Source organism: Vidua chalybeata, chromosome 18 (genome assembly GCF_026979565.1).
Source record: "Vidua chalybeata isolate OUT-0048 chromosome 18, bVidCha1 merged haplotype, whole genome shotgun sequence".
NCBI classification, from domain to species: domain Eukaryota; kingdom Metazoa; phylum Chordata; class Aves; order Passeriformes; family Viduidae; genus Vidua; species Vidua chalybeata.
In genome coordinates, this window is record NC_071547.1 from 10,709,387 (window position 1) to 10,778,175 (window position 68,789).

Sequence of the window (68,789 nt, forward strand, 5' to 3'; positions counted from 1 at the left end):
CTCTCTGAAGAGACAACTTTCTCTCCCTCCCTGCACACTGAGCCAGTTTTGCTGCCGTGCTGTTGCAGCAGTGATGTCTGTGAAGGCAAGGAAAGCTATTCCCTCTCCATCCTGCCTTTATGAAGGTGGATGACAGCTGAGGACAGAAGCTTTTCAGGCACAGAACTTCCATGCACGAATCCCCCACTGCTCTGCACCTACTGGGTGTTTCTGGCTGCTCCCTGTGAAGGCACATCACACTCAGGGTTTGTTCCAGCCTTTTCCTTTAGTCAGCCCAGCTGTGGAAAGTGGGGCTGAGCCCATCCGAGGCAGCCTCTCTGCATCCATGGGGGTAGAAGTGCAGTCCTCATGTTCACTGCTGGCCTGGAAAGCCCAGGAGAAGGTGAGACAGGGTTGGGTTGCAGCTCCAGCTTCCTCAATCCAGTCACTTCCACAAACCAGCAGCAATATCAGGAGGTCACTTCCTTCCACTGCCAGGATGATGTTCCAAGACACTTCAGGAGATGCTGCAGCCAAACCCAGCCCCAGGCAGAGACCAGGAATGGCTGCACCAAGTCCTGATTTACAAATCCACAGCTCTGCCCCAGTGAACAGGAGCAAGATCTCTCCTGCTCCTCCCTGTGCCCTTTCTCATGGCAGCAGCTCCTTTTTCTGTTTAACTGTTGCTTCCAGCTCCACATCCAAGGCACAGATCTTTCCTCATCTGACATCCAAGCCTTGGATAATATCAGTGGTGACAGATGTGTGCACTTCTTTTCACAAGTTCAGCTGTTCATCAATTTACACGTTTAAAGCAAGCTGAAAATGAAGGTTAAAGTCCCTAAATCTACAGAGAAAAATCACAGCAAAAATAAGAGACTAAATATGATGCAAGATCTTAAACCTCAGTGTCTCTTCCTCAGGGTCTCCTTCACGGAAGTGAGAATCGTCCACAACAAAGGCTGGGGCTGGATCAATGCAGTCCTTGTTGCATTTGACAAGTTGCTGCAGCTCAAATACATCACCAGACCCTGTAAATCCAGATTTTTACACTTGTCAGTTCTGCTTTTCTCATCCTATGTGGTTCCTGACCATGTCCAGCCCAGTTCCCTGCTATCCCAAACCAGCCCACAGTGGTGGAATACACAGGCCTTCAGTGGGAAGGGAATTGAACACCACTTTTAGGCTCAGGAATGCTGCCAGGAGCTTGTAAAACAATATTATAAACAGAAAGCAGGCTCTGGTGTCCACAGATCTGAGATTGGTTATTCTTGGTCAAGGTTCTTCCATACTATTATTATTATTATTAAATTACCTGATTTGCTTGTCTGGCCTGTGAGTATTTCATGTGAGCCCCATGTTTTTCCATCAGGCTCAACATTAGTCCCACGTTGATTTCCATGTTCGATCCAGTGGTTTCAGCACTAGCTCCAGCTGCCAGCACTTCACCTTTAGTGAGCATACATCACCATCAGTCTCCAGAGCTGGTAAAAACCCCAGGTTTCCATGGAAATCATTGCTGATTCTTGTCTGGTTTTCCTTTTTCTGTGCCCACAGTTAATGGGGTAGAAAAAACACCCATGTGAATCCCAGTTTTTTAAAATTTCTCTCTTCCCAGTGGAAAGACAATAATGTGTAAAAAATTGAGAAGGGGGCTGGAGTCTGATTTTCACATCCAGAGCCCACAGCAGCTGCTGTTCAGGAGCTGAAGCCCCACTGATGCTGTGGCCAGAGAGGTGCTGCTTTCCTCGTCTTGTGTAAGAGGGACAGGAAGTGCAGTTTTCTTTTATATTTCATCTGTATTCACCAACAAATTTCCCTTCCTTTTGCCCTTCTAGGAGAGCAGTGCAATCTCAGATCTCCTCAGACATTTGGGCAAAGTCAGAGGAAGAAAAACCACCAAATAATTGCCAACTTTTACCTCCCTTAGAGGTTTAAGAGCCTCATTCAACTTCCCATGTGTTTGTCTCTCCCACTCCAGCCTCTCACACAGAGGCAGCTGACCCAAGGGAGAGTTTGGGTTGAGTTCCTTGCAGGCAAATGACATTTCCCCACCTCTGGAAGCCTGGAAGGGCACTGGTAGCACTGTCCAAGACAATTTTTCCCTCATGTTCAAAGGATTCGTTTTCTAAATCACTTTCCAGCCCTTTCAGCGGACAGGAGGCTCTGAAAACACTCTGAAAGCTTCTCTTCATCTTGGTGCATCTGTTCTGTTTCTCCTCCATCTGGACAGAGCACAGGTACACAGCCCAGACCCTGGCCTTTGGCCGACACGCTCTTTCCAAGGAATTTTTGGACACTCAGTGAAAAATCCATCCAAAGCTCACTCTGCAAAGGGCTTTTATTTCCATTTGAGTCCACTTCAAGGGGCTGCAGTGGGCTTAGTGATGTTATTTTTGTTCCCCTTTCCAAAAGGATAGCAGAGTGATCCAAAGTTTGGATTTAGGGAATTATTGGGCTGTTGCTAGAAAGGAAAATAGGAGGAGCTGCCTCTCTTCCCTTGAGTCTCGGGAGCTGAGTCTTGACCACTAATTGTACACCAGATTAAGCCGTCGCTGTCATTGCCTAATTCCAGATCAGACTCCTGGCCTGACTTCACAGGGCTGGATGAGGCAGGAGTAAGAGCTGGCAGAGCCAAGTGATGCTGTTCTTCATCCAGCAGGAGGAACAGAGCTCTGGGAGTGACACTGGCACCTCCTGGAAGCAAGATGGGAATGCTGGCTGGGAGATGGCACCTTCAGGGAGCCAGGACAGAGGGCACAAGCTGGCACATCCCAGATAATTCCTGAAGTAGAGAGCCAGGTATTTCAGGAGAGACAGAAGGAATCCTATCTACCTGCAATTTAAAAACAAAATCACCATTCCAGTCCAGGAGGGACATCTCTGCCAACTTTCCTCCAGGATCTGAGTTCACAGAGCAGGTGTTTTGGCTTCCCACAAAGCACTTTGGAAACTCAGGGCAGGAGTGGATGAGCTGAAGTGTGGGAAACTGGAGAAGCCAAAGTTTCCAGCGGGGAAGCTCCACGATGAGGTTGGGAAGAGGAAAGCAGCCTCCAGCTTCACCCTCCTGTGCCAGGAGCTTTGCTGCCAATAGGGACACAGTGCCACTGTGCCCCAGGGCTGGGGACAGGGCCACCAGGAGGGCTGGGAACACCCTGGCAGGAAAGGCACAAAGGAGGAGGAGAAGGAGGTGAAGCACATCCATGTGCTGCAGATGAGAAACTTGAAGCTTGCTTTTCCAAAATAAACTCTTGGCCTTCCGAGGCTGACATCCTGCCTCCCAAACAGCCAAGACAGGATTCCTCCTGTGGAACCAGCCACCCTTTCCATGCACAAAAACACTCCTCTTTTTTCTCCCTCTCTGGGGCCAGAGGGGAGGAAGTCTTTAGTTCTAGATTCAAAACTGCCAATGGCTTTTCCAGGCCTGGGACATGAGAGACTCTCCCCAGGCAGAACACACAGCCTCTGCCACGACCTGGAATTGGACAAGAATTTCCTCTTTCAAGACCATTTCAACCACTTCCTTTTATTTTATTCGCCTGTCTTTGATCCTGGGCGGGGTGCAAGAGGAAGAACAAGGCTTGGATTGCAGCAGAGATTTAGGAAGCTCAGCTCCAGACTGAAGTGCTTCTGATCAAACAGCAGCTGCCTCTTTGCTGCCCCATCCCACAGTGAATTTTACCTGTAGAACCCTTCCATGTCCCAGTTTTATGTTTTGCAGAGTAGCTGATCGTGCCTGACTCTTGGTGACAGCCAGGTTGTGAACCAGCAGCTCATCCAAGCACAGCAGGATTGGAGCCAGGTCCTCGAAAGCTTTTTTGTGGTTTCTACAGCAGCCATTCCCTTTTCCCTCATGAATTGCCTTTCCTGTTCATCTTTGAACACCAGAAAAACCAAAACCATTTCAATTTTGACTCTGGAGCAATGTTTTTCTTTCTCTCTGCTCACTTGGGCCAGCGAGAAAGTTTCCACAGATTTTCCCAGGTCTCTTCTTCGAAAACAGAGCAGAACAATTCATGGAAAGCAGTGCTTGTGTTGCCTGCTGCTGTTTGCTTTGGAGGGCAGGAGCAGGGTGGAAAAAGGAATTAGATATCCTCATGTAGCTGCTGAGCTCCTGGACTCACCTCTGGAAAACAGCTGAGCAGGTGCAGAACTCAAATCACTGCTGGAAAGTGAAAAAGCACAGGGAGAATGAGCTATACCCAGTTCTGGGGAAGGCATCTCTCGGAACATCGAGCTAAATTTGATGCTCAGCACATGCCCAACAGCAGAGATGGCTTGAAATTTGTCACAAACACCATGATCTCATCCTATCTCATGGCCAAGGCCTGGATATTCCCTTGAGGTCGAAACAAATGTTTGATGTTCAGTACTATGGGGTTTTGCTGGTCTGTGGGCAAAGGTTTTGGCTTCAGAGCGGCTCCTTCCCTCTCCTGAGTACCTCACCGAGTGCAGGGAAAGCCAAGAGTCTGGAAAGCCACATCTGCTGGAAAAGCTCCCTGCTCCATCAAGCAGCTGGCTTGCCAGTCTGTCTAGGTGCTGCTTTGGACGGGGTTTGTCATCTGAAATGAACAGTGAGAAAAAGCAGCAGAGCCCAAGAGGGGCCACATGTGATGACCCAAAAGCCACCCAAAGTGCCTGTTGTCCAAACAGAAAGAGTTTGTCTCTGTCATTGCACCTGGATGATCATGGAACTTGCTGCTGAGGGATCCAGAGACTGGTTTGGGTTGGCAAGGACTTTAAAGCCCATCTCATCCCACCCCCTGCCATGGCAGGGACACCTTCCACTGTCCCAGGCTGCTCCAAGCCCCGTCCAGCCTGGCCTTGGGCACTGCCAGGGATCCAGGGCCTGCCCACCCTCCCAGGGAACGATTCCTTCTGTACATTCTGTACAATATCCATTCTTTTTCTGACTCTGGTGACCCCAGAGCTCCCTTACACCTCAAAGGAAAGGCAGGTCTGGCCCAAAGGGCTCCAAAGCCTGGCTGTGCCAGTGGTCCCCGTGCTGTTCACCCCCTGAGGCCCAGTCCCAGCGAGTTTGGTGGCAGCAGAGCTGTTCCAGCTTTGAGGAGCACATTCATTGACCCTCTGTCCATCAAACACAACTGAGAATTTGCTCTCAGCTTGCTCCAGGGAGCTCCTGGCTGCTGGAGCCCCCAGCCAGGCCTGGGGGAAGCCTGGGGCTGCTCGGGTTCCTCTTGTAGAGCTCTATCTCCCTTTCTATTTCGAGTGCACTTTCAAGTGCAGGAGGTTGTGTCTCCTTATCGCTTCCCAGCAGGGCTGCAGCACCAGGAGCAGGCAGCCCAGAGCCCCTCCAGAGCAGGATTTAGGAAACAGGCCGAGTGGACACGGTTTTTATTGTTGCTGTGATTATTATTGTCTTGTTGTTGACTTGCTCTCTGCTTTGAAGGAATGCAACCACCCCCAGGAGCAAATATCAGAGGAGAAGCTGCATTTGTGTCGCTCCAGCCACTGTTTCCCATTTCTGTTTATCTTTCTGTCTCGGCCTACGAGAGGCTCCGAGCAGAAATCTGAGTCTGTGCCAGCTCCCTGTCCTCACCCAGAGCCAGAGCATTGTTTTGCACTGCTGGGGCATCCCTACAAGCACCACATGCTCCCTCTGTATTTTCTGCTGACCTGTGGAGCCTCCAGGAGCTGAAGGACACATGTTTATTTCAAAAAAGCCTGGATGAGCAGCTTAAACTTGAGGCAGAAATTTTAAATTGCTAAAATTAGATGCCAAGGACTCCCACAGCCCTGAGTGCAAGAACCCCAGATCTCTGTCAGAGGCAGAGCTCTCTCCCTGGGCTGTTTTGGGCTCAGATAAAGTTAATTTTCAAGGAAAGCATCTGTGGGGATGGGATCACACTGCAGCCATCCCCTTCTGCCCTGGGAGAGCACTGCAAATCCTGGGACACACAAGGTAAAGGCTCCCAGGTATATTTTGAGGGTTTAGAATCTTTTCCTTCAGGTTGATGATGATGGTGCTTGTAGGAAAATGCAGGAACAGGAAGCAGCTCCCAGGGACATTCCCCCAGAAAAGCTTTATGGCCTCTGCTCTTCCCAGGTACTAGTGCAAGGCAGCTTCACATGAGCCAAGCCAGAGTGGGAATCTGCTGGAAAAACCCCTTTCAGGTTGGAGTGAAGGAGATCAGGACACAGATCACAGGTGAGAGTTCCCAAACAGAGCTGTGAGCCCCAAAACACATCCCTGTTCCCTGTTCCCACTCCGTCTGGGCCTGCTCTTCCCAGGAACTGGTCCAAGCATCTTCACATGAACCAAACCAGAGTGAGAATCTGCTGGAAAAACCCTTTTCAGGTAGGAATGAAGAAGATCAGGACACAGATCACAGGTGAGAGTTCTCAAACAGAGCTGTGAGCCCCAAAGCACGTCCCTGTTGCCACTTGGTGCATGGCATTCCCCTCCTTTCCCTGTGAGATTCCCACATGCAGTTCTTTTCCTATAAAAATGTCTAACTGCATCCTAAAAGCACATGAGACCTTTGTGACCCTCTTGGCAACTGCCTCCACCATCTGACTGTGCTGCCAGGGAGGAGTTTTGTCTGGAATTCCCTTTTTTTTTCTAATGGTTCCACTGACTCTGGACCTTCCCAATATGGGTATGGGCCATTGGCCTTGTGGGGTCTCTTCCTAAAAGGAAAAGCTTCAGCTCAGGGGTTTAGGTACCCCCATCAAAGAGAACACTTTGGAAGTGGACTTACCCCAGGTCATAGGGCAGTGAGATCCTCCCTCACCACCACAAACCAAGGCAGGCTCAGGCTTTTTTTTGGCATGCCAAGGTGATGCCATAACTGTATCTGGCCTAAGCTCCCAGCTGATTCCTTGCTCCAGGGAAACACTGTCCCATATTCTTCTGCTAGCTGTGGTTTTTATCCCATTGTAGCTTTAGGACTGAAGGCATCAGAAGATTTCTGGGATTTATGAGGCAGCTTTAGGCCTTCCTCCTTTCTCTTTTGTCCTAACAACCTGGCTTTTCAATATGGCCTAAAAACCGTTCTGATGTCTCACTGGATGGCTTCAGAAGTGCCCATTTTGTGCCAAAATGAGTGATTATTGATCAGGAATTAAAGAGCTCCCATTGTTTAGGCTCTGGGGAGCAGAGCAGAAGGAAGCAGCAGGTACCTGGTGTGGAGGAAGAGCAGAAGTCCCTGAAGCTGCTGGCCTCTGCCTCACTCCCTTCTGGACACAGCTCTCAAACCTCCACCTCCAAAAGTGAAATTCCAAAAGATACAACCTTATCAAAGGACAGGGAACACAGCCCAGCCCTTCTGATCCCCCAGAGAATTCCAAATGGCAAGGAAACAAATAAAGGCAGAGATTACATTTCAGAAATCTCCACTGATCCATTTGAAAGGCAGTGCATGTAGGGCTGCACATTCCAGACTCTCAGGCATTGCAAGCTCCAGGGATGCTCAAAATCCTTCATTTTGCCAGCATTTATAAGGCATATCTTGAGGCCATTGATCACTCCCAAAAGCCAAAGTTATCAACTTCCCTTATCTGCTCCCTGTCTTTATCCAGCTGGAAAACACTGTGTGCTCATTTAACCATCCTTCAGGCCCGGGCTGGTTATTCATCACATCTTAAAAAGGGGAATTCAGTGCCTTGGCCACAGTGTAAGCACTTAAAAGAGCAGGGATGGATCTCTGCATCTCCCACTTCTGAAGCCATCCAGTGAGACATCAGAATGGTTTTTAGGCCATACTGAAAAGCCAGGCTGTTAGGACAAAAGAGAAAGGAGGGAGGCCTAAAGCTGCCTCATAAATCCCAGAAATCTTCTGATGCCTTCAGTCCTAAAGCTACAATGGGATAAAAACCACAGCTAGCACCCCCTGATCCCAGCTCCACCATCCAACACACAGAGGAGCAAAAAAAACCAAGCCAAAACTCAAGTCCAAAGGGGCCTCCTGGGAGTGAATCCCTAAAAGAATCTTCTCCCAGCTGAAGCAGGCAGGATTCAAGCCCAGGGAATTGCTCCCTGCTGCCAGGAAGGAGGAGCAGGAGTGACTGCTTTAGGTAAATAATTAGATGGACAGACAGATGGAGACAGATACGTATTTATATTTTTACACACATGTTCCTATTGAGTTGGATGCTCTGGGAGAATTCTCCAAGCAGGTTTCTGCCCCACAGCTTCTTTGACCCCTTACTCTGTTTCTCCCTCTCAGAGTGAATAATCTCCCTCATGGAACCTTATCAAGTGATGTTTGACAGTCTGGGAACTCGATTGCATCCAGGAGCTTTCTGTCCTGCACCATAGCAGCAATATCTCCCAAAAACTCCTACTAAAGCCAGGCCCACTCCTCATAAATCACAGGCACACATTGGCTGTCTCTTAATCAATCTTCCCCAGGTGTTCCCTCACTCAGCCTCACCACCAGCATCTTGAGGCTTTTCCTGGAAATTCTATTTTTTTTTTTTTTCCTAAAGCATGCTCAGGGCTTTTGGATTTTCTCTGTTTTCCCTGGTCATGTCCTGCTATCAATTTTCTTTTTGCAGAAGTCTCAAGGGTCCATAGATATCTTCTACAAATGTCTGATGAGTTAGAAACTCCCCTCAAAAATATCATGTTGGCATCTCTAGCTCTGTTTGGTTGCCCACCAATCAAGCAGATTAAAAAAATATTTTATAGAGACCTTCAAATACTTTATATAAATATATAAAGTCAGCTCACTTCACTTCTTTTCCCTGTCTTCACAACATCTCCAGGAGCACTTGCCTGGTACCCAGAGAAAACTTTTCTTCTTGAAATAGTTTTTATTCTCCAGGAAGAAAAAAGTAATTTTTCAACAGAATGATAATTTTTTACCTTAAATTACCTGGTCTATTTGAAGACAGTTGATAAATCACTAAAGAAGTAAAACACTTCTCTGCATTGAATCATCTTGTAATGAAAAAGATTCATTTTGTCATAGCTTCATTTCTGGGAAGTTTGTGCTTTTAAGTGTCTCATGAAAAACACACTGTTTGTAACACGCCTGCTCCATTTCAGCTTGTAAAAAAATCATTAAAAAAAAAAACCAATGAAAGCATTTTTAATTTCTATTTTAGGGAAGAGCTCAGGCTTAGCAGCAGCCTGACAAAGCCAGGCAGGGCTGGCTGAGGTCCAGCCAGCAGAGGGGACGGGCAGTGAAGGTCGTGGATGCTTGGAAAACCTCCCAGAGACATCCCCCAAAATTCCCTGAGCTTCTCTGCCTAAATCCACAAGGTGACCCCAAAAAACCTCCATTTCTGAGAGAGCTTTGATAGTCTTCCACACAAACAAGTCAAGGTATGATGCAGGGATCCTCCCTGGCTGTTCCCTGTCTCCAGAGGCTCCTGGAGAACCCTCGCAGCCCTGGGACATCCCTGTGCCAGCACCTGAGCTGACCCAGCAGGGTCACAGAGCCCTCTGGGCACAGAGGCCACTTCCCAGTGACATTTGAAGTGCTTGAGCACAGGCAGGGACCTTCTCCAGGGCTGCACGTGGTCCCCAGGCAGAGCCAGGAGCTTCCCAAATTCCTGTGCTGAGCTGGGACCAGCCAGGCCCTCCCCAGCTGTGAAAAACACAAGAAGTGGCACCAGTCAGGGGGGAAAAGCCCTTTTGTGTGTTTTATCTATTGAGCACCAAATGTTTGGGTCAAAAGCTGGAAAATTGGCGTTTCTCAGCTTGACTATTTTGTTTTCTGGCTGATAATAAACCCTGCTGTGCACGAAGTCACATCCCACTCCCCTTCCCTCACATGAGACCCCTGCTCTGAATCACCCTGGAGCTGCCTGAAACCCCAACAAGCTGAGCCTGTTTAGGATGTTTGAACAGAGAGGATTTCCTAGAGGAAAAAAAAAAAAAAAAAAACCTATAAATCCTATTTTTAATAGAGAGCCCAACTCCTGTGCAACTGAGCCTGTTGTGTCTGAAGTATCAGGCACTTGAGATAGCCCAGGGAAGTCGTGGTCCCTGCCCTTTTTATATCCATTGCCTAGTTCTGGAAAGCATCCTGTGAGGAGCCACTTGGACTTTAATAGGATGAATCATTGTTAAAACCAGCGTGTGCTTCGAAATGTTTACATGAGGGGGCCTGAAGTGGAGATACCACGAGCAGAAAAAAAATAAATCCAGCTGAAAGCTGCAGGCAGAGCTGAAAGACACTCGTGTGGAAGGTTTCGGATCTGCTGGTTCCTTGTTTGAAATCAAAGTGTTGCCTCAAGAAGAGAATTGCTAAACCCAGCGTTTGGGGCAGCTCCAGAAGCTCTTTCCCCTGCTGATAAATGACCCCAGGACCAGCAGTGCCTGATGCAGAGGGAGGTAATTCAAAGGAATCGACATCTCCTGGCTCTGAGAGCCACGGGGTTATTCACCTGGTGGGAATGGCTCCTGGAAGGAGAGAAACCTGCTGTGTGAAGCTCCCAGAACTCACTGAAAAGCAGCAAAGAGCAGAAAAAGAGCAGCGTGGCAGTGCCTCCCTCCTGAAGAGCATCCAAAGCACAGCTATAACACAAATCCCTCTCTAACAAGTGATATTTTCCTCTGCCACCCGCCTTTAGGAGAAATTCCCATCAGCCCCTGTCATTAATCCATGTTTTTCTTGCTTTATCTTCCACTCAAGGCATCACACTGGGTATCTGAGATCAATTCTAGCTTCGGGCCAAAGTTTAGGGAACATTTTGAGGCTGTTTCTTGCAGCCACAGGTGTTATTTTTGAAGCTCCACTTGCAGCCAGGGTACTGCCAGATAGGCTGGGTGTGTTTGAGGGCACGGTAAAACAGAGCTCCTGAGGGTTGGGGGTGAGATTCCCACCAACTCCAGCAGCTTTGAGATCAAACCCTCCAGGAGATAAACCTTAGGCCCCTCACAGACTGCTCTGGGATCTGGGAGCTTTGCCCTTGGCTTTGAGACTTTGAACCAGGGCCAAGCGATTGCAGCTCCTGGTTTAGGGGAAAAGGAAACAGAAAGGAACTACAGGCTTAAAGGATTAGAAGGAAGAGCTAAAAATAAAGTACCAGCAATGCCAGACCCCCAAATTTACTGCTTTCCTGCAAAGGGGATGGGTTTTCCTGTTGTTTTAGTGAGGGGAATCAGCTTTCTGCGTGACTTGGAAGAGCAGGACACCGATGGACAGCTGAGTGCTGTTACTCTCCAGGAGCACAGTTGTTCCTGCTGTTCTTCCTTCTTCCTGGAACTCATCCTCTGGCTGAACATGAAGAGCAAATGGGTCTTGGGGAGCATTTCTCAGCTACTTCAGCTGATTTCAGTGAAGGGTTGAAGCCCATCGGTGCCGAAAGACGGCACAGATAAAGAAATTGGGTGTTTCTGCTGGTGGAATAGCCCTGCCTTGACTTTTCCTCCATGCTGTCCATCTCCTCCTGCCTTTTCCTTCAGCCCTACATTGTCCTTCCAATCTGCTTGATCCTGTCTTGGGACCTGGATGACCTTTTTGGGGTCCTCCAGATCCTATCTCCCACCCAGCCCTTTTCCAGGGACCACAGCTCAAGGAGAACAGGAGCAGGTGCCACCAGGACAGGCAATTGAGGCTCAACGAGGGAATTTTCTGGGAATGAAAGGAAAAGGTTGAGTGTGGCTCTCTGCTGCTCTGAGCAGACAATTGGCTCTTGAGAGGAAGCCCAACACTCAGCTCTAAAAACTCTACACACACAGATATGTTACATATTTATCCGAGGCAGAAATTGGCCAGGAAATGGCTATAAAACACACATTTTGAATAAAAGGAGGGAGATTTATGGCTCTTTTGTGAATCTGAGTCATATCTTTCTGCATCCCCCAGGCAGGAATACTCTAATCACTAACATACCCCAAACATGGACGCACAGTGGGCCGGGAATTGCTTCCTTCTGGCCACAGCTCCAGCTAAAGACGTGATAGGGATTGAGCTACTTTATCTGACAGTTGGTAAATGAATTGCCAATTCATTCTGAGCTCGGAGGGGGAGTTTTTCCCCTTGAAAAAAAAAGGGTCCTTTTATATATGTCTTTGATCAGGCAGGGCCTTGACAAATTATTTTCCAAGGAATTTCTTGAGCCCTAATGCCATGAGAAGGAGAAAGGGGGGGGTTGGAAAAAAAAAAAAAATTGCTCTCAAAGAGAAGCTTTTATGTCTCCAAAAATCACAGCAATGTAAGGGATTTTCTGCCATTTCCCCTCATCCCCTTGGCTTCAAGGGAGGGAGGCAGGTAGCTTGAGGATTTTTCCATGCCATGGGAAGCCAGGAGGAGGTGGATGGGGAGGAAGCAGTGCCAGCTCTCCCAGGCTGATCCCTCCCCGCTGAGGGGGAGCTCGGTGAGCTCCAGCACAGGCTGAACATAAAGGTCAGGGCCATCAGTGACACTGAGAAAGAGCCCCTTCAGCACCAGCACGAGCCATGGGAGCAGGGGACAGCTCAGGGTCGTGGCACCACAGAGCTGCTCCTTGCCACGAGTGCTTTGGAAAGGTTGGGAATCAAGGGAGCATCTCCTGCCAGGGTCACTCCCAAGTGTGAGGAGAGAGCAGCGTTTGCTTGTCTTTTACTGCAGTCTGGGGGGGTTTTCCTGGCTCTGCCATTTTATTCCTTTTATCCTACCATTTAATCCCTCTCCTCCAGGCAAGGATCGTGTCCTTGATGGAATCCCAAGTGAGTTGCACAAGCCAGGTCTGGACAATGGCTGTGCTTTCAATTATCCCTAATGTACAAATCACTTATTCCCCTGTTATCCCGCTCTTCTGTCCTGAAGGAGAGCAGATCCCCACAGCACAGCATTCAATTAATACATTTCTGCTGCACTGAACTTCATCAGGATGGATTAAGCAAAAAAATAAATTAAGATTAAGCAAAAAAAAACCCCACATGACTTTTTTCTCCGACCTAACTCTGCATGGGCCCATCTATCTAAAAGAATATTCCTGTTGGAATTCCCAGTAGCACCCTTGCTATGGCCAAAACTGATGGATAAAAGCTTCTGGTTAAGGAATAGTTGGTGCAGAGATTTAGGAGTGGCTTAATTTCCTAAAGAAATGGATCTCTGCAGTTGTCCTTTGGGACCTTCACAAGCAAAATTCAACCACCTTCAAGAAAAAACCCCAAAGAATTTCAGGTTGAATGTTGAGGGTCCTCAGTGAAATGCCATTGAGCTTGGAGAGTTCCTCCAGCCAATTCATTCTTTAAATAGTGCCTGTTCAACTTTTCCTGGCTCCCAAACTCCCCAGATGAAGCCCTAATTTAGGTTATATTTAGCTACTGTCCCATCCCAGCCTGCTGCAGCTCTCAGGCAGAGTTGCTTGTCCTGAAATTCTCCTGGGATTCTGTCCTCCTGGAAAGAGCAGGATTCACCTAGTGAGCCAAGAGGGTTCTGCCCCATCCATCAGTAACTGATCCAGCTGTTAAAAAACCCTAAAAGCTGCCACGACCAGGTGAGAAAGGACATCTCACTTTCCTGTACTTTATTCACAGCTGTGCCAATTGAACAAAAATCCAAGCAAACCAACCTTAAAAATGACCCCACATCAGGCTCAGGAATGCCCTGGGAGGCTGATAATCCTGCTCAGACCCAGAGCTCTCTTCCTTATGGGTCAAAACCTTCAAGGAAAGGCACAGACTGAACCCCAGTGGGGTTCCAAGTGGAGAAATACTTGAGATTTTAAATTATACTTAAATTATAGATTATATTAAACTATTATATTAAATAATTTATTAATAATTATTACATTCTATATTAAATATATTCTCTATATTTTATTATTATTAAATAGTAATAAAATATATAATAGCTGTATTATAACAGCTAAGAATGAGTTGACCCTTTTTGGTTCCTGACTTCCCCATGTTTTATTCCTTCTCTGAATACTCTTTACAGCTGAGCAACAAGTTGGGATGCTGAGGTGGCCAACAGCAATAATTTATGCCAAAAACTAAGCAGCTCTGATGCTTCCTCTTCTAGGAGATGCTTTACATAAAAACCAGTTTATTGTTTCAGGTGATTGGGTTAAAAATGGAGGAGAAAAGAACAACTGCTCCTTTTTAAGTGAAGCAATGATGTGATGCAAGCCTAAAAGCAGTGTTTTAGTGCTGGTTAAACACACCCAAAAAGCACAGGTACCCACACGGGTCCAACAGTGGTATTTCCTCTCCTTTGCCAAGTGTTTTTGGTGCTTTGAAAGTCACCCAGCAGTGCAAGGTTGCCTCAACCTGGAGCTACGAGGTGGTGCTGCCTCCCTGCTTTACTACCCAGCCCCAGTGCAGGACACTTGGAAATGTCCCAGAGCAGAGTTTTATTCTTTGCTCCCCACGTCGGCAAGGGCTGCAGCCACTGCCAGCCTGGCTTTGTCATCGTCACCTCGACTGGCAGCACCCCAGTATCAATACTGGGGCTCTCGCTCACCCTGTAAAGTGTCTGTGCAGAGCCACTCTGTCCTGACTCCCTGAGCAGCTCCACACTGTCCCAGCAGCACAGATCCCACATCCCGTGTCCGCAGGATCCTCTGCCTTCAGTTAAAAGCTCTCCAAGCCTGGATTTACCTCTCCTTCCCTGTCCAGGCAGGGGAGGCAGCACTACTGGAACAGCCCCAAATTCATCCTTCTACCCAGCTCCAGCTGGGCCTGCTTTCTCCACACAAAAGCCATCCTGGGTGTTTGTGGGCCACTTCTTTTCTATTTGAAAGCTCTGATGAAGAAGTTGCAGGCAGACATCTCAGGTGTGCAGTGCTCCAGAGATGGGAAGTGCTGGGGCACTCCCCAGTGTGAGTTTCTGATGAACACCAGGACCTGAAACTGCCTTTAACAGAGATCTCCAAGTGCAAACTGATGAGGCAGGGACTGGGTGAGTAGACCACAGAGAGGGTGGAACGTTTCCTGGGCCAACAGATGCCAAGGGGGATCTGTAGCAGCCAAAATCCCAGGTGGTGGTTGGCCACAAGCAGCATCCCTCAACCATCAATATTGGCACCAATGATTTGGAATAAGTTCATTTATCGACGACTGGGATGATGGGACAGGACACCCAGTTCAGGGAGCAAAACACTGGAAGGCAGAGCTGCTGCTCAGATGGATCCCAAAAAAACTGGGGAACTCCCCCAAGCTGCAAGGCACAGCCCTACCTCTGGCACCAGCTGGGAAGAAGCTGTGCAGGACGAGTGGAGCAGGAGCCAAGCACGGACAAAGATCAGCTGCACCCTTGGCTGCAGGAGCACCAAGGCAGCCAGCAGTGGGATTTTAGAGGAGGAATTGGAATTCCACACACCAGGAGCAGGAAAAGAGGAACTGGGATTCCATCTCATGGCTTTTGCAGGAGAATGGGAAGACCCAGGGGCAGCAAACAAATTCCTGATCCGTGGCAGTGCAGCTCTGAGGGAAAGCTGAAGGGAAATAGTGATGGATTTTGGGTCAGTGACAGGGACATCGGCACAGCACCACGGGGACACATTGCTAGAAGGCATTCTCCACATGGCACCTCCCACCAAATGATCTGCAGCAGCAGATCATTGCAACAACAGCAACAATAATTAATAATAATAAAAATTATTAACTAAAATATTATAATAATTTAAATAAATATTAAATTAGTAAAAGGCATTATTAAAATATAATAAAATATAACTAAATAATTAAAATATTTACGTATTTTAATAATTTAGTATTGGAATATAATAATAGTAATAGTAATAGTAGTAGTGGTAGTAGTAGTAGTAATAATAATAATAATAATAATAATAATGATAATATGGTTTGACCTTGGACAACAAAACCACATTTATGGATACAGGTACCCCCCAAGCCCTCAGTCCCCTGCTGTTGAAGGACTCACCATGTTTGCCTCTTCCTCCCTCCCACCTTAGAGCTGTACTTTCTGTTCATAATTCGAGCAAGACTTTTTGCCCTGAGGCTCATTTCTTCAGCTCTAGTAGAAGCAAACACCCCTGGGGGAGAGCAGTGCCCAGGTGACATCCACAGTGACCAATTCCCACATTCTCACCACATCCTTTTTTTTTTTTTTTCTTTTTTTTTCCTTTTACTCACTGGTGCTCCCAACAGAATCTCTACAAGGAGCTGATGCAAAACCTCCTCAAAACCCCACCCTCCTCTTCCCCCTGCCTTTGATCCCTGTGCCCAGAGGGCTCATCCAGGGGCGAATGGGGCTGGTAGGAAACCTTGGGATTGTCCCCAAGGCAGCCAGGGGCTTTTCCCAGGTGTTCTCAGGAGAAGTTTGAGCCAGGATGTTCAAACCAGCCCTTCTCATCGACTGTGGAAGATGTTGTACCTTTATTTCTTGCTTTTATTTGTCTCAGGAACACTTTTAAATCCACCCTTCTGTAGCTGAGTCCTTACAGGTGCAGGGCAAAGTCTCCAAACCTCACAGCCAGAACCAGGCACTGAGTGTGAAGGATTTGTTTCAACCAAAAAAAGGAAGTAGGAGATATTGGAGCCCCTGGGTGTGATGGATTCAAGTGAAACGTGTCCCTCTGAAATGACTTCAGGTTGGAAAATTTCCTTGGGAATTCTGAAGGAGTAAAATCTAAATGTGAATGAAATATCGCCCCTCTTTGGGGGTGGGAATTTATTCAAACCACTCTCTGAACATTTGCCACTCACTTCCCCTTTGTCATTTTTATTAGTCAAAAGTAATGCAGCAAAAGCATTGATTTTAACAGAGAAAAATATTTTTTAAAAGCAAACAATCAAATTTAAAAAACCCCCAAACTAAGTATTTTTGGAGCCGTGATGAGTTCTAGCCCCACCTCCCCAAGTCATGGTTTCTCTGCCTCACTTTTCTCTCCAGTAACATTTCCAACTTTACAGTATGTTCTAAAATCAAACAAAAAAATCAAAAACAGGGCAGTGGGGGAAAGACTCGGAATCCTTTGAGAACCTGATATATTCACTGGTCTCCAGGAGCTGGAAATTTTAAGAGAAAAAACTAAACCACACTTTTGCAAATCACATGAGACCCATCATAAAATTGTCAGAGTTGGCAGCACTGTAAAATCTATGATATTGTGGGCTGGATTTATGGACAAGAATCCTGAGGCTTTGGGATATTTTTTTTCCCTCAGCCCTCGAGGCACAACAGCAATTTTTGGGAGGTTGGCTCTGCCGTGGGAGCAGCCTGAGCAGCAGAGGGGTGACTTTGCCCCTTCCAGCATCCCTGCCTGTAGGAAAAGCTTCACCAGCGCAGGTTTGGGGGCTGCTGGTGGGGAAAAGTCATCTCAAAACCCACCCAGCACTGTGGCTGGTGAAACCTGAAATGTGGAGGGATTGATAGGGGCAGACAAAGAGCTCTCTGTGCCTCTCAGGGCATCAAAATCCTCCCCAGGTACCCGGCAGGGAGTGTTTGAGCCCTGGAGGCAGCTGGAAAAACAGCATTGTGACCACAGCCTGGAATTGCTGCTCACTCTTTCAAAGGTGTTCTCAGCACGGGTTGGGCTTTGTGCTCCGAGGAATTGCTCAGCCTGCTCTTGTTTATTCTGCTTCATCCCTAAAGGCCTGTTTGCCTTCTGCCTGGTGATGTCCCACGGCTCCTTTCCTCACCAGATTCCCTGCTCGTGGGGAGGATGGGCCTCCACTGCCTTCTCCCCCACCCCAGCTCTCCTCCTCCTCCTCTGGAGCTCCCTTTGGAGCGCAGTTCCCTCCTCACCCCGGGGTGCAGCTCTCCTGGGCTCTGGTTCCATCATCGCTGTCCCAGGCCTGGGGCAGGAGCAGCCCAGCCCACCCCCAACACCCTCACTGGGGTTTATGGAAAACCACCAGAGCACTGGTTGGGGATGGTCCTCCTCAAGTTTCAAGGCTTCTTATTAAAGAATCATGGAATGGTTTGTGTTGGAAGGGACCTTAAAGCCCATCCAGCCATGGCAGGGACACCTCCCACTGTCCCAGGCTGCTCCAAGCCCCTCCAGCCTGGCCTTGGGCACTGCCAGGGATCCAGGGGCAGCCACAGCTGCTCTGGGCACCCTGTGTCAGGGCTCACCACCCTCCCAGGGAAGAATTGCCAGTTTAGCTCTGATTAGGGTGAATTTTGCAAGCTCTTTTGTTCAATTCTTCCACTGACAAATGTAATTTTCCCCCTAATTTTGCTGTTTATTGTTATCAGCATTATTATTGTTTAGCATTATTGTTATTGTCAGCATTATTATTCTTGGCTAAGAAAGAAATCCATAAGAAAAGAAATGAAAGAAATCACATCAGGCTCTTTGGAACATAAAATCACAATCAAAGAGAGAGGAAAACCTTCTTCTTGACAGCTCCTGGTGTTGTTTTGGACCACGTGGGGAAAAGTAGAAGCTCGAGGTAGAACAGGCACATCCACATCCAGGCTGGGATCACCTTTTCCTTTCCCATCCTGACTCCTCCCAGACCTACCCATGGAAATGGAATTGCCACATGGGAATGCCACGCTGACAAACTCCTTCAAAAGAGGAGGAAAAGGCTGTATTGGATCCTCCCACCACCTTTTCTTTGCCTCGATCCCAGTTTTACTGCTGTGCCAAGTGATGATTCTGCTGCTGATGGCCTCCCTGCTCCACAAGGCTGTATCCTCAGGGATCTGCTGGGTTTTCCAACCCCAAAACCCATCACAGACTCTCAGCATAACCCCAAAGAGCCAAAAACCAAACCTGAGGAGCTCTGAGGAAATGAGTGGAGCTGGAAGCTTGAGGCTTTCCTCCCAACACTTAAGAAGTAATTTTCCGTGGGAGTTTAGTTTTCCTTAATCCCCTTTGAGATGCCTGGCAGGCATTTCTGGGGAGACCTCTTTACTGACAGGGTAACCACTGTCCCTCTAATTCCATGGGAATCACTTGGTGGGGATTAGATGATTCCATGCTCAGCAGTGGGACAACGAAGCTGGGAAAACACGATGCAGATGACAGCTAAATACAGCGTAATTGTTGTGTTCCTTGACTCAAAATGCAATTTACTCATCAATCTTGGAGCACTGCGTGTTCTGTGTGATTTAATGCAACGTTTGGGTGATTCCCTGGGGGTGGCTCCATGCAGACAAAAAGCTTTGCAAGAATTGAGGTCCCAGCCCTGCCCCACACGTGGTGCCTGCCTCTCCTTGTGCCCACAAATGTTGCTGATACCCAGAGCGAGCTCCAGCATCACATTTTGGCTGTGTCTAACCCGACAGTCACAAAGTGTTTTGCAAGCATGAGACAGTAAAAGCAGAAAGAAGCAAGTTTTATTGGAGGCAGTGCTGGGAGAGGCCCAGAAGACCCCCGTGCCCCACATCCCTGGGACAGCAAGGTGGGAATTCCTCTGTGGATTTGCCCTACTGATCCTGTGGGGGAAATGCAAGCACAGAGAGCTCCCAAGGCCTCCAACACACAAGCTCCGAGGTAGAGATGGATGCACTGTTTCACCTGAGACCTTGGAGAAGGCTTGAAGCTTTAGAATAGACTAGTGAAACACAACACAGGAATAAAGATTTGTCGTTTCAGCAGAAATATGTTTTAAGCAAGTAGAAATAGGCCTCATATAAGTGAACAAATAAGCCAAGAGAGTAGAATACAATGAAAGTTTAGCAATAGAACTTGTTATAGAGTTGATAAAAAGTAGAAGATACAGCAGTAAGTTTCTGTAGTTAAGTGATTGGATAGATGAAGATGCATTGCTGTAAATTGTGTAAAACTCAGCAATTAGCAATTGGTTATGAAGATGCTAATGAGCTTTGTGGAAGGTGCTGATTGGATAAGAACTTTATAAAGGACATTGTAATTAGAATTATAACGGCTTCTGATGCAAGGCATCAGAAACATCTAATGAGATGGTTTTGGGTGTAACAACCTTTCAGTCTCACCCTTCCACGAGACTGATTTTGCAATAAACCATCTTTTAAACACCTCTTCAGCCAACCCCGTCTTTCTGTATCCCAAACAATCCTGCTGCCTTTCTGTGCCTTTGCAGGGTGTCCCTCAGTGTCTCTGCCATGTGGGACAGGCTGGGGACATCCTCAGCTCCTTCCCAGCACCTGGCCATGCTCTTCCTGCGGTGATCCTGCCCCAAGCTGGGGACATCTCCTGGGCTCCTTCCATGCTCTTCCTGCAGTGATCCTGGCCAGGCTGGAGACATCTCCTGGGCTCCTTCCATGTTCTTCCTGAGCTGATCCTGGCCAGGCTGGAGACATCTCCTGGGTTCCTTCCATGCTCTTCCTGCAGTGATGCTGGCCAGGCTGGAGACATCTCCTGGGCTCCTTTCCTTCCATGCTCTTCCTGCAGCGATCCTGCCCCAAGCTGGGGACATCTCCTGGGTTCCTTCCATGCTCTTCCTGAGGTGATCCTGGCCAGGCTGGAGACACCTCCTGGGTTCCTTCCACGCTCTTCCTGAGGTGATCCTGGCCAGGCTGGAGACACCTCCTGGGTTCCTTCCACGCTCTTCCTGAGGTGATCCTGGCCCAGCAGCCGCACAGAGCCAACCTTTCTGTTGGGCTTCCCAACTGCAATCTCATCATTGCTCTGGAGCTGATTTTCCCACCTGGTTTCCAGTTCCCAAAGCATCTCCCTTCCTTCACCGAGGCTGGGACACAACCCCACACCTCCCCTGGGCCAAACACCTCCCACCAACCTCATTTCCCTGGGAACAGGGCGGAAGTTCCACCTCACTGGGGGTTCCCAGTGCCACCCCAGCAGCCACCAAGGTCACTTTGAAATCTGCCTTGATGGGAAGGTGACACCAGGAGAGCAGGGCCCTGGGGGACCCAGGCAGTTTTGGAGCAGACAAGGCCACAGCCCCAAACTCAGCTCAAGCTCAGCCCATCCCTACCTTCCCCCCTCCTCTGCTACAACAGAAATCAATAAAAATTAAATTACAGGAATCAAATAGAAAAAAAAAAAATCAGGTAAAACCACCCCAAACCTGAAAATAAATTAAAAATAGGTGGGCACTCCCTTGCCATTGGGAGTGTGTGGTATTTATTAGCCATAAATTGGCACACAAAAATGGGAGAGCACAGCTAGGTTGGGATTATTTTTTTCTTCTTAGCTCCATTGGATACTCGTCTATATTCCCTCCCACATGAGAATTCCCACACATTCCCAGAGGCTGACACGCAGGTATACCTCTTTAGTTAATTAGAATTACTTTTAATTAAAAATATATGTAAATTATATAGAGTGTGCACAGCTTGGAGAGGAAAAAATAAAGAAGAAAAGAAAGCAAACTTCCATTTCAATAAAAATTTGAACCTCTTGGAATCAGCTGTTTTTGTGACATCCTTGGAGTTATTGGAACTCCCACGTATAAATAAATAGGACCAGGAAATTTTACACCTGAAATATTCTGCAGTAGACATTTTTCCTTGCACAAATTTGCTTTTCCTTCTCTTTTTGCCTCCACCACTCCCAGCCTCTCATGATCACTTTCTGCCCCTTTTAAACATATTTATTTAATATCTCACTTCACACACCCAGACTGGTATCCCTTTTTTTTTTTTTTTTTTTTTTTTTTCCTTTTTCTTTTGGAGAGGAAGCAAAGGAACACAGGAGAAAATGAAAGCCTGGGATTGCAAACAAGCGTCATCATCATTTTGGTGAGCAAATTTTTTCCTCTCAGTGTTTGCATCCTCTCCCCCCTCTCCCCCTGTGGCAGCTGGCTCAGAGCCTGCCTTTCCACATGCTGCTAAAAATCCAGCAGGACTCAAGCTGGGGATGTTTGCAAGCTTGGAAATAACCCCATGCTTCTGTCAGAGATGGCTGAGGGACCAGGAAAGACCAGGAGATGGGAAGGGAAGAGGAGTGAGAGAATTACAAATGGGAAAGGAGATGAGGGGATGGTTTATGGAATGGTTCCTGGAGAGAATTTTGGGGAATTTGTAAGGAAACACAGCTCCCTGTGGGAGTAATTTCACTCTTGGTACAATGCCTGGGTGAGGTAGGTACTGGGTTTATTTATTTGGGGGTTCTCAGTACCTCTTTCTGTTGAAAAGTAAAGATAACACTAACTAAAAAAAAAAAAAAAAGAAACACCACTCCAAAATCCACCCTTGGTAAAAAGGGCTGGTGTCTTTTTCTTTTTTTTTTTTTTCTGAGAAAATGGAAAGAAAAAAATATATATTATTATTTATTATATAACATTGTCAACATCAACACCACAAAAAAAAAAAAAAAAGTAACATCCTAATTGTTCTGGTTCAAGCATTCTGACCGTGGTGAGAAAGGCAGCAGGAGTTTGGTGTCCCTTGGAGAACAGAAAGAGCAGAAGGGCAGGGAGGGGACGAAGGTGGTGGCAGCAACACAAACTGGGTGGGACCGTGGAGGGACAGAAGTGTGCTGGGCTGTTGGCTTTTCTTTTGAAACAAAAGAAAACAAAAGGGGGGTCAGGGCAAGTCACAGCGAGGCCGATGACTTCCAGCCGTGGTTTCAGTCACTGTCCGTCCCTCTTGAGTGCTAGCGGTGAACATTCACTTCAAGGAGTCTTGCAAAACGCTTTGTTATCAACAGGGGGATTCTTTTCCTTCTCCTTCTGCCGTTTGCTGGGATTTTCCCGTGGCTCTGGCATTCCCTGCCCCCCCTGGTTAGCTGTTCTCGCTCCACTCTGGCACCATCCCCACGCCGTGCACCGAGTGGTACTGGTGGGGCGACAGGGTTCGAGGCACGCCGTGGGAATACAGGAATTCCGCCGGCTGCAGGCTGCTGGGAGGGGACTGGATGCCCGTTTGAGGTCCACACTGCCTCACGATGGGCTGGTGAGAGCTTTGGTGCTGGAACATGCTGTGGGTGTCTGCGATTTGGGGCGACGTGTGGTTGGCCACGCTGCCCAGGCGGGGCATGAGCGGCCCCGAGGTGAAGTGGGCAGAGAAATGCTGGTAGGGTAACCTGTCCATGGGCTGCATGGCAGACACTGTGCAACTGCTGTACGAGGGCACGCTGGGCCACGTGTTACAGCTGATGTCCTCCAGGCTGGGCACGGGCTCCGTGGGCGGCGCCGAGCTGGCGTACATGCAGGCCTGGCGCTGCGCCGACTCAGTCCTGTACGACGTGTTCAGTCCCTGCTGCTGCGGGTAACTGGACCTGTAGAAAGGGTCCTCGTCTGCTGGAGAGGTCTCCATGTAGGGCTTCTTGTAGGGATGCTCGGTGGTGGAACATTCCTCATCTGTTGGGAGAGAAAAGTCCTGGTAGCCACCAACGACAATGTGCCCGCAGCTGAGCATCCCTCTCTGTGGCCCTGCTTTTACCGAGGACAATCTGACACTTCCCTCGGCGTAAATCCCCATCATTTCCCTGGAACTGATCTCGGTCTACCCTGTGGAAACCCAGCCTTGCACTTGGCCCTCTCTGCTGGAGTGGGGAAGGGGTTGGCCAGGAGCTCTGGGAGGAAAACCAAGATGCTGGAGGGATCCCTCCACATGCTCCCCATCTTCTTCCTGCTGCCACTTTTACCTGAGGAATAACATCTGTCCGTGACCTCTGCACCTACCAGATCGCCCCTCTCCCCCAGGAGGCTCACAGCTGATGCTGTCAGCTCAAATCCTTTACAACAAAATATTTCCATGATAAAATATAAATGATAAAAAGAGACAAAAAAGGAGATCACAATAAAATCCTCCCAAGAGAGCACCAGCGTTGGGACAATCAGATTTGGAGTTTGACAGCCCCAGCCCTCAGCTGTGCCAAGGTAGCTCGGCACATAAATCCACACAGGGCTGTGGGCACATAAATCCACACGGGGACGTGTGCTGGAGCCAAGGGGAACAAAGGAGAAAAGTAAATTTCACAGCTAGAAACAACAAGGCACATCTTGCAGAGCCCTTTGTTTCCTGCAGCATCCCAGGCCAGCAGAGGGAAGGAGATAAACAATTTAGGTGAAATCTCCAGGGTGAGGCCAAATGAATAAATGAATGTGCACTTATTTATTCATTCACAGGGTCATCAAATGAAATCCAGCTCTGCTGGAATGGATGGCAAAATTCCCAGGGCTGAGCACTTCACCAAGAGATTTTAAGGACAGTGTGGCAAGGGAAGGGGAGCTGTTCTGACATGGATTAACTTTGCTGCTGCTTCAAAAACAAGCTTTCTGGTGCAGGCAGGAAAACATCCCGCTTGGTTAGAGCTGTGCTGGCTGCACCCTTTGAACAGGGGTCGTCAGATTTGAAAGAAATTTGGAACAAGTTACCCTTTACAATTTTTCTCCACCGACGTGTTTTGAGCTGTAATTTTTTTTCACCCCCAAAATACAGTGGGGAAACAAACCCCAAACAGTTGCACAGAAAGGAGGACTGAGAGCATCTGCCCCACAAGAGGCACAGAGGTGCTGCTGCCAGGCTGCTCCGAGGGGAATGCTCATGTCACACCTTCAGGAGGGGCAGGTGGGCAGTGCAGGCATCTTTTGTTTCTTCTAAACACATGCACGTAACCCTTGTTGCTCTAAGCAGCCACGAGGGCTCTCCTGGGAGCTGCACCCTCTCTGCATGTAAAATAACCCCTTGTTCCCACCCAGGGGTATTCCAAGTCCAGCTGGAACTACTGCTGCTGTTCATCTTGATCCAACCATCCCACAAGGAGCAGGTACTGAGGGCCACCATGGGGACACCCCCACAGTGGCCTTTGGCTCTGTAATAGCATCAATTCAGCTGGAAAGCCACAGTCCCGTTTCTTTCTTCCTGACAACCTCAAAGCCTGGCTCCTTCACCTCAGCAATGCAGAGCCCTGATAATCAAGTTTCTCCTGTGCCTTCCCTGTACATTGGGGTGGGAAGCAGGACGAGATAAATGAGCAATTCCATCCCATTTTTAAAACCAGCTGAAAGAATGAGCAGGGAGATGCAGGAATGTGTCATCCTCCTTAATCCAGCTCAGGTCCAGTTTTTGTAGGAGCAGGGGAAAGGATGAAGTCCCCTGAAAGCCAAAAGCTGGAGGCACAGGTCTAACCCCTCTCCTGATCTCAGCTCCATGACAGGAGATACATCTGGAAGAACAGCCTGAGCTGGAGCTTTTATGGACAGTGTAAAAAGTTTGGATTCCTGACCCACCGCTGAGTAATAAGAACACTGGGGTGGAAAAACAATGTCTTGTAAAATGCAGCATTGTTCTGCTAATAAAGTTTTCAGCATTAAACCGCATCACTCTGCTGGCACCAGAAATCATTGGCTTGGGGTTTGACTGTTTATTTTATTTTGATTTTTTTAAATATACAACACAAACCAGTCAAACTCTGTTTTTCCATGGTGTAAAACTGCCTGACTTACAACCTGAGCTTGCTGATTTTTCCATTTAGCCCAGACATTTCACTGCCTGCCGCAGCCCAGCTGGGCAGAGCTGCAGTGTGACAGAACCACTTCCAGAAACCATCACAGGTGAAGAGGAAAAAACATGGGATTTCAGTGGAAACCCCATAAGTACCCTCTGTCCTTCTGCAAGCTCTCAGGATCACTCTGCTGGTCCCTCTAGAGCCAGGTTCCCTGATGTTTTATCTGGAAAGGGGTTTTAAGGTGTTTAAGGACCTTGTTCCCGTCTCCAAACAGGACCTAGGCATTAACAAAGGATCCCAACCTGCCCTAACAGCTTCTGCCCGTCCTCCTGCCCCTCTTCCCAGGGATTTTCCCATTTTTGGAGCCTCAAAGTGCTAGAGAGGGAAGGGAATGGTCCATGTGCATCCTGAGGTGGGATGGTGCAGAGCAGAGAGCCTCAGCCGGTGCTGCCTGAGGGATTTACGGCGGCCCAAGCTCTCTGGTCTTGTCCCACCACTCCCCACAGAGGAGATCAGAGCCAGCACAGAGCAGCTGGAGGGCATCCCCCGGGTGTGTGGAGCAGCTTTAGGGTGGAAAGGGGACATCTTCAATGACAAGAGGAGCACAAGGCAAACAGGTCTCTCAGGCAGTGCCAAAGGCTGCAGTTTCAATTCATCCTCACGGGCTCTGGAGCCTGGACAGCGCAGCTCAGGGGACAGTCCTGTCCCTGAAGCTCCTCTTACCTCCTCCTATCAACGTCAGCAGGACCCTGGGGATATGTAACTGCCTGTTCAGGGCTCGATTGCTGGTGTTGGTTCCCTGGCAGCAGCTCCTTGTCCTTTTCCAGGTGCCACTGAGCCCTCAGAGGAGTTGTTGGCTATCCTGGGAGATATCCTGATCATCCCCCCCCTTGTTGCTGCTATTCTTGGAAGCCAAGGGTGGTGATCAGCTCTAGGGAGCAGCCCCTCGGTGCTGCACAAACCTCAAAAAGCAGGAGGTGCTGCCAAGCAGGGGGAGCTGCCAGCGCCAGGGAGAAGCTGCTCTGAAGTGAATCCAAGGAAAACGGAGCCTGAAGAATGGGGTGGAAACTGGCTCCCTCACAAGGAATTTGATGATCTATCTAATGAAGGAGCTTGAGCGAGAGCACGAGCGCTTCCAAGATTTCCGGTATTTACTACTTCCAGCTGGGTTGTAAATACCACGCAAATGGCCTTTTAAATGGAATTTTCCCAATTCCAAGATTCGGGCCACGTAGAATGAAATGCAAACATGGAAAACCTCTGGACTTCAGGGTGCACTGGGCCTCCCTCTCCCCCCTGGTGTAAATCAGGAGAGCTCCTTCCCCATACATGACACTCAGCTCCCCAGGGCGGAAGACAATGAAGAATGGGACACGACTCGTTTGGTTTTCAGAGCTCACCCACACTTCCAGGGCGTTACAGGAGGTTCATCCTGACTTTGTGAGGGACACACAATGGGTGATTATCACTGACTCTGTTGTTTTATCCAGTCTGGATTCCAGCATGGATCTGGCACAAGCCCGAAGAGCCAACACCAGGGTGCAAGAGCGACAAAGGTTGTCCAAGAAGAAAAGAACAAGGCAGATTCAATCAAAATGAGCATCTCTAAAGGGCAAATAAGTCCTAAATGCTAGGACACGGAACCTAAGACATGCCAGCCATTCCAGCTGTATCTCACTGTCTGTGATATGGCTGTGTTGTATTGAACACGACAGGGCTGTGGGACAGGGACAATCCAACCCCCAAAAGCTGGAATCTTTTCCACAGGCAGCAAGCTGCCAGCACTCCCTGCGGAGGCACAGGGGGCACCTCTGACAGGAGAGGGGGTTCAGAGACTGGATCAGGTTGGAAGGGACCACAGTGGGTTATCTGGTCCAACCTCCCTGCTCCAGCAGGGTCATCCCAGAGCACATGGCACAGGATTGTGTCCAGAAAATTCTGGAATATCTCCAATTCCAATTCTGGAATATCTCCAATATCTTTCTGGGCAGTCTGACTGGAAAGAAGTCCTTCCTCGTGTTCAGGTGGAACCTCCCAGGCATCAGTTCCTGCCTGTTGTCCTGCTGCTGGACACCACGGAGCAGAGCCTGGTCCATCCCCTGGCACCTCCCTGCAGACACTGATGGGGTCCCCTCTTAGTCAAGACTGGCCCAGCCCCCTCAGCCTTTCCTCGTTAGGGATATGAAACTACAGTGCCACAAGAGTGAGGCTGCTCAGCAAGAGCTGAGTGCACCCCAGCTCCCTGAACATCCCCCCGTGCAGGGAGTTCCTTCCTCACCCTCAGTGTCCCACAGCCACCCCGCTCTGGGCTCCGCTGCATCTCTCCAGCTGCAGCACAGCCTGAGCCTTGGCCAGCTCATCACATCTCCAGACAAGAGCAGGGTGAGCAGCCTGTGCTCCAAGGAGACATCCCGTGCCCGAATTTTGTCCTACAGATTCTTCGAGTGAAAAAGCAAAGCTGGGTGGGATGTGGGAGAAGTTGGTTCAGTCAACAAAGAGATCTGTGCACATTGACAGTGCCTGTTCTTGAGGAGAAGGTGGAAAGGCATTGCTGTACCAGCACCAACCTCATCAGAGCAGGAAGGAGATGAAAGATAAATCCTTCTCCAGGGTGATGTCCAAGTTAGGGGGTGAAGGACATGGTCCTTGCTGGTTGGAGCCAGTGGATTCTGCCACATCCCTCCTCTCCCTCAGAGTGCCAACTTGACAACTTTTATAACCTCCCCAGGGAGAGGCTGTTCCAGTTGCCTCCTGTTCAGCATCGCAAGCATCCCAGAAATCTGCCAAGTGGTTGGGATTGTGTAAGGCTGGGAGGGAGCAGAGGTTTGAGGGATGCCTATTTAGTCCACAGGATGTCTGAGAGAGAGGATAATACAAGGGAAAACAAGGCCCAGGGTCCTAACTGGGATGTGGGGCTAAATGAAAGACACAAGGCAAGCTGCCTGCTGGTGAGGCCTTTTGGGCTTCTCCAAGCACAATAATGGGAGAGGGAAAGGTGGAGAACAACCAGAAAAAAGACAAAGCTCCAACTGCTCTTTATGTCAGTCTAAAAATCCACATCAAGAGCTGAGGCCACTCCTTGATGAGACCCAGGGTTGGAGCTTGTCCATCCTCTCAAGACCAGTGACTTTGTCACGTGCCGTCAGCAATCCCAGTGTGGGCTGGGATACAAGGCAGGATGATCCTTGCCATTCCCCATTCCTGGAACAGCGACCCCACTGCAGTGCACCGGGGTCATTCCCAATGCTGTGACCCTGCCCTCCCCACCTGCACGCCAGGAATCACCAGATTAGGAGCTCTGGGATGTGTCCTTCCTTCCTTCCTCAGCCAGGAGAGCATCACCTCCCTGAAGCAGGGGAGCCTTCAGAGATAACATCCCCTGGCAGCCCTGCTGCTCTCCCCTAATGTAATTCCATATCAGATCTCCACAGTGAATCCATCTTGCCTTGACAGCCAAGAACAACACTGCCAGCCACGGAGAATTATCCTTGTCTTAGGTCACCAGGAAAGCAGAAGTTGAACAAGGCTCCTTTGAGTTGGCTGAACACAGACCTGTCCCTAACTGAGCCTAACCCAAGGCTTGCCTCTGATTGAAGAGGAGGCAGAGAAACTTCAGGAGATGTCAAAGGTGGAAGGAGACTGGCTTGGAATTCACCCCAGAAGATGCAGACAGCAGCTGGTCTCAAAGCCAGCTGAACTGCCCTCTGCCCCCGAGAGCACTTATCCGTAACCACAGCCTTGGGAAAGGAAATAATCCGGTTGAGATAAATCCTAAACTGCCTGAGGAGGAGTCAATGCCTGGGGAGTGGATAGTCCAAGACAATCAATAAGATTTCCAGTCCAGAAAATGGACAGAGGGACAGTAGGAGCAAACAAACTCTTGCTTTTGCGTTTTCTGAGGTGGTGAGGCTTGATAACCGTTAAGCACAAATGTAGGAAGGCAGGAGTACTATGAAGTAAAACTCAGAAATGAGAGGCTGGAACAGCAAAAAAAAGAGGAATATCATACATAGGATTATTTTCCCATGTCCAACAAAGATCCTTGCTGGTGCTGGAAGGAAGTTCCACACTCAGTGACATGAAACCTTGGATCACGCTCTGATTTATCCAACCCTATTCGCTCATCTCTAGTGAATTTTTTTTTTTTCCTTTTAATTAATTTCACTTTGCAAAGAGCTGCTTGGCAGCTCAGGCTGGCTCTCTGGTTCCCATTAACTTTATGTTTCTTTCCTCTCAGCCCTGGTGGCTGTTTTCGATTTACCAAAGGCACAGGGAGGGGAGAGAAGAAGGCGCAGGGAGGGACGCAGAGGCTCAGGCTGCCGGGACACCCAACCTCGCGGAAGAAGCCGCTGGTATCGGGCAGGACGCTGCTCCTCTTTGATTAAAGCGTTTGGCGGCTTTGATAAAAGGCCCTTAACTGCTTGTGCCACTCAAGCCATGGCAGAGATAAGCAGGGGCCATGGGCCCTGCAGACCAGGCCTCCCTTGGCCGGTCCCCCGCGCGGCGGCCAGGGCCACGCAGGCCAAGAGGGGCCGGGAGCTTTATTCCAGGGCAGATAGCCGTGTCTTTTGTGACAATAAGAGGAAGTGAGATAATTGGGGGATTGAGGGAAACCACCCATGGAGACACCACTTAGCGGGAATCCCAAAACTGGAAGGAAACCTCTGTTGATTCCTTATCGCGTTACAATGCGGAGGCGAATGATGAATTGCCCCGCGGGGCAGGGACACGCAGCAGTCAGGGATTGTCCCGAGGGCTGGCTGTCATTTGGGCCAGCTTGTTTTGGTTAGTTTTGGAAAAGGGGGAAGAGGAGAGGTGAGAGCTCAGCTCCCAGGACAGAGGAGCTGAGAAAAGACTCCCAGGAGCTGCAGCTCCCAGCGCTGAGGAGGGATCACAGGGGTCACCTTCCAGCACCAGCACTGGGACTTTGCAGCACCCCAGCACCTCACACCCACAGCAGAGCTGGGGTAAAACAGGCCACACACCCCACACCTCTGACCTGGGGGACACTTCGGGTGGCCACTGCATCTCCTTATTCCCTGCCTTACAGCCCATTTCCAATCCCTGCTCTGACACGTTCTGGGTGAGCACAGTCACCTGGTCAGCTGGAGGGGACAGAAAATGCCACCTGTTTTCCATTGTTTCCCTCAATCTCAGGAAAATATTCGGATTTCTCAGGGTTTTTTACTTTGCATACCTGTACACAACCCACGTGCTCCTACAATATCTGGGGGATTCACCAAGGACTTGGGAGAGATTTCCACCACCCTCCTGCCTCCTCTGCCAGCACTTCCCAGCCTTCCCTACCTTAGACTGTGTGTCTGCACATCCCAGTGCTCCAGGGGTTATGTTGCTAAAAATAATGGCATGTGTCTGACTGATAGGGTCGTGCAGGGAAGAGGGAAGGGCTCTGCTGTGGGGAGAAATTCCTGCTGCACTCAATGCCATGGTGCTTGCTGCCTTCTGGTAGCTTTTCCATAGAAGAAATCCCAAGAAGGGCAACAGGGTTGGCAGAAACCGGCCCCTGCCCATCCCTTGTTGCATCCAGCCCTGGAAATCCCCTATTTTTTTCCAAGTAAAATGCATCTAAAACTTTTGCTGTCTCAATCCTACAAGTGGTGCTGCACTGAAGCATTCCCACTGCTTTGGGAGAGGAGGGCAGTGACCACAAACCCCTCGCTCCTGCCTGGAACAATTATGCCATCACTGTCAGGGGGCTCTTCACGCCAGGACGAGCTGAGCAGTCAGTGGAAAGCCCTCACAGTTTGATCCCTAAAGCTCTGTCAAAGCAGCTCAGTGGCAGCAGGAGGGAAGGACCATGGATATCATGGGTTTCAATCCCAGGCACCCTTCGTTAGCCCGAGCATTTCTGCAGACAGAAAACTGTCTCCCAGCTGTGAGACAGCCCTGAGTTGAAAACTGGGCAAAATACAAACTGTCAAGGTATCTCCACTTGGAGATTAACCCTGTCTGAGGGGCTGCAGATAAGTCATCTTTATCTCCAGCACCAGCTATCTTTCCAAATGTGGATTCATGGTGGGTGAAAGGCACTGCCAGCCCTCCAAACAGCTCGTTCCCAAGCCGGCAGAAATGGGATTTTAGAGTTTCCCAGCCCAGCCTGGGGGAGCTGCCCACAGCCCTCATGCCTCGCTCATCCTCCAGCATCATTTGTTGCGTGCTATTTTTGCCAAAAAATCAACAATTGGAGGAGCGAGACAAAGGAAAGTATTTTCTCACTGAATATCTAAAATACTCTCTTTCTTTCACTTTGATGTTTTTCTATCCACAAAGTCACTTATCCTTGGAGCTGTCCAAGGGGAAACATCAGGAAACAATGCCAACAGTCATGTTAGGAGGGGGAAACCACGAAGCAGGGAGCGGGCAAGCTCTGACCTTTTCTCTTGGTGCAGTGGTAGATCTGGCCGTGCTCCTGGGAGATGGGGTAGGGGTTGGCAGGAGGCAGCAGGTCCTGGGAGGTGCTGGACACCCCGTTCTCACACTGGTACTGGGAGCCCAGGTTGGAGGAGGCAGAAAGGACCCTGGTCTCGCCGCTGAAGGGGCTGTGATTCGAGGACACTTTTTGTCTCACTGTGCTCCTGGGAACAACTGGGTACTCTTTACTACAAGCAAAGAAACAAAAGAGAAACGAGTCAGCAAAGCAATCAATTAATAAATAGATCAGAGGGTTAATAAATGAAGGCAGCACATTAGTGTCATGGAGTTTGTTTTGGCTTTCAGGGAAATGGAGATATCCCTCCCAGGAGGCTGCAGCCCCGTCACACTTTATCCATGCAGAACTCGTTATTCCCTTTCCTTTTAGTCCCCTTAAATTCATGCCTTTTCCACCACCACTATTTTATACACACACATAAAATACATAAATGCAGTTTCAGCAAAATAAACACGATTTCTATTTACATACTGTAGCATTTATAAGCTGTATACTGTTTGTAATGTATTTGCAATATGCACATGCATGTAAATAAAAACATCATTTCTGCCAAGCTGACTTGGAAATTTATTAAATATTTAGGTCTACTTTTTTTTCCCTTATAGTAGTTGTTCCCACTCCTTTTGCCTGGAGTCTGTCAGCCTGGTTGTCCTGGGTGGGGGATCCCTGCACCACAGACCAAGCTCAGAAAAGAGAAATAAATAAATCACTGAGATGTGATGCACACCAGAGCCTCAGCAGAGCCAGGATGGGAGGGAAAGCCTGGATTGTTCTCTTGCCCCCAGATGTGGTTTTTTGGAGCTGTTTCTCCAAACACATCAGCAGTGTGGCAACCCCAAAGATGATTGCTGCTCTGCAGAGAGAGCTGAAGCTGAACAGGGGGTCTCAGACACTTCAGGTGAGGTAAAAGGCTCCTCCTGAACCCACAGGCTTGCTAAACTGCAAAGTACAGCACCCCAAAGTGTCACCAGGCTCAGAGCAGCCACAAAAGCGCTGATTCAAACACAAGTTTTCTCCTCTGAGTCTCTAACCATTGGACCAAGCTGGCTTTGAGGTACTCCCCTCACCTGTCCAAAATCATTGTGCTCAAGCTCCTTAAATGCCATCCACAGGCTCACCTGGCCATTGGCATGCAGAGGAAGAGTCCTGAACCTGCAGTGACACCCCTGAGGGAGGATCTATCACCGGAGAGCTCAGAACTTATTTACAGAATTTAACAATAGCAATCATATAAACCTATGCCAGCAGGGAGCTTTCATCCAAACCACTGCTGTGGTGGCTGCCAGAAACATCAGCAACCGAGCTGGAATGGAAGGGAAATTCACCCAGGAGTTCAAACCCAAAGAAATGTGGCTCTGGTTGGGCCATGAAAGCTTTCCCAAGCCCGGGAACCGGGGACTTGCCAAGGAAAGCCTGTTCCAAAGGTGGGGTTTCATCCCCTGGAAGCAGCACTTGCTCAGAACTGAAATCCAGGCTGTGCACGAGGAACAACAGACAGATGGACTGGGAGGAAGCAGAGGTTTAGCCCTTGATATTCAGGGCAGCAGTGGCTGCCAGGATGCGTGGTGGGATTCAGAGGACCTGCCTGTGGACACCCAGCACTTAATTCCACCAGGAGATTCAGCTGGAGGCCAGCTTTGGTGGCTCATGGAGAAGGTCAAGAGCTGTGGCCATCAAACTTCAGCGACAACCCTCAGATCTCCTGGGTTCTAAGGGATCTCCCAGCCCTCCCAGGTCATAGTTTTGAGCTGCTTGTTCCACCTTCACACCGTGATCCTCAATGAAAACTGTACCCACACAACCCCCCTAAGCTGCATCCTCACCTTGTCTCCCTTCCAAGGAGATCACCTGCCAGGAGATGACTCCTGGATGTGCCCTTAGTTCTCCATCCTGAGGAGAGGCTGCATGGATTGGTTGGGTTCATCTCTCTTAGCCTCACACAACCAACATCCAATTCCCAAAAAATGACAGAGCCTCGTTTTGTTTCCCGGGGGAACCTGAGAGCTCCGGTGGAGGAGAAAGAGGGACATACCATGGCATGATGCCAGGCCATGTGACACTTGGGGACATCTTTCACTGGTAGATTTGGCCATAGTGGGTAAATCTTGGATGAAATTCTAGAGGTGATTCTGTGACCCTTTTCAAAGGACTCCTCTTTGGAACATGATCTCCATGGGGATTTCTTACCATAAATTCTCAGTGGGACCCCATAAAGGTCAGACCCTCGCAGTGCCAAGCCCCACACAAACACTGGGGAGCCATCCCCACCCCGATACTTCTCACCCAACCAACACTTTTCTCTCTTTCAACAGAGAGCCGAGAGCAGGAAAAAGTGAACAACCTGATTAGGGATTTTATTTCTTGATGAAAAACTATTTTCTTAGAATCATGAAGGTCAGAAGAGACCTCCAAGATCGAGTCCAACCTTTGATCAACACATTGTCAACTGAACCAGGGCACTGGGTGCCACATCCTGTCATTCCTCGGACACCTCCAGGGATGGAGACTCCATGGGCAGCCCATTCCAATGCCTGACCACCCTTCCAGGGAAGGAATTCCTCCTGGAGGCCAAAGTGAAGCTCAGCTCCTTTCAGGCCAAGAAGGAGCTGTTTGGCTGCAACAGCAAGACTTTTACCCCAGGTGCCAGAGCACAGGGGTGGTGGGTTCCAGATTCCTTCCAGACTGCATTTCCCAGGGAATATGAGAATCTCCATGGCCACAAGAGAGGACTGTGGTGCTCTGGGGGACACAGGAGGAGAGGGAACAGGTTGGAGTCACCACGTTGCCAAAGAGCAATTCCCAGAACGTGCTGCAGTAACTTCTCCCCAGACAGAAATATTTCCATTTCAGTCAAAACACACTGGGTGCTATTTTTGCCAAAAAATCAGCTGTTGGAGGAGGGAGACGAAGGAAAGTGTTTTCTCACTAAATATCCAAAATATTCTCTTTCACTTTGATGTTTTTCAATTCACAAAGGCTGTTATCTCTCTAATCCTACGTATTCCTCCTTATAGGAGCTGAGCTGAAATGTATTTTTGGTATCTTCTAAAGCAACGATCATCTTAAAATATTTCTATTTTGTCCTGAGCCCACTCACCTTGTAGAGTGTACATCTATCATTTTTAAAGACTAAAACTAAACTAAACTAAAATGGATCAACTTCTTTTTTTCTAAAAGTCACTATTCCCAAAGTAGTGGTTGTCAACCTGAGCTATAGTTGAATAGAACGAAAAGTTTCTGTCACATCCAGAAATTTTGCTGTTCAAAAAAAACCCCCAAAAAACCCCACAAAAACAAACAAACAAACAAACAAACAAACAACCTGTAGCAAAGAAGGGGGGGAAATGTATTAAAGCTTGACTTAAGCAATGTAGGAAATTGTCCACATAGCAAGGATGAGGTTGTTGATGCTTCTGGGCCAGAGTGTTAGTTTTACGTGGGGTGTTAATAGACTACTTTCATTTCTGCATTAAAAATTGCAAAACTAAAAGAAATTTTTTTAAAAGTTGACTGGGAAAAGAATTTACAAGAAAAAAAAACATGTCCCTGGTCTATTTAAAATCTGTTGGAGGCTAATAATGAATATTTAATTACTATATTAAAATAGCAGAAGGGGACAGGGAGAAGCAGCGCAAGGTGCTGTGTAATATTTTGATTTTTGTTAAAACTTGGGAAAAGAAATCATTAATGATGTCCAAGACTATCAGTGCTGAAGTCTGGAGTCTGTTTGTGCTTCCCACCTGACCAGAGGTTTCCCAAATCCCCAGGGTTGGACAGGAGCTCTGCAGAACTTCCCCAGTAGCACCCACGTTCCACTTCAGATTCCTCATAGAACTCCCACCCTACAGATGAGACCTGACAAGTGAATCCCTCCTGCAATCCCAAATCTTAAATCCCACCTCTGCCAGGTGGAATTAGAAACTCCCTCTCATTTTCTCTCATGACAGCTTCCCCTCGCCCTGGCCAAGTGATGCTCTCACCACAACAGACTCAAGAGTTTTGTTAGATCACTTCTGCTACAAACTCGTGGCCAGCAAGGAATTCAAAGGAGCGAATTCAAGATGATTTTGCAATCTCAGAACCAGAAACCTTGTTGGCCACTGCAAATTACTAATAACTGGAAAAATGATAAATACAGACCTGCACAGAGCAACATCCAGTTCACTTTCTTGCTTATTCCTACACTCTAAGAGCATAAAAGTTTTCCATGTATTTTCATGTGCAGACGTGAAGTTTCCTGATGTACCAGCCAAGACATAGTAAATGAAGTTGCCAGACAAAAATCTGGTTAAAAATCTGTTCAAAAATCCACAGTTTAGAATCAGGAAGCTCCAGCACTGAAGAATCCAATCACTACTGGCCCTAAACAAGTTATTTTAGAACATGTTCCTGATATTTCTGCAACAAAATGTTGGATACCTCAAGGCTTTCCAGAGCTGCTGTAACTCATGGCAACAAAAAACTTATTTAATATCAGATCCCAAGGATCTGATGGAGGTAAAGGTGAAGCCTGACATGGGAAAGGATTTCCTTTCCATGTTTTTACAGCAGCCTTTGAAATCCCTGAACTAAATCTTGTTCACAATATCAAATCTTAGCCTAAAACCTGACCCAAGGATGAACACAGGGATTCCTCTCCACTCTTTCCAAATTTCCAGGAGATTTTAACTCCTCCTTGGGAAGTCCCAACAAAAGGACAAGTATTTGTCACCCCATCAGTGCTGTCCCCTCTACCCAGCACAGAATCAACCCCCAGTTCCAGATGTGCAAACACAACTCAGTGGCTTTGGGCTTTATAGATCCCAGGCCACCAATTGTTGTCCTTCCTGCTGAGGCTCCAGAGGAGGGAAGAAGTGGAAGTCAGCCATAACAGACACAGCAAAAGGAAGAACAGGGGGAAAAAGTGCCTGGAACAAACAGATCATCTCCCAGGAAAAAAAAAATCAAACCAAAGCCACTTGTCAGTGCGCATTCAGCTGATTTCCAGCATATTGAAATAAAATTGAACCTCTCTCAAGAGGCTGTCAGGAAGGGGATAAACTAGAGCAGGAAAGGACGTGGTAGGAGAGGAATTACTGAGGACTTGCTGCAGTCTCAGCCTCTGATTGAACACGACCCCTCTGTGCGTGGGGACTGCAGCCCCACAGAGAATAACAGCCAGGACTGGATGTGCAGCAGCACAAATCAAAATGCCCACTGAGGAATAGGAGTCTGTTCAGTGCCCCGTTCTCCTCGAACACAGCAGATGTCCTGACCTTCCTGCCAGGACCTGAGGGGCTCCAAGATCCTTGGGCTGGGACGGGAATCTCAGGCAGCTGAACAAGGCCAAGTGCTGGGGCAGGGCAATCCTGGGATCAGTCCAGGCCGGGGATGAAATGATGGAGCTGCTCTGGGGAGAAGGGACTGGGGGTGCTGGTGGGGGAGAGCTGGACATGCCCCAGCACCCAAAAACCCTCCCATGCCCTGGGCTGCCTCCCCAGCATCATGGGCAGCAGGACAAGGGAGGGTTCTGCCCCTCAGCCCCGCTCAGGTGAGACCCCACCTGCAGAGCTGCCCCCGCCCTCGGCCCAGCCCTGGAGCTGCTGGAGCACATCCAGAGGAGGCACCAGGGTCATCAGAGGGATGGAGCAGCTCTGCTGGGAGGAAAGGCTGGGAGAGCTGGGATTGGAATTTGTCTCTGGAAAAAAGAAGGTTTCAGGGTGACCTACAAGAGAGTTGGAGAGAGAAGGTTTACAAGGACCTGGAGTGACAGGGAAAGGGGAAATGGTTTCACACTGACAGGATAGGTTTAGATTGGATATTAGATAAAAATCTGTCCCTGTGAAGGTGGTAAGCCCTGGCACAGGTTGCCCAGAGGAGCTGTGGCTGCCCCTGGATCCCTGGCAGTGCCCAAGGCCAGGTTGAATAGGGCTTGGAGCCACCTGGGATAGTGGAAGGTGTCCCTGCCATGGCAAGGGGTGGGATGAGATGATCTTTAAGGTCCCTTGGACCCAAACCATCCCATAATGATCCTGTGGTCTGTTAGCAACTCCTCTGAGCAGCGCAGCCCAAAGCCATCACTGCAACCAACCCAAGAACCAGGCAGAGACCAAGAGCTCTCATTAGCAGGCAAATAAGAAGAGACATTTCTCCAGAAAAAGGTGCTGGAGTAAGAGAAACACAGGAGGAGCTGGAGAATGGATGTGGGCCAGAGGCAGCACCTCATCCCTTTGAGCTGGGCTGAGCTTCTGCTGATCAAATCCTGCTGCTGAGCTCCCCCAGAGGAAGGTCAGTGACAGAAACTGCAGCTACCCTGTGTTTCTTGAGTGGCTTTCTCACTTCAAACAAGCTGTGAATAAGCGAGCTCTGCCCAGCTTCCTTTTGGATTTCATCTGAATTCTGTCAAACTCTACAGAACACATTTCAACCAGGACCAGGAATATTTCCTGGGGGATGTGTGCTGGAGGAAAGCATCCCCTCCCCAGCAGATGTTATAATGCCAAATCTCACACTGAAAGCGTTTCAGACAGAGGGTGACCCCTGGGAGATTTCAGTGACAGAACCTGGGAAATGGAAGTGGATTAAAGATGTGAGGCAGTGAGAAGACACAAGAAGAACAAGGTGACCAAGACTGGCAGGCTTGAGTCAGCCTGGTGCCCATCAGTCCAACAGGATGCTGGAATGCCAGGGAACACCAGAGCCCATCCATTTCTTCTGCTGGCACCCCAAAATGCACTGTCATCTCTGTCACGCTGGCTCTGACTCATGGAGCTGCTTTTGTGTCCTCTGTGTCTGGCCCTGTTTCTGCTCTCGATGACACATGGGAATCTTTGGAATAATTCCTTTGGAGCCAAGAAGATTGCTGTGGATTAATGCCAAAGGCAGCAAACTGGCTCGTGATCCTTGACAGAGAAAACGCAGCCACAACGTCAGACTGTGCTGTCACTCTTCCCTGTCACGTGGAGCATTCTGGGCTTCTTGTCACTTTTCAAGGGCTCAGAGTACCCATCGAGAGAGCCAAGAGCCACCATTTCATGGCATCATCATCCCCCTCAAAAGCCTTCCCAATAGAAGTGTCAAGGGCTGAACTTCATTAATTTACAAAATTAATTAAATTACAAAATAACCAGGGCCTTCCAGATGACCAGAAGCTCCCCAGCCCCCATAAGAACCACCAGAGACAATGGGAGCTGCAGACAAGCAGCAAGAATTGGTTACAGGGCTGACCAGAATTGCTCCCTCCCAGTGTTCCAGACCCACACACGAAGTAAAACTCACATCCCTCTATGCTTTTTCCTTGCTTTTTCATGCTTTTGAGAAGGTTTTCCCTAATCAATAAAATAAAAAGCTCAACCTCATGCTCAGAAACTTGAAAGCTTTGAACAACCTCTTCTTCCCAGAGGGTCCATCCTACCAAAGAAGCTGCTGAATGCACCTCTTGTGCTTCAGGAAAGAAAGGCAGTGGGAAGAAAAGGAACATTCACTGGAATTTGGATCTCTCTGGAGCTCATGGCTCCTCTTTTTCAGTGAAATCCTCTGCTGCTGAAAGTCTTCACACCACTCCTGAATGAAGTTCTACCTGGACAGGCTTATTACCAATTTTTCTGGGAAATAAGAGGAAAAAAAATCCAATATGGGAGGCCCTGGAAAGGAGAAAGCCATGGCGAGGGATGGACCCGAAGCCATGGTGGGTGAATGTCAGGTCAAAAGTTTCTGGTACAAAAGGCTCAGCATTGTTATAAAAATGTGGCTACTTTTTTCATAATGAAGGAATAGCACTAAAAAAGAGCATCCCCACCATATTCTCCAAGGGCATAAATGGACATCATTCCCCTAAAGCCAGGATAGACTGACTGGTCCATCACTGGGAAACAACATCATAAACATACATTTATATATTGAAATATATAAACTATATATTTAATTACATTTTAATACATATTTAGATGTTAAATCTATATAAACCCACAAAAGGCAGGGCATAGTTCTGCAACATTCTCAATCCTGAATGGTTCTTTATCTCATAGACACAACCTATTTTTTATAGCTGCAATTTATTTATATATATAACTGATTTTATATATGGTTTTATATATTTTCATATATAATTTTGAATATATTCATATATCTACATAAAAAACCCACAAAGGTGGGCACATATTTGCAACCTTGAATGGGTCTTTATTTTACTATAATCATCTTATCCTGCCCTCCCTTAAAAAAAATGCCACCTTTGTAAAGGCACACAGCCATTCCTCTGCTAAGTTATTAAAATGAACATCAGAAATTATCCAGTAAAGGCAACGATTTTAACCCTTCCAGCCCTGCCAGGCCTGAGTGGGTGTATTTATATATTCCCAGTGTTTCTGTTCCCTGGATCATCGACCGCAGCCCCTGCATAAAAATGCCAATCAATTTTTTAGCACGGGCTCAGCGTGGCTTGATGCCATGCTCTTCATATGGCACCGAGCCCTTCCTAAGAGTCCTCCCTGTTCCACCTCCTCCCTCCTGCTCCAAAAAACACCCCCTGTGAATCCAAACCTTCAAATCTTTCCAGTGACTGTAATGAAAGGGTGGTTTGGCAGCAAAAAAAAATATTGGCAGGGGGGAGAACACATCATCACTCAAGTTCCAGGAGAAGCTGGGAGACTGGCACGGGGTGGGGGGAGCTATTTCAAGGGGTAGTGCCACCATAAATAAATAAATATTGACAGATCCTGCCAGGATCTGTTGGAAAGGGCAGGCAGGGAACACAGGGCACATTCAGGAGCCCACGGAGATGATTTCGATGGAGCAGATTAAGTGTTACCTATACCTTTTTTATACGTCTGTCTTGGCTTTTCTGGGGCTGAGTCTGAGCATGTTTGTACACAGGAGGATATTTGCCCAGTTTGAGTGGGTTCCAGGCGTGTTTGCAGGAGTTATTTGGTGCCTGACAGCACAATTTTCCTGGCCATGGAGAGCCACGCTCAGGTCATCAACTACAACAAGCAGAAGTGACCACCTACAGCTGGCTTCTGGGTGGGCAGTGGGAAAAGCCCTCCCATCAGAAGGTCCCAAAGCAGGTCCCTCCAGCAGGAACCAGAGAATAAAGGATCTGAGTGGCTCCTCCCCTCCTAGAAAATGCTCTGAGAGAATCTCCATCTAAGTTAGAATCATGGGTATGGCACCATTCCTGCAAAACATTTGCACCAGGAAGCAGCTTGACACATGGAGAAAGTTCCAAGTGAAGGGAAAAGCACGAAGTTAATTACCAGCAGGACCTGACATTTAGAAAAGGACATTAAACAGGATTTTCAAACAAGATTTAGGCTTGGTTTTCAGCTTAAGTACTTGCAGCCAAACCCGAGATTTGAAAAGGTCTCCTCAGCCACCTGGCCCTGGAGATCCCAACATTTTCTAACCTTTCCTTCTTCAGCCTGAAAGCACCACACCTCTGCTCCTGCTCTGCACATCCAGAACCCAGCAGGCAAACACTCTCCTCCTGCCAAAGCCCCTCCAAAGCCAGTAACAACAGAGCACAGGACTCTCCACCACCACCTCCAGAGGCAGCCGGAGCAAGCTTAAAACCCCTACTCCCAAAACAAGGCTGGGAGCTTTGTCTTTAAAGCACTGTCCCCGGGGAGAAAGCAACACTCAGGAATTCTTCCACGGTAGCCTGGTGGCCAGAGCTTCTCCCAGCTACTCCACGTTTTTAATGGGTCTAAGTCCACGTGCAGCCTCGGAGAGGGGAGTTTAGTACAAAGCTAAAGGCTGCTCTGATGGGAACGTCTCTGAAAGAAATGCAAAGTCCCTGTGGCCAAGACAGCATCCCACAAGTGAGGTCCTGCCTCTGCCACGCAGCAATTAAGGAATTCCCCTGGGAGCAGGTCGGCCCCATGTCCTGGGAATATCTCAACAGCCTGCTGTAGAGCACCCATGCAGATGCCAAGGCAGGGAGTGGCACCATGTCCTGGCACAGACCGGGCCACGAGGGACGTGCCAGGCAAGGCCCAGGTGGCTCTGGTGCCCCTGGGAGGGTCCCCATGAGGGTGACACACGTTACCTCTGCATCCTGGACATCCTGTGGAGCTCCATGTCGTCGCTGCCACGGAAGCCTTTGGCAAAGGGGTTGTTCTCGATCTTCAGCTGGGTGATCTGAAAGGGAGGAAACGCAACGCGGTCATCGCCAGTCCAAGGCATGGCCTGGGAGAGAGGGGACAGTGGTTATTAAACCCAAGGCCGGTGGGATGGGAGGGAAAATACAGCTTGCAGGGAACTCCAGTCATCCCTCAGCCCAGGCACTGACCACTCCAGATGGGCCTTTCCCTGGAATGCTCCACAGGAAAAATATCTCCTGTCAACAGCCTCTCGCTTCTCCCAGGCTTGTTCCATAACTAACACATGGGACTGCTCACACACATTTTTCTCTGGAGAAAATCTGCTTTCTGAGAATTCTTACTTTCATTTTGCTGTTGGGACAGAAAGGGCTTTCCTGCTCAGAGGACCAGGGACGGGTCTGAACAAATCCCAACAAGTATTTTCTCATCGGTGCACAGGCAAGACCAAAAGCTCACCTCTCAGACCCTGCACCCTCTCTCCCAGCCCAGTGATTTGCACCCCTTGGGTGTTTCAGACCAGCTAAATGTGCTCCAGGTGCTCTGCATCTGCCATCCTGCCCCACACCTGGCAGCACTGCATGGGCTAATTACCTCAATTACACTTGGAGGGCAACTTCACCTGTGACCATCAAACCCTGGAGGGTTTTTTGTCTCCCCACCTCTTCCAGTTTGCTCACTAAGTGAGCTGCCTTGAGAATCTGAGAATCCCCTCAGACTCAACTTTGGTCCCCTTAGAACGTCTAAATTTAACATTTAAAGCAGCTTCTAGACAGACCATGCCCTTACCCAAAGGGACTGTGCTGCTCCAAGAGGTTCATTCCCCTCCTGCACTACTTTTCCTGAGGGTTTTGGTGAGCAGGGCTTGTCATTTAAGCCAGTATTCATTGTGGACCAGCAACACCCTCAGCTACCCTGTGGATCCTGTAAAAACTCCCTCTGCCATGCCAAATCTGATGAAAATGCTTTGGTGCCTTGGCAGGAGAGGACTGAGCCTGGACCAGGTGTGATATTGCTGCAAAGCCCCAGATTTGGGCAGAAAAGGGGAAAGTTCCCTTTTTTTTTTCCCTCTTTTTTCCATCACTGCCTGGCAGTCTGAGCTCTCAGCAAGGAATCAGGAGAGAAGACACTTGCCCAGGAGGAAAGACAAGCCCGTGTTTGCCACTGGAGGAACTTCACACTCTCACCACGTTTTATGGAAACCCCGTCCTTCCTTCCCATTGAGAGTTGGCCAAGGGGAAGGAAAGAGCTCAGGATCAACGGAGGGAGAACAGAGAGAGGTTCATGTTCACCGAGTCAAGCACAAACAGCCGGGCCCAGCTCCCTGCCAAAATCCAAAGAGGAAAATCTGGCTCGCCCAGTGTCAATAGCAAACCTCGCCAGGTGTATGCACAACCAGATTATTTTGCTCTTTTCTTGTCTTTTTTTGCATATTTTTTTTCCAAGGGACGTTTGTTTATTTGCCATTTTTGCCTCATTCAGCCCCAAACTTCTCACAGAACGCCCCCACCACACTTACACTTATCTCCACAGGCATTCCCATTAAATCAGGACCATACTTCAGCACATAAACAAGCCCTTGGCACTTTTGGCACTTATTTTTTTTTTTTTTTTTGTCCCTCATTTCAGGTTTCAAAGAGAAGGGCAAACAAACAATCTTTTGGGGTCAATTTGCCAGTTGAGCCATTCTCTAGCAATAAAACAGAGGTGCATTTTGTAATTAAAAGCCCTGAATTATTACACAACCAGCCGTGTATTTTGCAAAGCAGCTGCCTATCGGTTTGAAGGTGGTGACTCTTCTAGAATGAATAATAGGCATTATTCAACATTTTGAATGTTCCTGAAGCCCTGTAAATGTAGGAGTTGTCCTCCCTTGCCGACCCCAATGGCAATATTTGCTCACATAAGTGAAGTCCTTCAGCGAGTGAGGATTTACAGGATTGGCACCAGCACACAAAGGCACAAAGGGCCGGATTCATCCCAACCTGGCCGAAGGCATTTCAACCAAGGCGCCTGCACTGGGAGCCTCAGCTCCCTGCTGGAATCAAGGGAGGGAGATGGGGAGTGCCAGAGGGCCCTGGGGTGGGTGGCAGTGCCTTCACAGGTCCCCAGTGCGCTCTGGTCACTGGAGGAGGAGCCAGCAGTGCTCCAGCCCCTTGTTTAAGCCCCTCGGTTGAATGCCCCGTTTGATTCTTCAAGCTTTTAATGACCCACGAAATTGCAGCCAAAATATCAAAACGGGACCTCAATATTGCAAATCTGGTGATTTAGCAGAAGTCCCCTAACCCACACGAGGAACACACTTACAAGCAAAGGTGTTGGTGCTGGTGACCAAAAGCCCCAAGAGAATCACAGCCAACTTCAGCCGCCTTAAAATTAAGGATCTGCTGGATTGAAGGCATCTAAAAACCAGGGACTACAGCTTTAGAATTAATTCTCAGACCTTTGGTGTACTTCAGATGGATTGGAGCTTCCAGAACAAAGTTTCCCCAGGTGACAAATCATGGCATCAGCCACCACAAAGCCAGGGGAGCCCAAGCCAGATTTAACAAAACTGTACACAACAAACTAGAAAACAGAGAAAAAGTTGGTGGATCCCTGCTTTAGCAAACAACCTGTGGAAGATGTTTCATTTGGCCACTTTTTTGCCTGACTTCCAAACTATTTCAGAGGTGGAAAAGCAAACGCAGGGGAGGAAATAAACTTCTTCTGGATCAGCTTTGCCACAGCAAAACTGAATTTAATTGACTATAACTCATGGTGGGGCAGGGGGGGAGAAAAGCTGTCAGAAAGTCAAATGACAATTACCTCATGAAAAATAAAACAAAATACAACGTCCTGCGAGGTCATTAAGACAGAGTGCCCAGGGCTGAATTATACAGCACAGGTTCAATAAAACTGAAGGGCTTTGTTTGCGTATTTGTTACTGACGGCAAAGCTTCACTGGCTCCTGGAGCCGCCACAGACCCTTGGAGATCAGAGCTCTGCAGGGTGAAGCCTCCCAGATTTCCACTTTCCAGAGCTTGTCTGACCTATGGGTTCATCCTCACTTTAATGGGAAGTGACAGTTCCCAATGGAATTGGGAATCCCAAAGGAATCCCTGGCCTGCTCCCCTGCACTCCTTTCTCTGGGCTAATTGGCCACAAAGCTCTTCTGCTGAGACCTTCCCAACAGCATCTTTAGCTCCAGCATGACAAAATTTAGCTTTGCATCGAGTTAGGTCGAGGAAAGATGCGTTACTTCTTTTTCCTTTACCACAGACATGTATTTATATGGGATTTGTGCCTAAGGGCTCATGAATATCATTACAGCCAAAATCAGAACTACCATTTTGTATTATTTTTTATCAAGAACTTGCCATGACAAGATTTTTCTCAATTGTTTCTCACTTAAGAAGTTGAAATAAAGTTGAAACTTTGTTAGGGGTGATGTGCTCCACACCAGGTGCTCTGGGCTCTATTTTATTTATGTATTTTGCTATCAGCTTCTTTTTTTTTAAGCACTTAAGCTAAGGGAAAACACTTCACCTGGATCTTTTTGGGCTCTTCTGAAACTAAGAAAGGTCGGGCATTCTGGAAAAGGAATGGTCTGCAAGGAATGTGGATCCTTAATTTCTGAGTTCTCACTCAGGTTTACTTGGAGAACTTAAAACTGATTGGGGGGGGGGGGGGGATTCACCATTTAGTGATGAAGAGGTGCAGGTGACCACCCTTGAGAGGTGCAGAGCACTCCTGGAGCTGCCCTCCCCGTGGGGATCTGTGTCTCCCTGGCTGCAGGTGGCCGTGGCCCTGCTCAGGGTGGCAGAGAGGGACCAGGAGCAGCTGTGGCACCGCTGGAGCTGGCTGTGCTGGGAGCCACAGGAGGCTCCCCTGGCGCTGGAGAGCACACAGGCTGTTTCTTTCGGGCTCTCAGGTGGCAACCAAGGCAGGGTGGAGGAGGAAGCCAAAGCAGAGGAGTGGGAAGGAGAGAAAGAGATGAAGACAAGGTGCCTGCTGAGCCCAGGGACATCTGGGCCAAGCAGAGGAGCTGGATGGGAGCTCCTCGGAGCACGGGAGAAGGGAGGGGAGGAGCTGCTGGCAGAGGGGAGAAGATGCTGAGCCCGAGGGCAGTGAAAGAAGTGGGAGGGACTGGGGGGCTGGTTGGGGGTACTGGGGTGAGACAGGGGCTCACTGGGGAGGCTGCTGCCTGAACTGGGGCACAAGGACCAAGGGTGGGCAGAGAGACTTGGCAGGGTTCTGGGGGAAGGAGATGAGTCTGCAGGCAGGATGGATGCTGCATCCAGAGGGAGTCTTGGCCAAGCTTGAGGAGAGGGGCTGCTCTGAGGTCCAAAAGGGTCCAGGGGCTCGGGGCTGGCTGAGCACCCCATCCCAGGGCTGGCAGGGAGCAGGGACAAGACTGGGGACAGAGGGAGACAAGGCTGTGTCAGCCAGAGCTGTGAAGGGCACAGGACCTCTGGAAGGAAGCGCTGTCCCACCAAGGCCTGGAACAGCAGTAAGGATCACGAGGAGCCCCAGAGAGGGTCAGGGAGAGAGCAGCAGCTCCCTGCCATCCTCAGGTGCCCCAGGGCTGCACAGAAGCCACCAGGTCTGGTGATGAAGAAGAGCTCCTTGGTCTCACCTTGCTTAGCCCCAGGGAGCTCTGTCTCTCCCAGCACCTGGGGTCCCCTCTTTGGAGAAGAGCCTGCCCTGGGCAAGGAGAGGGGCTGTCCCCTCTTCCCAACCAGATGGAGAAACACAGGGACAATGGCCCCAGGAGGGGCAGGGAGAGCTTGGGGGCTGCACAGGGGAATCCCATGAGATGCCAGCCTGGCCACCACACTGGTGGCCTCTGCTGAAGTGGTGGAGGTGGCCACCTGCAACCTAAGACAAGGAAAATGGAGCTGTCAGGAGAAAACACCCCACACCCGAGGACCTGCCCACCTCCAGCCCTCAAAGACAGTGACAAGAAGCCACATGCTCAGGGGGGGACAGGCAGCTCTCCAGAACTCCCAGAATGAAGCATCAGCTGACTCACCAGCACGATTTTAGCGCTGGGTCTTTTTAGGGGAAGGATGAAGCTCGGTATTCAGAAATCCCAGCAGATATCTGGCAGTGAATCCAGTCTTTGGCCATGCCCTGCCCCGCCCCTCCCTGGTGCACACAGCATTTCTGGGTGCCTGTAACCTCCCACCCGGGGCTAACGTTTCCTTAAAAGAATTTTGACTACCAAGAATGTTAAATAACTTAGGGTGGGGGGAAAAAATCAGCATAAAACCGGATATCCTGAGGGGGGGGGGGGAACCAATATAAAGCCCAAGTCCAGCTAAGGGGGAAAGTAGGTTGTAAAAATTAATGAGAATAATTGTTGTGAATTCTTGCTTTTGAAAGAACCCTCGTGAGGGCAGAACCTTAATTATTTCTGTCTATTAGGTTCATTTCCTGGTCCTAAGCAGAGAGCTCATACCTAATAAATACAAGCCAGTAACACAATGATTTAAGCCACAGCAAAATGGTGCTTAACTGCAGGGGAAGTTAATATTTGGGAATCAACCTGATTGCAAGCACCCATTGTGTAAATGGCAAGGAAATGAAATGTGCATGTGACCTTTTTTAACACCTCGATATTTCTGGGGTGTTTTTAAGGGTAGCAGAGAGGGGGGAGGTGAGCAATGGAGCTGCTGACAACCACCCTGAGAACTTCACCAAAACTCTCCTCATAGCTTAAGCCTCTTTTTGGGGAGTAGGGCTGAGGAGAGGGAGATCCCAGGGTGCTTAAATATCTTTTCAGGCTGTCTAAAATACCAGGGGAAATAAGCACAAGCCCTGTGCTGGGATTGCAGCTGTGCTCTTGGAATAAATTGACCTATCTGGAAGCAGGCAGGTATTTCTATAAGCTGTGTAAGCATGGACTCAAATGCATTTTGGGGTGAGTCACACAATTCATTCTGTAATAGAATTCAGCTATAATACAGCTCTTGAAACCTAAACCCCATGCAGGGATGAATTTGTGTGTGTGTGTAAAATACATGGGTGTATAAAACTCTGTGTAAAATATGTCAGAGGCTGGGTGGGGTGGATGGGAAAGATTGCATGAGGGATGAGCTGCAGGTGAGGGGTGAAGGTGAGAGAGAAATGGGAAAAAGTCAGCAGTGCACTGACAGCAAGAGCTGGGGATGCCCCACGCGTCGGGGGGCTGCCATCCTTTATGGCTGGGGAAATGCAGCCTGCGCTGCAAGAGGAAAATCTGATTTTCCAAGCAACCTCTCAGCTGTGAAAGCTGAGCTCAGGTTTCAGCTGGTGGAAAAGACCCCAACTCAGTTTCACCCACCTCAGCTGGAAGATGTTTCTCCTCAGCATTTGCATCAACCCCAATATCATTCCCCATCTGCACTGGGGTGAGCTACAAGCTTTACTCCCTTCCCTGCAGGGAGATGCCATTTAGGGAAGATCATCCCCTGCTTTATTTTTATGGCTCTATCTTTCCCAATTGGGATTTTATTTTGGGGCTACAGCCACTCTTCCCCTGTTCCCCCCTGATTCCAAGCAGCACGGGGAGCAATGTGTGTGTCAGGGGGCATAGGGATGTCAGAGTCTGTAAAACGTGTCAGGGGTGTGTAAAATGTGTCCTGGTGTGTCTGTGGGGATTCCTGCCTGTGTCAGATACACAGATGTCATTTCTTATCACACAGATGTTGCTGATTTACAATCAAATATTCCTGCTCCTCCTAGCATGGCAGTTTTCCCAAACTACTGTACTTACATGTTCCTGCTTTGCTTTCGTTTTATTTGCATGATCATTTCTTTTCCTATAAACCAGCCCCATTTTTCTTCAAAGGAGAGCAGTTCCATTCACGTCTGTTTTCTGCTCGGGAAATGCCTTTAAAGCAGGCAGTGTGTCCTGTTTTATTAACTCCCACTTCTATTAATATTATATTCTTTCTGCAAATCCATCAAGCAGAAGTTAAACTTGATTTTATAGCATCCACAGTGGAGTTATAATTTAAGGCATAATTTGGCAAGGACTCAATTTGGATTCGGTTTGCTTGTCCTGGCCGTGCCAGCAGCTCCTATTTTAAAGGGCAGGGAAGTATTTTCCTTTCTCCCTAGTTATGGTGGAACACTCTTTCTTCTGCAGCCCAGCTCTGCTCTCTGCATCTTGCTGGTCAGCTGATGGATGGAGGAAATGCAATCATTTCACACAGGTTTAGGAACCTGCATTTCCAGGAAAGCATCCAGGATTTCTTTGGGGTGCTAAATTACTTTTCTCTGCTTGAGAAACAATTATTCTATCGGTACAAAGGAGCCATCCTACCTGCCTGTAAGTACAAGTTTATAGTAAGTGCTTTGTGTGTGATTAAGAGAGGAATTTCCTTTTTTGCTGAAAGAAATAGAGTTTTCATGGGGCTGTGGCAAGGGACAGTTGGTGAAAGACATCCCTGATTCATCTGTGGAGAAGCACCCTGCCTTCAACACTCAGCCTTCCTCCTCCTCCCTGCTGGGTGGGGAAGCTCAAACCCAAGCAGGGAAGGAGCAGGAGCAGCGGGCTCCTCGCAGAGGGGCAGCGACAGCACGCCAAGAAAACCCTTATTCCACCCAACCCTTTCCTACTCCAGCAGAGGACAAACCCAGCCCGTCATTTTCGTGCTTTGTTTGCCTGATGTCGGGAGCTGAGCCTCCCTTTCCTGCCCGGGCCCCCCGGCTGCCAAGCCCGCAGCCCCCCGTGGGCAGCCGGGTTATCAGCGCCCGGCCGCGGAGGGGAGCGCCCGGCTCCCTCCTCCAGATTAGGAGCCTTTGACCCATGGGGAGGGGGGAAGATAAAGCAAACTTCCTCGGTTGGTCGTCTCCATGTGAGCAAAGCATCCTGGTGAGCTCATTCCCCCTCCCCGGCTCGCCCCGAGCCTGGCTTTGGGGGCTTTGTGTGGCCAGGAATAACAGAGGGGATGGGATGGGGATGTGAGAGAGGAAAGGGGAAGGGAGAGGAGCGAGAAGGGAGGAAGAAAACGGGCGAGGGAGAGGAAAAGACAAGAAGAAAGGACAAGGAGAGGAAAAAGAAGGGGACAAGGAGCGGAAAGAAAGGGGAAGAGAAAGGAGAAGGAAGGAAAAGAAAAGGACAGGGAGGGGAGAGGAGGAGAAGAAAGGAGAAGGGGACAAGGAGAAGAAAAGGAAGGGGACAAGGAAGTGGAGAAGAGGGAAAAGGAGGGGGAAAGGAGAAGGACAGAAAGAAAAAAGGAGAAGGAAGGAGTAGAAAGAAAAGGGGGAAAGAAAAAGAAGAGGTGAAAGAAGAAGTAGGGAGGGAAGAGGGGCTGAGTTTCTCAGGAAGAGCAGCGGGAAGAGGGAAGGAGCGGGATGCGGTTTGCCGGGCCGGGGGCCGGCCCAGCCCCTCACCTTGTGGTTTTGGTAGGAGGTGACGGCGATGAAGGCGGTCTCCGGGAAGACGTGGGTGCAGAAGGCGGTGTTCTTGGAGCCGAAGCCGTTGTTCTCGTCCGCTTTCACGATGTGAAGCCGGGGCTGGTATTTGTGCATGGAGTTCAGGATGATCTGGGCAAGGGGAGAAGGAGAGGACATCCCGTGGGAATGGAGGGGACACAGCACGGCGCATTCCCCCCTTCCAGGGGAGGAGAAGGCACACACCAGCAGGAACCCGCAGCCCCTTCCCCAATTATTTGCCCTTTTCAGGACCCCCTTCGAAGGGCAGATTGAGCTGCTAGGGTAGGGGCACGGATCTCTCCAGAAACTCGCCCGGGAGCCCAGCAGGGCCGGGAAGTGCTGTCAAAGGTGCTTCCTCACCTGCTCCCCCCTCCCCAGCCCCCCTCCATCCACACAAACCCCTGAGGGGGCAGAGCTGCTCCCCCAACACGTGCTGGGGGCAAATGGGGCCATCCCGACACCCCCCCATCCCATCCCGGGCGGGTAAAGAGTGAAGAAAGGGTGAGGGAAGAGAGCTGGAGGGACTGGGGGGTTTAGGGCCATCCCTCCCGCCAGCCACCCGCAGAGGACGGTGGCGGAGCCGGGAGGGGCTGTGGCGGTGTTCCAGATAAAAAGCGGGCCCTGCTCGGTACCGGGTTAATCTCGGGGGAGGATGGGGGGCGGCGGGGGGCCGCTCGGGCCCGATAATGACTGCCGGACCCTGGCGACAGCGAGACGCAGCGCGTCCCGCCGCCGCCTCCCCCGTCCCGGGGGTTTAAGCAAATTGCTTTGACATCCAGGAAAGTCGTAGACATCAACGGTGAACGATCTAATGGTTTTTAATTTCATTACAGCGACTCTAATTGAGAGGCTCCTGGCGCAGCTCCTCCTCTGAAGTCCCTTATTGTCCCCTCAGCGTCTTCGGTTTGTTTGGAGGGACTTTTTCCCCGGAGCCGCCTGTTCCCAGCGGGGATGCCTGGCCCCTTTCCCCCGGGCCGGATCCCCCCCTTGTCCCCAAAAGCACCCCGGGGGTGGGATGGGTTCCCCCGGCTGCGCTGCTCCCCTCCCTCCTCCCGCAGGAAAGGTCCTGATCCCTGGGAAGCAGCCCTTGCAAACCCCTTCTGCACCAGCTCTATTAGAATTAAAATAAAATCCGAATTATAAAAAGAAAAAGGAAATCAACCCCCGCAAATGGAGGTGCAAAGGAGAGCTTGTAAATGATGCTCAGCATTGCGGTGGGCTGGGGACTCTGCTGGCTCCTCTCCCCTAAAGCCCTCTCACTTCTTGGCTACCACGTGGGCGAGATTTAATAGCACAAAATTTATCATTAAAAAGCGAAGAAAAGAAAAAAAAAACAGCTTGGAAAAAATGAAACTGAAGTGTTGAAACAAGACTGGAGAAAAATCTACTCTTGGAAAGGGCTGGCGGGATCTGGAGTCACATATTCATTCAATTATATATTTTATATATTTATATATATATATATATATATATATATATATATATACACATTTTTTTTTATTCATACATGCACATATATATTTGCTCAGAGGAACTCGCATCTTTGGAGACCTTCGAAGGAGGGCTGTTCCTGGCTGCAGAATTCACACAAATTTTCACGGCCCCACGAGTCTCGCAAAGACCTTTTTAATGCCCAAGAAGTTCTAGCGGGACTTCAATTTCTCTAATTGTCTTTAATTATTGTTACTTTTCTTTCTTTTTTTTTCTTTTTTTTTTTTTTTTTCCCTGATCGGGGGATCCACAGCGTTTAAAGTCCTATTTCCTCCGCTAATTATGCCTGATTGATTTTACCTGTTAGGCAAATTCCCGGAGGCAGCGAGCGGATTTTAACGACTGGGGACTCCCCATGCGATTAAAATCAGGGTGCCCAAATACTCAGTCGAGCCAGGAGAGTTTCACCCACTCGCCAACTCCAGGCCCCGGGGGTCTGTCATCAGTTCCCATGAAATAACCCGGCTTTAAGGTTTATGCTTCTGTTTCTGGGGGGCCCTCAGTGGGGTTCATCCCGCTCTCTCAGGGGTGAACACAACACCTGGATTTGAGGGTGGGTGACACCGGCACCACCTCGGTGGCAGGGGACACCGGTGCCCTTGTCCCAGCCCCGGTACTTACATGTCCGAAGGGATCCAGGTGGTTGTTGGTGAGTTTGAGCTTCTGGAAGGACACCAGCTGCCTCATCCAGTGCGCGCCGGTAGCCGGGGAGTCGGGGTGCACGTACAGCCTGCCGGGCATGGCCGGCTCCGCCTTGCCTGTCACCGACCTGCGTGGGGACACGGGGCTGAGCTGCGGCCACGTGCGGACGGCCCGTGGGAAGTCAAAGTTTTGAATTCCGTCCTCTCCCGCGGGCTCCTGCACCCCATCCATCCCTTCCTGGGGTTCCTACTCCCCGTCCATCCCTTCCTGGGGTTTCTGCACCCCATCCATCCCTTCCTGGGGCTCCTACTCCCTATCCGTCCTTTCCTGGGGTTTCTGCACCCCATCGATCCCTTCCTGGGGTTCCTACTCCCTGTCCGTCCCTTCCTGGGGTTCCTACTCCCTGTCCGTCCTCTCCCGTGGGCTGCTGCACCCCATCCATCCTTTCCCGGGGTTCCTACTCCCTGACCGTCCTTTCCTGGAGCTCCTGCACCCCATTCCATCCCTTCCTGAGGTTTCTGCACCCCATCCATCCCTTCCTGGGGTTCCTGCACCACATCCATCCTTTCCCGGGGTTCCTACTCCCTGTCCGTCCTTTCCTGGAGCTCCTGCACCCCATTCCATCCCTTCCTGAGGTTTCTGCACCCGATCCATCCCTTCCCGGAGCTCCTACTCCCCATCCATCCCTTCCTGAGGTTCCTACTCCCCGTCCGTCCCCTCCCGTGGGCTCCTGCACCCCATCCATCCCTTCCTGAGGTTCCTACTCCCCCGTCCGTCCTTTCCTCGAGCTTCTGCTCCCCGTCCTTCCCCCCTTGGGGCTCCTGCTCCCCCTCTGTCCTTTCCTGGAGCTCCTGCTCCCCAGCCATCCCTTTCTGGGGCTCCTGCTCCCCGTCCGTCCCTTCCTGGGGTTCCGCCCGTGGGCTGCTGCTCCCCGTCCGTCCCCTCCCACCCAGGTACCCCGTGCCGGGGAGAAAAGGCATTTCCAGCACGGCTGGCTCGGGGAATTGCTGAGCTCTTTGGCACCTTTCCCGTCGGAGATGGCTCTCGCCCGTTTAACCCCATCCTTCCCCCTTTCCATAATTAACGGCCAGGAGTAAAGAACCGATCCTTAAAGACTTTCCTGCCCGGAGATATTCCCTTCCTTAATATAATTAAACCGTCAGCTCCACAATAGCAAATAATGTCATCGTCAAACAAGATTCGTTAATTGCGACAGAAATCCTGCGGTTTTTCCTTTTTTTTGGACGCATTTCTCTCCCAGGGGCTGTACGCCCAGGTGAAACTCCTGCAGCCCAAGATTTTGCATGGAAAAAGAAGGACGAGCCGCTGATTGAAGGATTTCTCCCACCCGGGCAGCCCAGAGGTCTCGTCCCTCTCCCCCACGCGTGCCTACCATTTATTATCCGCGAATTTGTATCTGTGGTCATCCGCGGGTACAATATCCATCAACAGGATGTACTTCGTTTTTGGATTGAGTCCAGTGACCTTCACTTTGTAACTGGGGAACATTCGCCTGTTGAAAAAATAAATAAATAAAAGTATAAAAGCAGAGAAAGTTTCCCAGGGTGGTTTCGTGTGTGTGCGAGGAGGAGACATCGTGGGGGGAACATTTAACCAAAGGGTTAAACCACGTTCCCAGGCGGATCCTCCCCATCGTCCCCTTGGGATGTGGGACAAGTTTGGGTGCTGCTGGGTTCCATCCGAGGCGAACCGGGTGTTTTATCAAAGCAAAATCAGAATTTCGAAGCTGGCGGGTTTGTTTATTCACCACCTCGTGTGTCTGCTCATCTGTTGGTATTTTTACTAATTATTTCTTTCGCCAAAGTTTGGAATCTCCGTTTTTTTTAAACAAATCCGAGCGTGAGAACTTTTGGAAGCAAGTTACTTCCTTCCCTCCATAAACCGCTGGAACGGGAGAGGAAATTTGCCAAAAAATAAAAGTTTTAAAATAAAAGTTATAATATAGATACTCCTATAAAATTATATTTATATATCTTTCTATAAATGTATATGTTTATAGAAATACATTCTCATATACTACATATATAGAAATATAAACATTTTAAAATACATTTATATGAACACCTTGAGGTTCTAGGGACAGATACGGAGCAAAAACCCTTCACGCACTCAGGTGTAAGAGAAAATCCGTGAACAGCCGTGCGGTCACCCCGAGAGAGCAGCAAACACACCTGACAAATCCTTGGAAACCCTCGGATACACACAAGGCAGGGGCTTTTCGAAATATTTTCCATTACTGCAAGGCAGGCACTTAAACCACTGCTGTTATTTTAGTTCGAGCTTTCCAAATATTTAAAAATAAAGCAGATGAAAATGGAGCCCTGGACTTAAAACACGCATAAACAAAAAAAAAAAAAAAAAAAAAAAAAAAAATACCCCCCAAAAAAAAAAAGTCCCACACCTCTAAAAATACCGCGCTCTTCTCCGAGGCTCGGGATCTTATCGCTGCCGTGGGGCACCTGGCCTGGGCTTTAATTCGCTTCTAAAAAGTTGAAGGGGGGTGAAAAGCGCCCAGCGAAGGACGCGGGTGTTGAACTTTAAGTTTTAAGAGGGAAGAAACCAAATTCCAGCTGGAGATTGATCCGTAACTCCATCGAAAACACCTGAGCACCAGGACCAGGGACTTCAACCAGAACCACGGGCAATGGCATAAAAAAGGAAACCTTGCCCGCATCCCCCCTCGAGCCCTGCCCTGTAAATGTCTCTTTTATTGCTCTCCAGATGAGATCTCTGGCCACAGGGATTTTTGTTTGAAATTTCTGCAAGGTGGTTTCTGTCTCCCTTCGAGAGTTGATTTCTTTTTTCTTTTTTTTTTTTTTTTTTTTTTTTTTTTCTCCCTGTGAACCGGGTTTTTTTTTTCAGGAGATCCTTACACCGACATCATCCCATGTCCCCTTGGCCACAAACCCCTTTCAAATCCATTTTTGCAGCAGCGAGGTTCAAGGGGAAGGCGAGATCTATTCGCTAAAACTTTATCCAACCAGCTCGGTACTTATTTTCCCCCTTCCTCTTCAAGCAAATTTTGGAAGACCACAACAAATAGCAGCTGACAGAGCAAAATGAAAGTTTGATTCTGCCTTGTTGATTGTGTCTCTACAATCTAAAACTATTCCTACAGGTGGAGGCTTTTTCCCTTTTTCTCCAAGCATTCTAATTGAAAATCACAACGAAAAATCCTCCCTGGGGCTGCCCCCAATTTGTTGATAGGACTGGAGAGACTTTTTTACTGCATCTCGCTGGCCACTCTTCAATTTAACAACCCTCCACCACCTTAATACCCAGGATAATGTTAAATCCCCTCAAAAATACCTGCGTCCACATAGAAATATCTGCGGGTCAGGTTTACACAGCCGGTCATGGAATCCATTAGAACCCCAATAAAGTTGGATTTGCAAGGCTGCGTATTTTTCCGCACACCCACGCAGATAAACACCCGCATAGAAATACACCCACATGATATTTATTTGCGGACGCATCTATCTCTGCATCTAAACAGCTTTGTTATCTCTCTATAAACAGTAGCTTAAGGCCGCCTAGACTTTTAAAAGGAGCGAACTGGCTGAGATGGGAATATTCGCTCCAGAGTGAGCAAAAATAAATTAAAAACTCTGTAAAACGGCATAAAACTTTGGGGGGGGGGGAGCAGAAGAGCCAAAATCCTCCAATAATAATAATAATAATAATAATAATAATAATAATAATAATAATAATGGCCCACCGAGCTGCTCTAAACAAAGTTTGCTTTTTGGCCAAGTGGTTGCAACTCGCGCTCGCCTGGAAAGTTTCCAAAGGCCTGAAGTCGGAATTAATGATCCAACTGTTCTGGCTAAGAAAGAAGCCAGAAGAAACAATTTCTGCCGCCTCTCCACGGCCGGGCAGTGGCACACACACACACGAGGGCTCGGACACGAGAGCTGTCACTGTCCCCGTGCCAGGGAGGTGCCCGGTGCCCCCCATCCAGGCGGGTGTGTCCCCCCGTCCCCGCAAACACGGAGGGGACCGCGGAGCCCCCCTGCTCTTACCTCCCGGCCTTTGTTATGATCATCTCCGTGCCCACTTCGTGGAACTTCAGCCACAGCTCGCGTTCGTGCAAAAACACCTTGATGCCCTCCATGCCCTGCGGAGCGGGGAGGCACAGAGCGTCAGCCCCGAGAGCGGCGGGGACAGCCCCGAGAGCGGCGGGGACAGCCCCGGGGGGAGCGGGGACAGCCCCGAGAGCGGCGGGGACAGCCCCGGGGGGAGCGGGGACAGCCCTGGGGGGAGCGGGGACAGCCCCGAGGGGAGCGGGGACAGCCCCGAGAGCGGCGGGGACAGCCCCGAGGGGAGCGGGGACAGCCCCGAGGGGAGCGGGGACGGCCCCGAGGGGAGCGGGGACAGCCCCGAGAGGAGCTCGCAGGGGAAGGGCCGGGCTCTGCGGGCCGGAGCTCGGGGCATTCCCGGGATAACCCTGCCGCCAAGCCGGCCAGAGGGGGTTTCCAGGCCGGAGCGCGGTGCTGCTGCTTAGGGCAGGCCCGGAGCGGGGTCCTGCGGGCCGCGGGGCTCCTGGGGCGGGGAGGCGATGGGAGAGAACCCCCAGAGCCGGCTCCAACCGCATCCTCCCAGAGAAGTCCCCCGCTGCTCTGGCCCAGCTGCTCCCAGAGCCAAGCGGAGGAGATTTACACCGTCCCACGAGTGATTTACACCCCCGGCTGCGCTCTACAGGCTAGAGCGGCGTGGGGTGTCACCCTGCCCCCCTCGCCCCCTGATTTTCTCTTTCCCACCCAAGAGCTGCGAGCCCTGCGGTTGGGGCAGATGCCACCGCGGGGACAGCACATCCCTCCACGCGGGCTGGGAGGCACAGGGGACACCCCCGGCCAAAGCAAGCGCTTCTCCCGCTCGCTAAAAAAGCCCGGTCAAACTTCGGGGGTCGCTTTCCAAACACCCCAGTGGCCCCGAGCCCCCCAGTGCCCGTCCCGGTGCCCACCGAGCCTTCTGCCGCACCCCGTGGGCAGCGGGGTCCATCGGGGGAACCTGCCAGGGGATAAGGGGGCTCCGCGGGGGGACCCCACAGTCGGCACGACGGTGTAAAATCTCCTTTCCCCGCATTTCTCCCCTCCGCTCGCAGGGCTGCCCGAGCCGGCGGGGCCGGTCCAGCACCGGGAGCTCCCAGCACGGGGAGAAGCCGAGGGACGGCTCGGAGCACCGAGATCCCGCACGGAGCCCACGCGTGTCCCGGCACACGCAGCGCCAGGGGGGCGAGGGCTGGGGGAGGGGATGAGGGACACCCCAAGTGTCGCTCTGGGGGTGCCCACGCGTGACTCAGCCTGCGCTGAGTGCCCGCTGGGCGTGCGGGGCGCAGCCGTGCCCGCCTGGGTGTCCAAGGGGTGCACAGATGTGGATAGGCACTAAATATATACATTTATACATAAATATAAAGGTATCTCCGCTCTCTGGGTGCTCGCCCGTGCATTTGCCCACACGGGCGTGGGTGTGGGGGTGCCACTGCAGGGCGGGTTCCCCTCGCTGTTATTTGGGGTCCTGCTCCCCCAAAAACTCTCACGGGCATATCCCCGCAGCTTTGGCGCTCGAGCACGACCTCAAATAGCACAAAAGCAGGACGAGGCCCAGGGCCAGGTGAGGCTTTGCCCTCGCGTGGGGCCTGAAATAACCCAGCCACGCAGCTGGGCCGGGGGCAAACCGTGGAGACAAGGGGGAAAGGACCGAACGAGAGAGGGACGGGGTGGAAGGAGAGGAGCGTGGGTGCTTACCTGCTGCGTGAAGGCTGCTTGGGGTGAGGTGGGCGACTTGCTGGTGGCCCCCAGCTGCGTGTCCTGCTTGCCCTCGGCCTGGAGCTCCTTGGCCTCCGAATCCGCCGGCGTGCTGGGCAGCCCGAAGCCTTCCTCGCTATCCGCCATGTTACGAGCTTCCTTCGCCGAATCCCCCACTGCAGGCACACATCGGGAGAGAGCAGAGATAAGAGACGCACAAGTCAATGCTGACGTTTAATAAAATATAGATATTTATCGAGCGGGGTGGCTCCGAGCGAGCGCAGCGCCGGCCGGGGCTGCCCCGACCATCCCAACACTCACTTCCAGCTGCCCAGGGAGGGAGCAAGGCCCTTTAACTTTGGGAGAGGGAGAAATAAAGACTTTTATTTATTATCGCAGCCCGCAAGGGATGATAGGATTGGGGGGGGGGGGCTCGGGGGGGTGGAGAGGGAGGGGAAGGGGGAGGCGGTATTATTGAATGCATCTTTTGGAAAAGGTAAACAGCGCGTTTTAGGGCTGCCTGGCAGCCGAGGGGCTGTGGAACGAGCAGCTCATGGCACAAATGACTCTGGAGGTCGGGGGGTTCGAGGTGGGGGCTCCAGAGCCTCCCCCGAGGCTTGGCCACCTCCAATTCCTCCCGGCTCGCTGCGGCCCAGGGGGTTTAAAGTCCCAACTTTCCTCCCAGGGAAGTGGAAGCTTTCACCCCGCTCCGGTTTGGAGCAGGAAAACACCACTGACACACGAGGCCACTTCTGGCACCCAATTCCCAAGGAAAATTCAACTTTTTGCACCTTTTATAAAACAGGAAAAATTTTAAAAGCCTGTTCTTCTCTTACCCCGGGCAGTTACAAGAAAAGCAAAGGATGGACGAGAAAATTACAATATAAAATGCAAATAAATCAATCGGACAAACGCTGTGCGAGGTAACGAGGAACGAGGACTCGGGCTGGTGAACGAGGGGTGGAATTGGGGCTGGAATGAACTAAGCCATAACATTTAGGATAAAACTGCATCAGCAGAGAAAACGAGATTTAAAATTACATGCTTTATATCTGATGTGAGTAACCGCAGTGAGTTTTAAAACTGTATTTTGACTTATCTTTAAAGGCTCTATCAGGAATGGTAAAAGTTTCATAGCAACACAAAAAAAAAGAAAACAAAAAAACCAAAAAAAAAAAAACCCCAAAAAAACCAACCCCAAAAAAGATAAAAGCCATTGAATTATCTGTTAGGTTTTTATTGTTCTTAAGGAGTTCGGAGTTTTAGAAGCTTTAAAAATATATTTCTTGCATGTTTCAAAGAAGGGGATTCAGTTTTGAAAGGCCAACCATATGGAGGCAATATTTGCTTTAAATACATGAGAATGTTTTTAAATGAGTTCTTCGCCCTGCAACGACATTTGAAAGCTGTTCAAAATCAAGCAGAAAGAGCGAGAAAAAGGCAATTCTCCTTTAAAAGCGAAGGAAAACTGGGAGTGGAAGGGAGGGGGGGAGAAAATGATCTTCCCCGCTAGTGGTGGGTAAGCACACAGGGACGGATATATCATTTAAAAGGACAAAAAGCGAGGGGACTCCAGGTCCGCACCTCTGGAGCTGCAGCTCGTGCAGACGCGGCCCGTGCCCGATCCCTCCCTCCTTCCGTCTCTTCCCAAAGGTTTTTTTTTTTTTTTTCCCAGCGCGCACCCGCCACAGACCCAAGGGCGAAGCGAAAGCGCTGCGAGCGCGGAAAGTGCGCGGGGCGCTGCGGGAGCCGCTGCGCCGGGCCCGGGCCCAGCCCGTGGGGGCAGAGCCGCAGCTCCAGGGACCATTTAAGGCTTTTCTCTTCCCCTCCTCCTCCTTTTTTTTTTTTTTTTTTTTCTTTTTTTTTTTTTTTTCTCCTGGACTGTTGTGGTGTCTTGTTTGTTTGGGTTTTTTTTTTTTTTCCTTGGGAAGTGCTGCTTATGCATTTTTAAATCGATTTCCCTCCAGCTTGCAGCTATGATTCCCCTAGAGCTGGCAAGGCTAGGGGGTAGAGCGAGGGAAAATAATACTAAAAAACCCTAAAGCATGTTTATTAAAACAAAGAGGGACCCAGCCACGGCAGCGCAGCCCAGCCCAGCAAAGCCTCCTCGATGCTCCCCGCGCCCAGACATAATTAAGCAGATATAAAAATAATCATAATTTTAAAAACAGAGGGTGTGACGACAAAAAATAACCCCACAACTAAAAGCATTTGGCGATCCGTGGCTTCTAATTTCTTTTTTATTTTTTTTTTTTTTTCCCCTTAAAAGACCTTCTGAGAAGAAATGGAGCTTGACAGAACCAGGCCGCGGTGGCTGGATGAAAAATGCATCTCGCTTTGCTAAAGTAGCGCCGAGTGGCTTTGCGGGAGGAAAAAACACAAGTGTGGGGGGGAAATAAAAATGAAATAAAAATCCAATCGCCACCCTCTGCTTTTGTTCCGGCTTCTCCGCGGGCCCCCCCAGCCGCAGAGGGAGCGCCGGGCGGAGCAGCCCCCGCTCGCTGCTCCGCTCCCCGCGGCTCCCGGGGCCTCGCAGCTCGCGGTGCCCGCGGGCAGCCGCTCCCTCTCGCTCACGCACCCGCACACACAGAGGACAGACCCCGACGGACAGACATGGCAATGGAAGAGCCGTTACCTTGCTCGTTGAGTTCCATGCAATCAATGCATCTCCACATATATAATGTGTGGCTCTATTTCCCCCGTTTGCAATGGAAATTACAATGGGATCAGGCTTCTCGTGTGCATATTTCCTTTTATTTATTTATATTTGCGGATCAGCATGTGAAAACCCAGCCTGGAAGAAAAAAATCTATCCAATGCAAGCCTGCTTCTCTCTCTCTCTCTCTCTCTCTCTCCTGCTCTCTCCAAACACTTCCAGGTTGTCAGACGCACTAGAAAGGATCCTGAGACCAAGATAAAGTCCCCACCCCCACCCTTTTCTCAGCCTGATCTGATGCAGTTCTCCCCAGCCCACTCTTGCCGCAGCCCAGCTAAAAATAATTTAAAAATTAAAAATAGTAATTAAAAAAAAAAAAAAAAAAAAAGAGAGAGAGAGAGCGCGAGAGGGCGAAAGAGCGGAAAAAGAAAACAGCACCCTCTCGGAAAAAAAAAAAAAAAAGAAGAAGAAGAAAAAAGTTTCGGCCGGCTGGTAAGCCCCGCTCCTCCGGGCAGGTTCGCGGCGCTGCCGCTGCGCGCGGAGCCGGGCGCGGAGCGCGGAGGAGCCGAGCGGAGCGCGGAGGTGACGTGGGCTCGTCCAGCTCCGCTCGCCAAGTGCCGGGACCCACTGCCCAACCAGCTGGGATCCTGCTCCGGAGAGACTCCCTCTCCCACAGCCCTCCCTCCCGCCCCCTCCCCCCCAAACCTCCTTTTCCAGCCTATTTTTCTGGCCGGCAAACAAGAACAAGGCACAAAGACAATCATCAAACTCCCCAGCAACCCTCCCCCTCTCCTTTACCTCCTTCCCCGCTCCCTCCCTCCTTCCCTCCCTCCCTCCTCCATCCATCTCTCCCAACCAAAGAGAAAATTCAGCGTCTGGGAATATCCTGCCCCCCCCCACCCCTAAATAAATCGCTGGCTCCGCTAAGCTCGCACCACCCCCGGTTCCCCCCTCCCGCCCTCACAGGCAGCCCAGAGGTGTGGATTTAAACCCAGCTCTAAATTTGCTGGTGCTCACAGAGGCCTTTTATTGGGGGGTGCGAGGTGTTGCCCTAAAATAGATTTTCCTAATGAGTACAGCCCCCCAAAACACGCGGCGGAGTGGGGCCGAAGGCCCCGGGCTGTGCGCGCGGGGCTGTGGCCCTTGTCGCCGCTTGTGGCCGCAGCCAGGCTCCTTCCCCTGCCCTTTCCCATCCTCTTCCTCGCCCCTCGCCTGCTGCCACGGCCGAGGGCCGCAGCCCCCCGGAGCTCAAATAATCAAGCCGTCAGCGAGGAGAGGGGCTGGGGGTTTATCTGCATCTTCCTTCGCTCTCTCTTTTTTTTTTTTTTTTTTTTTTTTTAATGTATTATTGGGAGGGTAAAGTTGAATAGGTCAGCGCAGGGTAAACAGCCTCCCTGTCGCATTCTGCAGGCTGAAGAGAACCAGATTGGCGAGGCGGATTTTTGATAAGACTCGGAATAAATGGCATGGTTCAGATCTGCTCTGCCCACCCTCCTCCTCCTCCTCCTGCTGCCCCCACCCTCTGCTCGCCGCTCTGTCCCGTCCCCCCACCCATCCAAAAAAAAAAAAAAATCCCTCACTCTTTTCTGCCTCTCAGTAAATTTTTTTTTTCTTTTTTTTTTTTTTTTTTGGCGTTTCGAGGAAGTTTTCAGCAAATCCACCCTCGCTCCCAGCTCTCGCAGGGAGCGATAACACCGGAGCCCTCTGAAAGTTTGAGGTGAGGAAGGGGAAAGTCTGGGGGCGAGAGGCTCTTGGGGAGGGGGCGCGTCTGCGGGTGTAGTTTGGCATCTCCCAAACCCTTCCCATGTGCACGCCAGTCCCAACAGCTACTTGAGAAGAAACAGCCAACAGTAAACGCTTGCAAATAAGAATAATAAAATAACTGCACTTGTAGCCGCAGAGAATAAGCCAGAGAATGCTACTTAAACAAACAGAGCGAAGCTTGTCCCATATTTCATTATTTTTCGAGGGGAAAGGAGCCGTGGAGCCCTTCCAAACACAAATAAACGAGGCAGCAAGGCGGGCGCTCGTTCCCCCGCGGGGAAGGCGGCGGCCGCAGGAGCGGCCCCGGCCTGGGGCGAGCGGGCAGCGGCCCCTCCGCGGAGCCCTTCCCCTGGCCTGGGCTCTGCTCCGAAAGCTGCAAATCCGGGGGGAAGGTGGGAAAAGCAGCCGAAGCAGGCGGGCACGGCGGTGCGGGGAAGCCGCGGCAGCCCGCGGGGAGTGCGGGCCGGCCCCGCGCCGCACGTGTGCTGCGAGCATCCCCGAAAGGAGAGGGGCTTTTCCTTTAAAAAGAAGCAAAAGCAACGAGGAGAAAGGTTTCTCGCAGAGAGCAAGAGCTTCCCTCCCCTCGGCGGAAAGAAAGGGAGAAGTGAAAATCCTGAAGTTCGGAAGAGCGAACCCGAGCACGGCCGCTGCCTAGAAAAGCACTCACCTCTCCAGTGCCAAACTAGCTCTCAAACACCTTGAAGACAAGTTGAAAACGATGCAAATAAATCGAATTTATTTCCGTCTGCAGGTTGGGGGGGGGGAGGAGTGGACAAGGAGGGAAAGGAAAAAAAAAAAAAAAAAAAAAAAAAAAAGCAGCTGGGGAAAAAAAGGACGGCAAATTCAGGCTCCCCCAGGACTGGAAGGGCGAGGCGAGGAGCCTTCCAGCTCGAAGCCGGTTTGTGGTCTCAGACAAATTAAATATTACTGTTTATTACCAGCCATACTCCGATAAAATAAAGAGAGTTCAAGGCGATAGCTGCTATCTCACGAGCTTTGCTCCTATAGGACACGGAGACGTCACCAACCACGCAACTGGCCTATTCTGTCATGGTTGACTGCAGCAGTAATGGAAGGTTAATTTGTATTATTCTCCTCTTTTTAAAGCTCGATCAGGGAGATTCCTGCGCTTTTTTTTTTTTTTTTTCCCAAAAAAGAAATCCATTTGGTGAAATGCAAAAAAAAAAAAAAAAAAAAACAAAAAAAAAAACCCAACCGTGGCTAGGTGTGTGCGACCTCTATATGATGTATGTTTATATATATAAATATAGATATTCACAAGGCAGACTTAGACACGCGGGTGCGAGGGGTTTTATATCATACACGAGCAGGCACGGAGCCGCTGGAAACGTCAGGGAAACCCTCTCGTCCTCGGAGCAGAAGAGGGGGAAAGCAGAAGCAAAACTCCCTCTTCACCACAAGTTAAATAACCCAACGGGATTGGCATTATTCAGCTGAATTTCTTTTTCCAAACAAATAATTCTGTGAGGGTGAGCAGGAAACTTGTCCAATGAACGCTCAGGCGCCTCTGGAAGCAAGCACGCTGGGCTATATATAGTAAATGATAACCTGGTTATTTGCACGGATTCAAGTGTGCTTCGGGAACCGATTATTTGCTGTGATTAAATAAAAAAAATATAGGGGAAAAAAAGAAAAGGAAAAAAAAAAAAAGTAGTAAGTCCAGGCGATTATTTGCCAAATGAGATTGACAAGGGAAAAAAAAAATCAAAACTCTCCAGATCCCTCCAAGTGCAGCCAGTGGCTGCAGAGATGCCGCTGGCGCTGCCCCGTGTCCCAGCTCTCCCTTAACCTGGAGGAATTTTGGGATGCACACGCGGTCGCAGCTGGAAGATTTCACTCAAAATTAAAAAAAAAAAATTTAAAAAAAGAAAAAAAGAAAATGAAAAAAATAAAAGGAAAAAATACACTCACACGTATAGATAAAAAGGTGCTAAAGCGTTTTTTCCTCCAACAGAATAAGAGAGGAGGAGAAACAGGGAGCGAGGAAATAAAGAGCAGCACCTAAGGAAGAGCGAGGAGACGTGCGGGAGCTGAAGGCTGCCAAGGTGAGTTCCCAGCGGGCACCGCAGCCCTGCTCGGGCCGAGGGGCTGAGGCAGCACCCCCCGCACCCCCAGCCCTGCCTGCTCTGCCCTGAGCTCCCCGGGCCGAGCTCTGCGCGCTGCGGGGGAACCAGGCCCGCGGGAAAAGCACCAGCAAGGACGGAGGAAAAAAAATAAAAAGAGAGGAAAAGGCCCCCTTAACCCTGATGCGCCCCATTTGCTGGATCTGGCCGTGCTTGTCAGCTCGGAGTCCTCCCAAATGTCCGGGATGGAGGGAAAAAAAAAACCCTGAGAGAAGGGAAAAAACCCACCGAGGATGGTTCTCCAGCTGGCACCGACCGCCCAAAGTGCTGGCAGCGGAGCAGGACAGGGCCTCACCCAAAATGAGAACTCAAACTTTCTCCCCCGCAGCCGGCATCCTCTCCTGGTGTCCCCTGAGGTCCCCCCCAGCCCCCGAGGCCGCGGAGCCGCGGGACGGGAATCGCTTCCCGCTGCCCGCCCGGGGAGCGCTCGCTCTCGGCCTCGGGGCTGCCGGGGAATGGGAATGGGAGACCCAGCCGGGAGCGGGGAGGGTGAGGGCTCGGAGAAGCAGCGCACGCAGGAATGCAGATGAAGATACACGTAAATACGTGTATTTAAGTACAGATGTGCAGGCAGGAGTGCGGACACCCCGTTTGCAAGCACGCCCCCACACACGATGCCTCTTCGCTCAAGCTTTAAGCGATTTTTATATCCCATGTAGTCCATATATTATTTATTTGGTATCTTTAGACTAAACGTGCAGTGCAACCGCGCGAGTGCTGAGATCCAGGAGTTCCTCGTGAATAAACGTGGCTGTTTGTGCACGGAAATACCCACAGGCACAGCACAAAAATCGCGTGTGTGGATGTGCAGGTGATGAGATCTTCACAAACACTTGCCCAACAGCGTTTCCGCCAGCTCAAGCCATCCCTGCCCATCCGCTATTGGTTTTATATGGATATTTACGTTTTACCCGGGCCTTAAAGACGCATTTTTGGGTGCACACAAGCCTTAATCAGCCCCCACCCTCCTCGCAGCTCAGTGGGAGTGGGCGCAAACCTGCGCACCAGCAGAAGGCGGGCGAGTGGATCGGCGTGGATGCACCGCCTATGCACCACACTCTCCCTATGTATCATTATATTTATATATTATCCAGAAATACAAATCCCCCGCCCGCATTCTCCAGCAGCCACGGCCCCAAACACCGTGGGGCACTTACCTCCGTGGGGGTGGCGGCTGCGTGGCTGTCCCCCCGCGAGTTCCGCGCAGCCCTGCCAGGCTCGATCCCGGTTTTTCAGCTCCTCGGGCGCGCAGGACCCGGCCCGGGCAGCCCCGGCCGCAGCGCCCGGCCCCGGCGCCTCGGGCCGCGGGGAGCCCCGGCGTTAGGGCCCCGCATGGCCGGAGCCCCGCACGGCCCCCGCGCCCTCCCGCTGCCGCTGCAGGGTGTCCCTGGCCCGCAGCTCTCTCCTTGCGGGATTTCCCCGGCCAGCCGCAGGGAGGGGGATGGCCGGGGTGCTGGCTCGCAGTGGGGTCGAGGTGTCAGCAGTAAGAAATAGTGCCGAGCGTGAACTCGCTCTCCCCCCGCCCGCCCTCCACACCCCTTGAAAATCACTTTTTGGGTCGGCTTAACCAAGTCGAAGAGGTTTTTGTATTTCTTTCGCGGCTCCTCGGCGGCCACCCTGCCCAGGGACGGGGCAGCGCGGCCGCCCGGCTTGTAAAATACAGAGACATCAGCACTTGTGGCTTCCCAACGCTCTTTTTTTTCCTCCTTCCCATATTTTCAGAGAAAATCAGCTCCCTTCTAGCAGGGATTATTATTTTTTCCTTTCCATTTTTAGATAATTTACTTCCCCTCTCGGACCAGTTCTCTCTTTGCTTTTATTTCCCTTTTGTTGGCCGCTTTTCGCTTTGGCGAAATACGCACCTGGGAGCAAACAAGTGTTTAAAACAATCCTCCTCTCTGGAAGCATTTTTGTCCATTCACTTATTGGGAGTTTTTTTATATGTGTTAGGTTTTTTTCTCCCAATTGCTTCCTATTTTCTTTCCCCTCAGTCATGGGGGCAGGGACTGACTGCATTGATCTGAGAGTTGGTATCAACAAAATATTTGTGTGAAAGTCCCGCCAATACAGTTCTGTCGTGTCATTATTTCCATTACAAAATCCTGCATTTAGTGCTGGAGAATTGCTTTAGACGAGCCTTCGAGGGGAGATATCTGGCTCGAGGTTTTTTATTTTTTTCTTTTTTTTTTTTTTTTAATTATTAGTGAATAGCGTTTTTTTTTTTTTTTTTAAGTTTGTGGTTTCGGTTGTTTGGGATTTGGTTTTTTGTCGGTTTGTTGGGGGTTTTTTTCCCGCCCTTCTGGCTACCTTAAAGACAAAAAAAAAAAAAAAAGTTTTCAATTAAAACCCTTTTCCCCTCCCTGAGCCCATTAATTTCCCAAGCGAGCTGCAGGCTTTAAAATAGAGACGAAAATGAAAAAGAAGCAGGGCAGAGGCAGGGCTTGGCGTGGCACGGGCACGGCGCTGCCCTTCCGCGCCTCCCACGCGTGGGGGTGAAGATCCCTTTTCCTCCTGGATGCCGAGCAGAGCGTGAGGATCCCCGAATTAATCCCTAATGGAGCAGAAGGGATCCGTTCTCTTTTCGCTGTTCCCTCCAAAAGGCATCTCTCAGGGAGGAGAGTCCGGGGAGACAGGGGTCCACCACCCCCTCCCCAGTTTTTGCCCAGTGTTGCCCAGGAAAAGAGGGAATTGGGCTGCATTTCTCTTTGCTCCCCTTATCATGGGTGATTTTTGGGCACGGGGTGCCCGTGGGGTCCCCGCTCCATTCCCGATCCACCCCGATGCCCCCAGCGGAGAGGGGCACGGCCGGGCTGATCTGCTCTGCCCAACCAGGGCGTCAGTCAGGGCCTTATCTCAGCCCCGAGGAGAAAATAAAAGCTGATAAGGCCTTCGCTCTCTTCGCTCCCTGGGAAGAAAAGAAATGGGGGCAAAAAGGGAAAATCCTCAGCGCCCCGTGCCTCTCCCTGAGAGCGATCCTGCCGTGACCTTGAAGGGCAGGCGGGGGTGGCAGGGGGAGCCCGATCCCGCAGGGTTTGAAGCAGGCACCGATAAAAGGCCTCAAAGCATCACCTGGGAATGTTGTTCCCTTCCCTCGCCCTCGCCCGGAGCCCGGCTCTCCCGGGGAGAGGAGCCCTGGGCGGGGGGGACCCCCTGGGCACCCCCAGTTCCCTCATCCTCTTTTCTTTTCTTCCTCCCTTTCTCCCCAGCTCATTTTTCTTTCCCTCTTTCCTCTTTTCCAAGCCCTCTCTCCTCTTTGCTTCCCCATTTTCCGTTTCTCCCCCCTTTTCTCGCCCCCGGTCGCTTTTCTTCCCCTGCCCTAAATAACGCCGAGCGACAGCGCAGCGCGGCCGCTCTGTGATATCCAGATTATCCTTTGTATTCCCGGCTATCCACGAATTTTGGGAGCAGGAGACGCTCCCAGGGAGGCGGGGGAGAGCCTGTGGGCCCCCAGCACGGGAATTGCGTTAACTCGGCCTTGGACGGGTATCATGGACATCCTAAAATCCATTTTTATCTCTGCAGGAAAAGCTCAGATTATATCAATAACCCAAAGAGTTGTTGAGATTTCTTTTGCGTTTGTGTTCAGAAAACTTTAAATGATCACAGGAGGGATGGAAAATAAAAAAATGAGCATTTCCCCTCTTGTTCCAGGGCTGGGTGAGGTCCCAGACTGCAGCCTCAGGGCCCTGAGCTACCCGAGTGCAGAAGAGAAATCGAATTTTGGAGGGGCAGAAGAGAAATCGAATTTTGGAGAGGCAGAGCCCCGCGGGTTATCAGCGGTATCTGGGAGCAGTGGGATGCCCCATCCTGCTTCCCGAAGTGTCAGGGAGTTAATCTGAGGGTGGCAGGTATCTTCCCTGGAGAGCTTTTCCACACAAACAGAAGTGGGAATCGGGGCTGAATATTTGGGTGGTGTCGGTACTCGGTGTGGTAAACCTGATTTTTTAATAAACCCGCGTGTGCTTCCACCCATACAATCCTATAGATTTATACATGTTCCATGCTGATACGTGCTTCTCTGTCCCGTGGTTTTGCGCCCAAAAAAATTCCTGCTTTCACCCCACTGGAGAAAATTTTAGGAGCTCGTTTCGTTCCTGCCTGGGATTTTTGGGGGGCAGCCAGGCGTGTTTACCTGCCCCGTGTGTGTCTGCCAGGCTGCCACCACAGGGGCCGTGGGTTGATGCTTTTACCAGCTCATTTTGGGTTGAAAATCGTTCATTTCCAACGAAAAATTCTTTTGAGGGGAAAGGA

General features: G+C 50.1%; 1 protein-coding gene across 1 annotated transcript; it reads right to left on the reverse strand.

Moving 5' to 3' along the window:
- Nucleotides 1-22,469: 22,469 nt before the first annotated feature.
- TBX5 (T-box transcription factor 5) lies at nucleotides 22,470-60,649 on the reverse strand. Its single transcript, XM_053959607.1, has 9 exons — nucleotides 60,610-60,649; nucleotides 57,975-58,150; nucleotides 56,250-56,344; nucleotides 53,600-53,719; nucleotides 52,186-52,333; nucleotides 50,032-50,184; nucleotides 41,616-41,707; nucleotides 31,534-31,760; nucleotides 22,470-23,047 (listed from the first exon to the last, which is right to left on the reverse strand). The coding sequence occupies exons 1-9, from the start codon at nucleotides 60,647-60,649 to the stop codon at nucleotides 22,470-22,472; spliced, it is 1,629 nt and encodes a 542-aa protein (XP_053815582.1).
- Nucleotides 60,650-68,789: the final 8,140 nt, after the last annotated feature.

What these genes read in the sequence shown, in the direction of transcription:
- TBX5 (XM_053959607.1), bottom strand. Translation starts at nt 60,649, where the DNA reads ATGTGGAGATGCATTGATTGCATGGAACTCAACGAGCAAG. An exon ending in CATGGAACTCAACGAGCAAG is followed by an intron (nt 58,151 to 60,609) that starts GTAACGGCTCTT and finishes GTGTGCCTGCAG; the next exon opens with TGGGGGATTCGGCGAAGGAA. An exon ending in AAATTCGCGGATAATAAATG is followed by an intron (nt 52,334 to 53,599) that starts GTAGGCACGCGT and finishes GTCCCCACGCAG; the next exon opens with GTCGGTGACAGGCAAGGCGG.